Source organism: Dermacentor silvarum, chromosome 7 (assembly GCF_013339745.2).
Source record: "Dermacentor silvarum isolate Dsil-2018 chromosome 7, BIME_Dsil_1.4, whole genome shotgun sequence".
Classification (NCBI taxonomy): Eukaryota; Metazoa; Arthropoda; class Arachnida; order Ixodida; family Ixodidae; genus Dermacentor; species Dermacentor silvarum.
The window spans coordinates 141,373,269-141,437,893 of NC_051160.1; the positions used below are offsets into that span (position 1 = coordinate 141,373,269).

Below are 64,625 nucleotides of genomic sequence, written 5' to 3' on the forward strand. Positions count from 1 at the left end.
AATTCCTTCCTAAGAGACGCGTTTTCGCGCTCCAGTGATTGAATTTTGGCTAGCGTTTTCTCTTGGAGTTGCCCTTGTTGCGCGGGGGCATGGGTCTCACCTGTTTTGGTTGCCTTGTCGGCCCAGGTCGGTTGTGAGTTGTTCCAGACCTGGGATCCGCTCCTGGATCTCGATCTAGAGCGTTCCGCGGTGGCGTTCCTGGGTGCCTGGGTGGTGGCGTTCCTGGGTGCCTCCGCAGGTGGCGTTTCGGCTGGAGCGGGGATTCCCCGAGCCCCAGCGTTGCTCGTTGCGTTCTTCTTCTTGTTGCCGCCTTTCCTCCTTCTTGTACGTCGTCTCCTGACGACATAAGGAACTTGATACCTGTTTTTGCATGTTCGGTCGCCGGTGAGGTGAGCGTCTCCGCAGAGCGCGCACTTCGGTTGCACGCATTCGTGTCCGTTGGTGGTTTGCAAAGTTCCACACTTTTCACACACTTTTTCGGTTGGTCTGGGGCAGACGTCATGCCTGTGACCGACTCGGCCGCAGTTGCGGCAAGTGTCTATTTGCTTCTTGTACAGCGTGCAGCGTACCATGTTGGGGCCGCAGCGGACGTAGTTAGGCACTTTCATGCCATTGAACATTATGATCACGGTAGTCGACTCCTTTATGCGCCTTACTCCGAGCACCATCGGGTTTCTGGGTGTGACAAAAAGAATTTGCAGCGCAGCTTCAGCAAGATCGGCATCAATGCCTCTGACCACGCCTCTACAGGTATTACCCGGAGGAGTAATGTAAGCCGCGATAGGGTGCCGTTTATCCGCCAGGATTATCGCCCGGACCTTGGAGTATGCATCGGCGTTCTCTTCGGAGGGTGTGCTTATAACGAAGATTCGCACACACGATATCCTCCTCGACTGCCGCCATTAAAATGGCGTGCGCGACTTTGATTTGACTGCATTTTCGCACGTCCAGCCCTCCCCCTGGGCGGACGACAACTCGAAAGTGGGATTTGGGCAGGCGCGATAGCCTGGAGGCTGCGGCAACCTTTCTTAGCTGGCCGGCTTGTTTGGCGCCAACGCGGGCGTCGTTTTGCCTTGCCTTGTGCGTCTCATTCTCGACGCGGGTTTTGTCCGCGTTCCGCTTTCTGTGAGCGATAATCCAGCCGTTGGACTCGGCTTCCTCTTTGGAGATTTGCTCTCCCACTACCATTTCCTCGTGAGGCATGGCGGAATTTTCTAGAACGTTCTTGGGGGTCGGCCGAGCGACCCGCCGCGCCTTCCCGCGCTGCGGCCGAGCCGATGTCGTACTAAGCCCAGATAGACTTAACCCTCGGTGTCGGAGAAAGGACCCACAAAAAAGGTTTTAGTGGACCTGCCGTGATAACTGCGGTATCCAACTGTTCCTTGCAACTTCCCGGAAAGGTTCCAGTAGAAATTTGGAGGGAAAAACACATTGGACCAAGTAGATCAACGTCGGTTGGCGGAGTCGATGCGGACACGTCCGAACGCCACGCCGCCATGAGCGTCTCTCTAGGAAACGGAGCTATACGTTCAAATCGACGGTGCAACGCCTGGTGTGCCACAGGGAAAGCGCATGTTGCTACACATTCAAAGAGCAGTGTCGTACCGTCGAGGTCAGTGAAGCGTCCGCGCCCTTTCCGTTTACTTCGACGCCGCGGTGCTCGCTGTGCATGTTGACGGCGTCTCTTTGCATGTGCAGCAATATGCGCTTTCACTGTTGCCAGCGCTTCCTCTGCGCAGTGAGCACGCTACCCTTACCGGTCCTTGGACGGGTCCCCTCTTTTTGGGCGAAATAAAGAATTCACCACCACCACCACCACCACACTATCCTTTTATTCTAGTATACTATACTCGCTGTTGTTGTGGCTCATTAGACAAGTTATTCTTAGTTTATGCAAACATTACGCCAACATCAAATTATTGAATAGAGTCAATGCGTAATGTAGATTATATCTGTCTAGGTTAAGGCGAACATGGGACCGATCAGTCAACACTGTACAAAACAGTGCTGCTGTTTAGGTCGCCACCACCGTCGGCTATTCGTACACTGCTCCGTCGCGACTGCTGTACGTTTTTTGACGTGACGGTGAGGCGACGGAGCGTTTGACGGCTGTGTGAGTGAGGCCTAAGTCATCACCTCAAACGTCGCGAGATGACGTCATCACACGACTTCAATAGGTTACGTGATAACGAAATTGCGTCACGATATCGTATGATCACGTTCACGAGGTTTACACGTCAAACGTGAGGTCACGCGATGACGTCATCGTCAAGTGAGGATGTCACCTGATGACTTCATGTGATGCCTCTTGGAGAACACCCGTGTACTTACATTTAGCTGCACGTTAAAGAACCCCAGGTAGTCCAAATTTCCGGAGTCCCCCACTACGGCGTGCCTCATAATCAGATCGTGGTTTTGCCCCGTAAAACCCCATAATTTTTTTTTGAGAAACAGCACATTCTGCGCTTTCCACTGTGCATTGTCTCCGGGATCGGCCCATGACGACGTAACGTGATTATGCAATCACTTCAAACGTCACGTGATGACATGATCACAACAAAGGTCGCGTGATGACATCACGGCAAACGTTACGTTACGCGATAACGGCATCGTCATGTGACGATATCACCTGATGACGTATCCGATGACGTCATCACGTCAAACCTGAGATCACGCGGTCTTCGTCAAATGATATCTCCTGATGATGCCGCTTAGACAAGCAGCACACTGTGGGATTCCCGCGTCGTTGCACTATCTCCGGGATCGGCCCACATTTGTGTGAGCAAAGGTCGCGCACGCGGACACGAAAAATCCCGATCAACTAGAAGCTAACAGCTTCGCTGTAAAACTATTTCATGTGCTGCGAAATCAACCGGTACGTTGTTTACACTATAAATACCGTGTACGTGTGAAAACGATGTCCACGGCCGCCATAAGCCGTGCATCTGCTACACATACACAGTAAAAGTTTTTACACCCAGAAGGGTGTAAATAGGCTTGTCGCAGAGACGACACCCTAAGGGTGTAAGTTAGCACCTATTTTACAAGGTGCCTTTTCGGCACACCCTAAAACAAGGGTGCCCAAGTAAAGAAACTGTAGGGTGTTGTGAAAACACCCCAACCGAAGGGTGGCAGCTACACCCTTCATTTATTTTTCCTTGTTTAACACCCACTGTGGAGGGTGCCAGATGGGTGTACAGCCCCTGTACCAGATGTCAAATAGCTTGAACCGAGCTTTAAAGTGGAACACATTATAGATGAATGAGACCTATGGTATATTGCTTACAGTTGCCTGAACTTAAATGTTTTTTTGAAGTTAAATTATAGTTAAACAATATATATGTATAATGCATGTGGAGATTTAAAATATTATTCCATGAGCCGTGCTTTGAAAAGTGCATGTTGTCTCATGCAGGAGTTCAATATGCATCATGGTCTCAGTCATCGGAGATGTATCACTTTTTTAAAAATCTGCTCAAGCTATACAATTCAAACACAAGTTATACGTGTCGTACACATGCACTATACACACACAAAAACATCACATTTAGCATGTCTTAGATATCTGGCTAATATGTATTCTGCTTCACTCCATGGTCATGCAAAAGAAGTCACTGCTGCATTCGTACAAAAATGCGAAGCTTAACTAAATGGTGAAGCATATATATGAGACCTATATGTAACAATTTGAAAAGAAAATGTGAATGAACTTTATTGTATTCATACAAGGAGTAATAAAATACAAACGTTATTTGTAAAGTATCACTGCAGTTAACCATATATAGTTTGCAACTGATCACAGTAATTCACATGGATCACAGTATATCTGTGGTATAATATACGTGTATACTGATTACAAGTGAGAGAGTACGAGTGAGTAAAAGCAGAGCAGCCATTTGCAAAAAAAAAACTGTGTGGTGGCCTTCACACAAAAAAATTATAGTACATTAACAGAGGTGACACCACGTATATATCTGCTCTTCATCTGTGCATATTTCACCTGAGTACACAATAAGATTTGTTCAACAGTAATATCACACAACTCTGTAAGGGTGTTTCTACAAACACATTGCTGATATGTAAAAACAGCCGTTCTGAAATAAAACAACGGTTCCTTTGGAGACATGCCACCAGCTGTGTCGACCATTAGGTTATGGGTGATACATGGTAATTAGTTGCTAAATAACACAAATAAAATACATTTTATTTTTAGTTTGAGTGGACTCATCGTATAGTTGGGTAGTGCCTAGTGCAGTTGGTATTAATGAGTAATCTACAGTCTACAAATTCGTAAGCAAGCTACGAAAAATACGAGTACATTGATGATACTCCAACAAGCCAGATACAGGAAGAATAAGGTTAGCCTGAAGTATCGGGAGAGCATTAGAGTAAATAGACAACCAGCAGTCATCAGAAAGTGGGAGAAATATAGACAGTGGATTGATTGCAAAGAATGGAAGCAAAAAAAAAAAACGCCGCATATCCACGGGGTGAATGATGATGAGTGGGCGAAGCTCCGGAGGGAATCATCGGTAAACCGTGAATCTTCCGTGTAATTCGCCCAGTCTCGCCGCAGTAAATCGAACGATTGACTTCCACCAATGACACGCGTCGTATGTGCCGTCATTCCTATTTTATAACAGCGCCCTTCATTATAATTGCACCATCTCCCGCTTAAGGGGACGCTAGCACAAACGCGTTAGAAACGTGCAGTACTCCCTAGTAAGGGGGAGAGGCCACAGCGTCTTACGCAGCCGTTTACACATGCCGGAACGTGCACCGCGTTTGCCGACGCCATCACATGACTGCTGAGAGAGTATAACCCCCGTATTCATAAACGCTCCTTGACTTGAACTTGACTTGCCACCGCCTTCAACGCGTTTCGAACGCGCTGCCCAAGGCGGTGGCAAGTCAAGTTCAAGCCGAGGAGCGTTTATGAATACGGGGGTAAGGCGGAGAGGCCACAGCGTCTTACACCAGCTTCTTACACGGGCCGTAACGCGCTAGCACAAACGCGTTAGAAACGCGCAGTCTTTCGTCAATGTTGGGTATTTATTGTCATCGTGGTGCGTGTATCCATGTGCGCTTCGTGGCGCGGTGGTTAGCGACGCGCGTTCGGAAGTGAGGGGTCCCTGGTTCGATTCCGCGCTACGGAGACAACTCCGTAAAAGTAGACGTGGCTACCTACTACGACGACTACTACTACTACTACTACTACTACTACTACTACTACTACTACTACTACTACTACTACTACATACTACAGAGGAGGGACAGACCCACACCCTTAGGAGCTTCGCCCCTAAAAAAAAGGCGACAGCTTGCACTAGGCCGCGAAAAGCTCAAGACACAGCGAAGCTTGCCGAAATGTCGGCACCGCGTTCCACCGCGTTGCAATGCCGACAACGCGTTCCAGCAGACCCCCTCCGTGAATGCCACTCTCTCTCTCTCTCTCTCTCTCGGACTTACGGCCGTCACTCCGCGTTGCATAGCGCAGCTTGCAACACCGACACCACGTTCCACGGAGTTGCAATGCCGACAACGCGTTCCAGCAGACCCGCTCCGTGAATGCGTCTCTGTCGCTCTCATTTTCTTTCTCTCTCTCCCGAGCATAGAGCGCAAAACCTCTTGACCTCGCACAGCATTCCATGGCACGAGCGCGTGCGAACGCGCCAGCTATGGACGAAGACGACGACGCTCGAACGCAATCGCATGGTTCGCATAAATGTGTGTTTTGCAAGCCTGGCTGAATAGCCTAGTGGTTACGACGCTCGCCTTGGGACCGTGGGTACTCGGGCTCTAATCCCACCTCGGCAAAAAAAGCTTATTTTCTTTTATTTCTTTCTTCATTGCTGACGATAGTTTCTTGATACAAACCACAAATTACGGCTGGCTTGAACACCTTTACTGTTAAAACGGTAAGGCGTCGGCCGGGGCCCGACTGCTCCTATAGACCTTTTCACAAACCGACGTTTGAGTAGCGCCATTGCCCGACACGCGCGACGTCTAGCGTCGGAACAAGTTACGCCGCCATTTTAGACTGTGAGCCTTGCGAGAGCAGGCCGGCCGCACTTCAGTTGTGTGGTCTTCGCCGCGCATTATTAAAGACGATAGTCTTTCTTGGGGAACTTAAACGCTGAAAATTTGGTCTGTCTGTCTGTCTGTTTGTCTGTCTGTCACCCGATTCAGCCACCCGGCCAAAGTTGGACCACTTGCAAGCCCACACTACTTAAACTGGTACGGCGGTTCATACTTGTGAACGTTATCGATCACAAAGTAAATATTACGCATATCTGAGGCGCAACATCACTAGGTAAGTATTAGGAGGTGTGTTCCTTTAATAGAAAATACATAGATACGTAACTCTAAAGACCCTAGTTTCTTAAGCTGCGCTGAAAATGCCATGCTATGCGCGCCGACGAACGACGTTCCCCGACTCCATTGCAAACCTCCATTGCATTTATCATGCCAGGACGGAAATGGTACGAGAACAGCATCACGGGTGGCCGCGGATCAGACCAGCACTCATGTAGTACGGCCGGCAGAAGACTATCGTCTTTCGACGACATTTGCAGCGAAGCACGCAGATACGCGGCAATTTTTTCGCTAGCAAACCTGGTACGGCAAAGAGAAGATTCGTAATTTTAATACATTTCTCAAATCCACACGACTCTTGGCTAATCCCCTTGCCTTGAAGGCTTTCCTCACACTCAAACAAAATCTGATAGGGGCACGGCTCCCCACTTATATGCCGCATGTCTGTCCTCTAGGAAATAAAGATTTTTCTTTCGCATTTCGCCGCCATTGAAATGCCCGCCGTGCCAGAGAGTCGAAACGGCACGCTCTTAGTCAGCAGCGGTGCACCATAGCCACCGAATTACGGCGACGGGTCACACATCCCTGCTCTTGTTAGACAAATCATAAGTGCGCATGTCGTTAAAGGAAGCATTCAACGTTACGTTGCGGTACGCGGTGTATGTACATCGCGTCGCTCACCATTAAGAGAGAACTTTGGAGGGTGTTAATGATTATATATTTACATTATTTAATCGTAGCGGTAATTTCACAGTGCTCGCTAGAACTTGTGCTTTCGCATGTGTCATTGCTCATATTTTGCTCCCTCTGCATTCTATTCGGTATGCAAGGGTTGCTTTGGAGAGATTGAAGTAGAGAGTACCTCGGCTACACCATTTGTATAGTGTATACAGCATGAATAAATAAAATAAATTATATATATATATATATATATATATATATATATATATATATATATCACGATATAAGAAGCCAACAAAGGCACCAAAGACAGCATAGGGGCAATTACTTCTACTTACTAATTGAAATAGTTATACGATAAATTAATGGACATAACAATGAATAAAAAAACTGGCCGCAAATGGGGAACGATCCCACGTCTTCGCATTACGCGTGTGATGCTCTTGGCATTGAGCTACCGCGGCGCGGTTTTCCCCTCCACTTTATTTGGATTGTTTTCTTCCGCTTCGCTTGTCTTGTTCCGCTTGATTTTTTATAACATGTTTCACGTGCTCGCGTGAAACTTTCGTCGTCGGTAGCGACGGCAGCAGCGTCTGCTTCGTAAAGACCTGTCGTGCTAATCAGGGGTATATTTCATTGTTATTGCTGGGCACATGTGACCGTATCGTCGATTGAATCTGATCAACATTACGTTTCGCGGTTGAGGGTTGCCTCATTTAGCGAAAGCAGGCGCGTACGTAGCTGTCGGGCAATGCTCAGAACCAGGCACCGGCGGCCCGACGACGCGTGTCAGTGGTTGGTAGATGTGCGGTGTTTACTCGATACGCTTCCGACGCCACTGAACAGCTGAATCATGCAAAATTTATTGGATCTGGTGCGGTGCGGGGTGCTTATAACCAAACGTCAAAGCATAAGCGTGGCGATCGAGCAGCGCAGTACCTGCAACGAACCGACGCGCGACAAGGATCACAGATGCCAGCGCAACTGATACAGCCCAGGTGCTAGATTTTTATTTTTAGTATTTCATCACCATCATCATCAGCCTATATTTCATGTCCACTGCAGGACGAAGGCCTCTCCCTGCGATCTCCAATTACCCCTGTCTTGCGCTAGCGTATTCCAACTTGCGCCTGCAAATTTCCTAACTTCATCATCCCATCTGGTTTTCTGCCGACCTCGACTGCGCTTCCCTTCTCTTGGTATCCATTCTGTAACCCTAATGGTCCACCGGTTATCCATCCTACGCATTACATGGCCTGCCCTGCTCCATTTCTTCCGCTTATTGTCAACTAGAATATCGGCTATCCCCGTTTGTTCTCTGATCCACACCGCTCTCTTCCTGTCTCTTAACGTTAGTCCTAAGATTTTTCGTTCCATCGCTCTTTGTGCGGTCCTTAACTTGTTCTCGACCTTCTTTGTTAACCTCCAAGTTTCTGCCCCATATGTTAGCACCGGTAGAATGCAATGATTGTACACTTTTCTCTTCAACGACAGTGGTAAGCTCCCAGTCAGGATTTGGTAATGCCTGCCGTATGCACTCCAACCCAATTTTATTCTTCTGTGAATTTCTTTCTCGTGATCAGGCTCCCCTGTGAGTAATTGGCCTAGATATACGTACTCCTTTACAGACTCTAGAGGCTGACTGGCGATCCTGAATTCTTGTTCCCTTGCCAGGCTATTGAACATTATCTTTGTCTTCTGCATATTCATCTTCAACCCAATTCTTACACTTTCTCAATTAAGGTCCTCAATCATTTGTTGTAATTCGTCTCCATTGTTGCTGAATAGGACAATGTCATCTGCAAACCGAAGGTTGCTGAAATATTCGCCGTTGATCCATACTCCTAAGCCTTCCCAGTCTAAGAGCTTGAATACTTCTTCTAAGCATGCAGTGAATAGCATTGGAGAGATTGTGTCTCCTTGCCTGACCCCTTTCTTGATAGGAAACTTTCTACTTTTCTTGTGGAGAACCAAGGTAGCTGTGGAATCCTTGTAGATGTTTGCTAAGATATTCACGTATGCCTCCTGTACTCCTTGATTACGCAATGCCTCTATGACTGCTGGTATCTCTACTGAATCAAATATCTTTTCATAATCTATGAAAGCCATGTAGAGAGGTTGATTGTACTCCGCAGATTTCTCGATTACCTGATTTATGACATGGATATGATCCATCGTAGAATATCCCTTCCTGAAGCCAGCCTGTTCTCTTGGTTGGCTGAAGTCAAGTGTTGCCCTGATTCTATTGGAAATTATCTTGGTGAATATTTTATACAATACTAAAAGCAAGCTAATGGGTCTATAATTCTTCAGTTCTTTAACGTCTCCCTTCTTTATTAGTATAATATTAGTATATTTATTAGTATAATATTAGTATTTAGTATTCATTTATTTATACATACTGTCAATCCCAATAGGGATTATAACAGGACTTGTTATAAAGATGTATTTGTTTTCCTATCTTTTTCGTTTGTTTACCTGGAATGCCTTTTCTTTCGAATGTCTGAGTTTGAAACAAGCTTCGCTCACGGTGAACCTTAACGTAGATCGTGCGCGAAGTTTGTATTGACGGTATGGCGTAGGGCAAGAATTGTTCGTGTGCGCTATCTCTGAAGCGAAATAAGCCAATAATATTGCATCCTTAGGGCCGTCTCTGCTCTTTCTCTTGTTTCCTTTACACCGTCTCACTGTGCTATGTTCATAATAATATCGAGTCTTAATAATTGTCGAATAAATACATACGCATATGACTGTAAACCACTACTGGCTGTGAGTGAAAATCGCTTAGTGGTCAGCGAAGCGGTGACTTGATCAACTGTGCGTATAATTTTTTTTTCGTTACTGTTATTCTTGCAAGCATGATGCTATTGTCCGCGTGCCCATGCGAATACCGTTTGTTTTCGTTCTCACTCGCGCTGGATCATTTAGCGCGTTTCTACACCACGCACAGTTAGCGCATTACGGTTCCCGAACTCTAGCACTGGCGCTGGGCCGCGCTGATGAGGTTGACACGTTAGTTTTTGCATTCTCTTGCTGCCCAAGCACATAGACAACGCTCAAAGATGGGTGAGCTCCATGCAGCACCACACTGTTGAAGTTAATTACCTTTATGGGCAGGGCCGCGCAGGGTGCGTGTGAACGCAGAGACAATGTTTTGGTGGACACAGGGTCTGCATACATCTTCCATAGGACACGATTTTTCCAGATCGTTGCGAAGTGTATTTACCGACTAGTTCTCTCGCAGAGTGCTTCAATTTGGCTTATATCGGTGTCACACGGCCACTTTTGATAGCGATCGAGACCGATCTGGATCGGAATGTTCGACCTCGATTGGCTCCCTTCCGCAGATTGAGCAAAGAAGCCAATCGCTACCAAGAAATTCGACCCAGATCGGGCTCGATCACGATCAAAAGTGCGCCGTGTGACCCCCGTATTAGGCACTGATATGAAGCCGTGTTTGAAAGAGTAACAAATGTAGCCTCTTCCACTACATACGAGAAAATATTGCATCGAAGAGCTTACAATTCTCGCAACCTATGGTAAATGTGCCGAAAAAGGTTTACCAAAATGCGTTATTTTACCGATGTGCGCATTGGTTCACATTAGACTGAAATGTCAAGTCCTCAGGTGATGCAGGAAACCGGTGAAGCGTGAACATACCCCATCGGCAGTGGTCTCGCGGAGTGCTGTGTTATGGACACACTTAGTCCCCAAAATCGTTATTTTCCGCTGGTTGTTTGTGCACCCATAAACTGCAGAGTGCTGGCCTGTAGCCCTTTGATGAGTATATATGCCATTATTTACGAGCGTAAGTCATTCGTGACCAAAAATAAACGGAAACATCGAAGGAAAGCTACCACTCCGCAATGCAAGCGCAAGGCAAGCTCACAGTCCGGACCGAACAGGCAACACTGAGACATACTCTCCACGCCAGACCGTCGGAAGCGCCCTCGTGAAAACGTATATATGATACAGCGCTAATGCAGCTCCACTAACGTGAAACCTGGGGAAGTGCCAATCAGTTATGCGCCGGTGTTTCTCTTATGTTAACTCGCCGTTAGTTTTGACTACGCAAGAGAAGGATTTGAGCAGGATTGGAGCTACATTAAGCGTTGAATTCAAATTCTGCGCTTGTGTAGTTCAAATCCAGCGCTAATGCAGCTCCACTAACGTGAAACTTTGGGAAGTGCGAAGCAGTGATGCGCCGGTGTTTTCCTTATGTTATTGTGCTATTCTTGCAGAAGCGAGGAGGAATCAAGCACTTGTGGGGTGGTGGCGCCATCTCTTCCGCTGCGCTGGTACCAGCTGACGTTTCGGAAGTGATTTTCAGGAGTTTGTTTGTGCTAATTCCCCCACATCCCTGGCTCATACCAGCATATACAATGCGGGTATGCGCCACACGTGATTTTATTATCGTTAATCGGGACGTAACTGACAAGCCTGTGATCTTATTGATGTCATATTAGTCATACATTCGTACCCTTCCATGCCAATTTTGGTATATACCAAGTGAACGAGACGCGAGTTTTCGGCACATATTGTTCTTGCGCGTGACCACGACATGACATCACATTAGACGCCAACAGCCCGGGCCCCTAAAGTGCTTCGCACTTAAAGGAACTACTGGTAATTATGCGAATGGCCTGCTTCGATATGTGTTGAATAGACGAGGTGACAGCTATGTGCTTCCCCGGGAAGCAATACCATATGTATTATGTTTATGATTGAAGGCAAAGTATAAGGATAACAATGCGAGTTCTGAAAAAGAATGCTCGTCCTTTAATCAGTGCTCTTATGCCGAAAGCTGTTTTTTTTTTGTTTACCTAAAGCAATATGACTAGTAAACTTTAAATTAGGATTTAACTTTATGCCAAGGAATGACCCACAGTCCGCTGTAGGAATAATGTGGCTGTCGAGGGTTACTTGAGGTACAAACGGTAACATCCTCTGCTTTATTTTAGATATCATGAACTGAGTTTTGACAGGGTGTAAAATTCTCCTCGATATATACGCGCGTGCTACACAGAAGTAGGTAAAACGTGCGATCTGTACTTCACCCGAGCTTACACCGCCTTCGATCTGCAGCAGGTTTAATTAGCTGAAAAAAAATGTCGATCGTCCTGCGTTGGTCCAGCTTTGCTTCAGCGTCGGTTCAGCGTTCGCGTGCGTATACCTGTCCTCATTCGATTTACCATTGTTTTACAGCGAAGCTTCTAGCCTCTGCGTTCTCATGAAAAATAAATACCTTCAGCGATTGAAGCGAAAAGTGCATACATTCTTTGGTATCACGCATGCAACATACAGCGCAGCATTCCTTTCAATATTGAAAAAGCACGAAACAATCACCCAAGCCATAATATTGATGATAAGGCGCTCCCGACAAAAATGTGAAGCACGTAGCGCTCCCCGCATACGTATCCCCGTAAAGATTACTCTTGCGCAAGCTGTCGCGGCGACGTCAGCTTGCGGCGTGAGGTGTGACGTCACTAGCCTTTCACATATAAAAAAACTAGCCTAGCAACTGATTTCGTTATTGTTGCAGCACCGTTATGGATAGGCAACGAGGAGCAGCCTGAATACAAGGAACGGCAAACGGGAATATAACGACCGGCGGCGGCGTGCTGCCCAAATTACCATTACTCTAAAGCAAGAAAGCATTGCATATCAGTAGTTGCAGTGGTTAAACAGCTTCGCTGGACATCTACTTTCGCTAAAGCCCCTGGAAAATAATTTTTCAAGTGAGAGTACATTTACCAATTAGTCCGAGTTTTCACGACACTGTCCTTCTCAAGCTTTCGTGAATATGCACAACGGTCTTGCTTCGAAGTTGGAAACTCAGAGAGCGAGCGCCGCCAAAGCAGCCAACACCGTGAGTGTGAAAAGTCAAAAGACGCTGTAGGTTTCACATTATGTTTATTGGAGGCTTCAACGGTGAAAATACAAATATACCAGCAATTACAATCGCGGTGTCACGCCTCGACAGTCGCTTGAGTAACAGTTGTACAATAAGGCAACTACACTTGCAACATAATGATAGAAGTATATAGGATACACAGTTTACAGTCATATTCCAAGCGAAATTTGAATGCCACAATATGGAAACATAGATTTTTTTTAGAATACACTACTACATTTTAGAGAACACTGCTAGATCTTGCTCGGGAAAACTCGTGATGATGTCATGCAAGAGGACCGCTGATGACATTCTAACTGTCTGTCTACGGAAATAAGACCTGAATATTCATTAAGCTATAAGTTGTATCCGTAACCTCATTTTAGCCACTTATTCGTTACTACCGAAACAGAATGCTTCTTTCGCAAAGAAAAAAAATTAATGGTGAAATAGCTCTAATAAACAGAAGTGGTGTGGATGCCGTGTAACGTTTACGTAACAGTGCGGGGTGAAACTTCCAACCGCAATTGCCTGACCGTAATCCTCCAACACTCTTGGACAGAAACGACCACAAGAATGTTCAGCGTGTACACAGTTGAGCTATCTGGCTAGATTCCAACAGTGCAACATGCGGGCCTAGAAAATGCAGATGACTGTGAAAGGCGCAGTTTGACACTGATTTAAAGTCACGTTAACAGCGCAAGGCCACCAGAGGCGACAGAAGAGATAAGAGAGCGCTGTTCTCTCTTCTGTCCCCTCTGGTCGCCTTGCGCTGTTAACCTGACTTTAAAGCATGTTTTACCAACAATCCCAATCTTACAGCCATCTCAATTGACACTGGTTGTCTCGTGCCTGTGGCTTGCGCCTCTGCAAGGACAGTTTGAGGTTAATAAAAATGAGAGATTTCAGACTATTTTTGCTGACTGAGCTGTAGATAAGTGGCGGACATCCGATTTTGCGCAATTATTGCAAATATGAGCGTTATTGAACTCATAAGCAATCATTAGATTCTCTAGTTAATATCATTGGAAGGGATGCTGTAATTGCTGAATTGAAGTCTCACGCTATTCAAAGCATAACTTTTCGTTATAGGCACTCAGCGATTAGGCCCAGTTAAAAACCCAGTGACGGTTGGGAGAAGACTGGTGTTTAGACCCTCCTGTGTTTTCTCAGAAATGGTGGGAATTTACTGAATCAATTGCTTTAAATTAAGCATCAAATTTGGATATTTACTGCCCTTTAACAAAATAAAAACAAACGAGATAATGCAATTTTGTAAACTGGCGCGCATTAGTACGCGATAAACGAATCGAAATAGCGTATACGTCGCCTCGAAACATTACTACCATTTCTCCAACCTCTCCTATGCCCGCATTTGTTAAAGAACTAAAACTGCGTTTTCTGAATAGCACTTTTCACTTAAACTAAGTAGTGATTCAATGTAAACTGATCAGCGCATACTGATTAAGATGTTCTTACAGAAGCAGTGTAAAATTTTGATGGCTGTTGCTGCGCAGCTGAAAACTTTTAGAATTGGTACCCAATTTTTCTTTCACTTGCATAATAATTCAGTGACTCAAAAATATGGAACAGTGTGTCAGCAGTTACACAATTTATCTCGTTTTAATGCAGCACATTTTAACCACAGGCACATTGGTTGTTCAACAAGATATCTTCTGCGCTTAACGTGCGTTTGATGGAGAAATCGGACCACCAGTGGCCTAAACCTTTTTCAATAGTCGTTGTCATACCAGTCACTGTCACTGGCACTGCCATACGAGACAGACCTGTCGCTGACATGCAAATCGGGCTGGTCTCTTCTGCGCTTAACGTGCGTTTGATGGAGAAATCGGACCACCAGTGGCCTAAACCTTTTTCAATAGTCGTTGTCATACCAGTCACTGTCACTGGCACAGCCATACGAGACAGACCTGTCGCTAAAATACAAATCGGGCTGGTCATCTGCCACTGTCGGACGGCGTGGCATACTCTCCCGGCATACCCATTCTGGCAGCTCAGCGCACCCTTTGTGGATCAAGTTGCACAAAATGGAGAACGCGTCTTGTTTTTCCATCACACCTTGCGCGTCCTCGGAGGTGATGAACTCCACGAATTGCGACGATGACAGCGCCAAGAACCTCAGCTTCGGCAGGAACGCGGCAACGGTCGTCCTGAAGTCCATGGCACCCGTCTGGCAATGTGATCGCGCCCACCTTAGCGCCGCATGGATTACGCAAATCTCTCGTACATTTGTCACCTGCGAATATATTTTCGAATACATACACCAGTGAATACATGTCACCTGCAGATATATTGTCGTAATTTACGTTGCGCAATAGGTTACCTAAGGAATGAAAGTATAAGGGGCTGTTCGCCTATACCTAAAGTTAGCCTTAAGCTAAAGCCGAAAGTAGAACAGGCCCGTACTTTTTTAATAAAAAATGTATCTGCAATCATCTAGCGATATTACTGCAGTGAAATGTTCGTCAATATTTCCAGGAGCTCATGATTGCGTTGTGTATACCATAACCAAAACGCAAAACATCCTCTCGCAGCAGTTCTGGTGGAGGCGCGGGGTAAAACAACGGTGCCCCCGTCGAACGACGACGACACAGGCGCAACCTATGTAACTTTGCTGAAGTCGCCTAGTTGCCGTACTGGAACCAGAGATGGCTTCCGACGGCGACAACTCGTCACCTTCTTGGTAGCCCTAAATCGAGCCACGATCCTTTGCCGGTAGATCTGGGGAAGACGCGGACGGATGGCTCAGCTCTACGAACGAGGAAGCCGCTTCAACGGATGGAACGCAACTTCCCAGCTGAATAACGCTGCCTTTTAAGCCAAGCTTTATAGGCTCACAAGTTTCGGCGGCGGCGGTGGTGGTGGTGGTGCTGGTGTCACGCTGAAAAGTGGACCGATCCTGGTGATAGTGCAGAAAGGGTCCAAGCTCATTGGCATATACCAGGGACGAAAAAGAAAGAAAGAGAGAAAGAAAGAGACACAAAGAAAGAGAGACAGACAGAGAAAAAAAACCAGCAGCCCTTCCCCTGTCGAGAAAATGGGGGTAAGCGAAGGTTGCCGAGTGTGTACTTGACCTACTAATTTCCCTTCCCTTTCATACTACTTTTCGTTCCCTTTCCTTCTACTTTTGCTTCCCTTTCGTGCAACTTTTCCTTCCGTTGCGTTGTACGTTTCCTTCCCTCGATGCATACATTTAATAAACGTTTATGTTTTATTACCCTGACATGTAGTGAACTTTACGTTACCCTGACGAAGGTCAGATAGAGACACGACAAGCTTCAATTACCCCCGATTTCTCGACAGGGGAAGGGCTGGTGAATATTCAGATTCAGTAACATTTCTTTTTCGTTAAAGGAACCGTGTCTTCTTGGCATGAAAACGACAAAGACAGTTTCACAACGAGGGAGAAGTTTGTAGATGAAATCAAGAAGCGCTCGGGGGATCCGGCACCTAAAAAAATATTCAGAGCCATTCCACCGAGTGAAAAGGGAAGTCCAGCGAGCTGGCGCTCTGGTTGGATTTGCTATGTTAGGGTTTAGCTGTATTGGGAATTTCCTATGTTAAATTTGGCTACAAAATGGTAAACCGACCCCTTCGCTACGTACTCGGGAAAGAGGCTTCCGTGCCGGCTTAGAGTAGCACAATGGGGTCTTATTTAACACTTAGACGATGGTTATACGATGGTTATACAATGCCCGTCTCTGAAGAACTGGCTCGCCGTCCACAGGCGACAGCGTTCATAGCGCGGTCCTCGCGCTTTCGTACGACGTTCCGAAAGAAGAGTCCTAGACCAACAGGGGTATTCTGTACGAGTCCACCTTATGGACTGTCCACTTCGGCTGTCACGACTGGCTCCAGCAGCACGAGCGAGCAGGAGCCATCCAGTCTCCTTCTCGCTCGTACAGCTGGAGCCAATCGCGACAGCAGAAATGAACAGTCCACTAGGTGTACTCTTACAGAATACCCCCCCCCCCCCAAAAAAAAAAAGCTCCGTATATACAACCAACGCTAACGCGAACTCCTCACACCCCACTCCTCCGTTGACCTATTTTTTTTTTTTTTTTTCGTAGAAAGGCGGGAGCCCGGAGAGAGCCAGCGGCACAGGCGGCCGAGGCCGGCAGGGCTGCGCGCATGCGCCGCAGTCGGAGAGCGTGCACACACACTCAGAGTCATGCCTGGGTGCCGCCTATCTCTCCCTACTAAGTGGTTCGTTATGAGAAAAGGAAAGGTTGGAGCTATCTTCTTCAGCCCTTGAAGGAGCACGGCTCAGCGCCAATACTCTCCCCCGCCATCGGGCCGCCTCGCCGCGCCGTCCTCGCCGTCCTTCCATTTATCAGCGGCTCTGTCAATAGACGCACGCGTAGCAGCTAGAGGGGCGAGGGAAAGAACGCCCGTCAGCAGCCGAGGCGTAGCGACGCAAAGCAGCGCCGCCGGCGTAGCCCCGTTATATCTACAACTGAACTCTACAACTCTACAATAGTTGAGTTGTTGCGTAAACATATGGAACCCTCGAGCATGCACATCTAGCACCGCTGCGTCAAAGCACAAACGGAGAGGGCGCGAACCTCGTCGTGGACGCTACATTCGCTTCTGCTTTCTGGGGTTTTACGTGCCAAAACCAGTTCTGATCAGTTTTTTGAGCGGGGGCTCAGCCAACGCCTCCTCTAGAAAGATGCCTGCCGCGTGCGCCAAAAACCTGCTGCCCTTACCTTTCCCATTTTCCTCCTTTCCACTTGAGGTAGAAGCTAGTGATCGTAGCGGTGATCGCTTGCAACACACATGCGCGCATGCGCACACCACCGCACGGCCGCCGACGCCGCTACCGCCGTGACACCGCACCACCCCAACCCCCTGCGGAGATAGGGTAGATGCTGGCGCCATCTCTCGACAACCCACCGCAACTCAAGGCGCGACGGCTACAATGGGTAAGCGAGCGACGCCGCAGGCATCTTTCTAGAGGAGGCGTTGGCTCAGCCTGCCGGGAGGGAGGGAGGAGCCGTACGCTCAAGAAGACGACGCTCTAGCCTATGCTGATGATGATAGTTTTTCCACACGCGGACACGATCCTTGCTAATCTAGCCCTTAACATATTCGCTGTAAAAGTTAGTGACGTTTCACTTCGTGAACGCGGTTTACGCGTAAACATATGCAACCCTCTAGCATGCACATCTAGCACCGCTGCGTCAAAGCACAAACGGAGAGGGCGCGAACCTCATCGCGGACGCTACATTCTCTTCTGCTTTCTGGGGTTTTACGTGCCAAAACCAGTTCTAATTATAAGGCACGCCGTAGTGCAGGACCCTGGATTAAGTTTGGCCACCTGGGATTCTTTAACGTGCACTACAACGCAAGCACACGGGCGTTTTTGCATTTCGCCTCCATCAATATGCGGCCGCCGCGGCCGGGATTCGATCCCGCGACCTCGTGCTCAGCAGCACAACGCCTTAGCTTACTGAGCCACCACGGCGGGTAACGCTATATTCTCGATGTGCAACATTCCTGGTGTACCAGAGGGAAATCGCAAATTGCTACACATGCAATGAAGAGACGCAGAGAACATGCACAGCGAGCACCGCGGCGTCGAAGCACAAACAGAAAGGGGGCGAACACGACGATTCTCTTGTCCGCTGGCGCCTTCCTCCTCCGGCGCTCGCTTCCCTCGCAGCGACAAACAATCTCGCCGGTTTGACAGACAGGGCATCTACGCTTGTGCGTAAAAGTGAGCATACCAAACGCTAATTCAAGTTCCCAGCAAAACGTGCACGGCATACGACATCGAAGAAGTGCGTAAGCTTAAGTTGTGCAAAATCTTCGAACCTGAGATGACGATGAGGGTAACGTTGGTCATCTTCTAAAGGCGATCGCTAAGGACGTGTACCAGAGGCCCTATAACGTAAAGGTATTCCAATCTCCTGACATCACATTTGCATAACCGCCGACACAAGCATCGGGCGGTTACCCGCAGCGTTGTTTTAACCATCCAATCAAAGGCTGTCCTTCAATAAGGTCACTTTTGTTTGCTTTCAAAGCGAATAGCATTGCCTACCTTGAGAGTTTTATCTAATCGGCTGACAAGAGGCGGCGAGCACAGAGAAGTGGAGATGTTCGTTGAGACAAGCTTGAGCAGTGAATGTAGATGATCAGATAAGGAGGGCGGTGCCGGCGTCTGATATTGGGCCACTTCCGCTTGCTTCGCTTGCGGTGACTGGTCGAAAATCGCGGCGCATGCACCGGCAGGATACAAATTCCACTCAAACATGTCTTCAGTGAGTTGGCAGAGCAATGTTGTATAGGTGTCGAAAGGTCTGAAAGTCGTACACGTGTCGTATACATATATACGTGTCGTTTACCGACGATTACGATGCTCCCTAATGCGAAATTTCAACGCAGCTCTTCAGGTGTTTTGAATTCCACTGGTTGCGTCGCTCATTCTTCAGAAGAAAGCGCGAAAACGGGAACTCGTGTCTCGAGCGGAGCGCATTCTTATGCGCCTTCTTTAGCGGCGGCGGCGCGGGCGAGGTAGCGCATGCCCAGTGGGTCCGAAACGCACGCCAGCGCTGTTTCCATATACGGTATCGGGAGACGCGCTCGCGGAGCGCTCCGCGTGCCTTAGTAATGACGTCATCGGCGCAAGCTACTTTGGTGCCATCTCGTAGTCTCGTGCGGCACTCTGCTTTTCTCCTAACACTTTCGCCATACTTTCCTCCGCTTTCCGCCTCATGCTTTCCTCTTCGCACTCTCTTCGATATCGCCGTCCTTCATCCCCCGCTGCGCTCCGCGTTCGCCGTTTCATCCTACGCTCGTTCGCTCGGTTATGCCGAGGAACGCCGTCGCTCAACGCAGGAACGGGCGCCTAAGTGCGCTCTAAAATTATTCCACGCAAATAAATACGTTCTCCCCGGCAGCTCCGAGTAGCCAGTGCCAGAGCGATCGGCGGGCAGACATCTATTTATTTCGGAACGCGGTAGTCTACAACTATTAAAACAAATTCACTTTTTTCGGCATATTATGGATGGATCGATGGCTGAATCGAGATGATGTGGCGCCACTGTGCATGGGTTAAATAGGTGGCTGTTCCATGGAAATAAATTTGTTGAAGTTCGCGCATTGTGTTGTCTCCCTTCTGTCCTTGTCCACTGGCGTTAAATATGCTTTCAGTTTACCAACACGCCCAACATATTGCAATGCTAATATTAATGCATGCGTAAACGTCACTTTGACGTGCTGAGCTTTCGCTGTTTTGTAACGTTGCGCGGTAAGAAAGGCGAAGTGGGCGCAGCCCGAACTTTTGCCCAATACCGGTGGCGAAAAAGATGTGGAATCGTAATTATTCTTTTGCTCGGTCTATTCATGTATAAACAGTGCGTACACACCATATCACACGAGCAGCTTTTGCGGTTTTTTGACGTCGTATGACAAAAAGGCGAAGTGGATGTAGCACAATATATTTTTTTACTAATCGTGGAGGGCTTATTGCAAAAAATGGAATGGAAACAAATTGAAATAAATTTAGTTATAGCGCCCCAGCTCCTCGTCGGAAAGACTCTCGTAATTATCTTCACATTTCTGGCGTCCACATTTCTGGCGTCCGCGAGACAGGACTAAGCTCTTTATCACCATTAAAGAGTTTCACCTTGTTTGTGTGCCATGGCTGAGGAATGAACCCGGAAAAGTCAGTTTCACTTGGTGAGGAGCTTAGCATGCCCCTTGAGGAATTTCTGAATTGGTTTGAAAAAGAGCTAAGCTACGACAAAGCTGAACTAACTGAGGACAGAGAAGCGTTGCGAGAGTCGCATTCATTTGAGCATGCTAAAGATGTAGCGCGATAGCTGCAGGCCCGAGAAGAAAGATTGACTAAGACGGGGGATTCAGTGCGTGAGCTCCGGCTGCGATTGTTACAGCAGCAAACGCGCATGCTCGCTTCAGAAGAGCTAGGCAAGGCCGGAGTAGTGGAGGCGGACGAGGGCGACGCAGGGCTCGACAAAAAGCCGACAGTTAGGCTGGTCAGTTGCGGAGTCAGCCACTTTGACATCTTCAACCAAACATGGCTTGACAATTTAAAGTACCCGCTAGACAGGTGTAGTGAGGCGGATGGCTGCTGGGGAGGTTTTGAGAATCTGCAATATGAGGATAGAAAGTTCGCGTCGGTAACGGTGTACAACGCCTGCCATGAAAATGTTATCAAGTCACACGTTCTTGATAAAGTTAGTCTCGTTGAAGACTTGATGAAGGATCTACTGCCAAAATCTTTATTAAGCTCACATTCAAAGCGGATTGTCGTCAAGCTCTCTACCACAAAGAGGAGCGTAGTAAATGCTGCGCTGATAGCCTTAATGGCGATTGTTCTGGTTGTTGCTGGTCCGAGCATCATACAGAACAAAAGGATGGCTTAGAGCCAAAAGTCGTGCCTCTGACTTTAAGGTCTGTGGCAGAAGGTAACATCTCCGAAGGAGTAGTTACGAGGAAGTTTAGTAGCTTACGTTTAGGCTCAGGCAAATGTCTACTGTCATACAGAAATAGGAGCAGCATGGAGCATGTTGCTCAATGTAGAATACAGATATGTGACTTGCCGCACAGTGAGAAAGTAAGGACAAAAGAAAGCACTCAGAGTAGGAACGCCGAACGCGCTCTGCGCAAGAAGCGGTTCGCGGGAAAAGGTTGTGCCATGTCTAAAAAGTTAGCACGCCAGCTTGTGCTACCAAACAATGTAAGGAGAAGAACCTTCTTCTCAGGTGAATTTCTTGCACAGCGTCTAAGAAAGCATTATATGTAGAGTCTGTAGAAACTGGCACCGCAGCCACTGTAGAAAAAAAAGTTCTTGTATTTCTGCAGTGCGTTCCACTGTTTCACCGATGGTGTTCAGTTTTAGATGAAATATGTAATGAGAAATGTTCTATTTTATTCCAATAAAGTTATTTATCCAACTACACCTGGTTTAGCAGTGTCTCCCTTTATGTGAGAGATGTTTTGTTACATGCAATGAGGGCCTACACTGATGCCTGTTTTTTGGGCTTGGAAAAAATCGACATTACCCCAAGGCTTTTTGAACAAAACACTAGAATGATATTGACAAGTGCAAGAGATGGTGGCATTCGGGTGCTGTTTAGTTTTCTTCATTTTTATTCTGTTTAGGTTTTACAGTTATGACTGTTTTTAGTTTGCTAGAATATTAGCGTGCGAACAGTCAACCTTGTGTGCAAATTGTGTTACGACTCTTAAGTCTTCTTTTGCATGTGTGGTCGGGTGTATCAGACATCTTGTGAGTGTGTCGCCATCACTGTGCTGCAGTGGTTAGAAAAAGTTTTTACCGAAACAACTTTCTTGTGTAGCGGGTAATTGTGATTAATGAAAGAAAACGACGCCGACGACGACGAAGTGTGCACGCGTTCTTTCGCGAGTGGACCACGCATTTGAGTGATCCCGCCAAATCAGCGACGGCCCAGTGGTATTCCGAAGATGCGTCGTGCCACGATTGGGCCAAGTATGGCGAGCACGTGGCCAAATGCTTCGTGGAGAGACACGCGCCTAGTCAGCGCGAGACTGAAGGCAGCAGGCCGACGTGTCGGACGCCGACAATCAAGGCTCCAAGGAACGCGGCCGTCCATGGATCTGCCACCCGACCGTTGCCCTTGGCCAAGGCGTTCGCCAGCACGAGTACTGCAGCTCGGAGCGTGGCGTGGCCTGCTGTGCTACCACTTGCGGCGACCATTGCGGATCGTGGGAAAGGCGTCTCCTTGGTCAGCTATTCGGCGGAGCAGCGTTCGTGGCCTGGCTAAGGGCCACATATGCGCCGAGCACTGCGTGCTCGCGCGCAAGCCGTCCGCTGGGCAGGCTGACCATTCCTGCAACGTGCACTGCGGCTCTGGTGCAGGCTGACTGCTGAGCGGTCGTCCTCGGTTAAGCAAGAGCTATCTCCTCACCGTCCAACATCGAGGCGTGTTCTACGTCGTGACGTCATCGCCCCTGACTTCGGCAACCTCTCGTCTCCTGTCCACGTACTGTGAGCTCTTTCGAACTGTTGGTTTTTTGGACTCCCATCAGCCTTAGTTCTTCTAGCACATTATGTTTGTCATGTGTCTTAACATTCTGTTCGGATGTAATTTGGTTTTGGGGGTTTTCATAAATCTAGTTTGCATTTTGCATCACGAGTCCCGCTGCTTTTCCTGCGCCCTTTTCCTCATCGCGCGACACGACGAACAAGTGTGACGAACGTCTTCGTAATTTTCTTTACAGTCTGGAATCCGCAAGTGCCTTCGTTCAGCACTGCTGCACTTTAGAAGCGCGGGAAGCTCAGCGCATTACATCTGACATTCGGGCTCCTGACCCCCGTAGCTAACAACGCCAATGTTGACGCCCCATCCGACCTCCCGTCAGTGATTCGGCAAGTGGTGCGCACAGAGCTCGACCGGCGTGAGGCGGCTTCCCTCTTCACTCCTCCGGATCAATAGCCTTTTAATGATTAGCATTCTATGCATACTTTAGGCGTTTTGAGCCTATTCATCTATCTATCTAGCCTCTTGTGCAGACCCAGTCGCCCAAATTGTCTAGCAGCTTGGGCCACTAGAGATGCACTTGTCGTCGGGATGTCGTCGCGGCCTTTCCATCGTCATTCCAGCTTCCTCATCTGACTGTCGTCACGCCGTCGGCAGCACTCTGCCTGCGCCGACCGAGTGACTCACGTTGTCCAATAGCTTGAGTCACTAGGTATGCGCTCAGGGTCGGAATGCCGTCGTGCTCATTGCGTCATCGTCATTCTACCGTTGTCATCCGAATGTCATCATGTCATCGTCGACAAACCGTCGTCGCCATACAGCCGTCATGCATTCGTTGTTACACGATCATCGTGACACCATCGGCGTCAGTTCATCATTCGACTCTCGTCATACCGCGGTCGTCACGCCTTCTACGTCGACCCGTTGGCCAGTTATCCAATAGCTTGAGCCATGGCTTGAGCCACCTGGGGCGGTATTCTGTAAGAGTCTACCTAGTGGACTATCCATTTCGGCGACTGTTGATTCGCTGCAGCTTGACGTGCAGGAAGGAGACTGGCTGGCACCTTCCTGCACGTCAAGCTGCAGCGAATCAACGGTCGCCGAAATGGCGAAATGGACAGTCCACTAGGTAGACTCTTACAGAATACCGCCCCAGGTATGCGCTCGTGGTCGAGGTGCAGTCGTGGTCGTTCCAGTAACCTGGAACGTACTTGTTTATCTTTTATTTACGCCGAGTAGGGCTCACCTTAATCATCAAAAGCTAACACCCCACGCTGGGGCAAAAAGAAAGAAAACACAAACAAGCACACGATTGTACAGACATTTCCCAAAGCGACAGACATTAATATCTGCACGATGCACACCATTTCTAGAACAACGCTGGAACATTGCTTTTGACCAGATCTATGCGTACAAAGGCGAACAAAATACTGCTGTTCGAAGCCATGCTCACTAAAGTAGCGCCATCTTGTGAACTTTGCCACCCGTTTGCCGGCTCTCCGCCAATCCCCCTCCCCCGCGCCGCCAGCCGCGCGACTTCTGCTTCCTATTGGACTAGCGCCGTCACGTGACACCGCGCGCTTACGATTTCTTTGTTGCTTGCTCGGAGTAATGCAGCCCATGCTACAGTAGAGTTTCATGCGAAGCAAACTTGATATGAAATTCTCGTCATGCGATTAACTCTTACCTTGTCCAGCACAAGATGCACCATCTCCAGACGGCTATTGAGGAACGCGTCGGAACCCAGCACATCCTCGCTTGTGTTAACGAGCACCGCTTCTGCCACTTTGTCAAGCGATCCATACCCACTCACGACGGCGCAGTCGAGCACAAGCAATGCTTCGCTGGCATCGATGTGCTTGCGAAGGTAGGCCAGGCAAGCAGTTGTGAGCTCTGGGAAGAGATATTTCTCTGCTGCAGCCTTTGTGTGCAAGGCTTCAAAACAATTTTCGATCCTGGCCTGTCCCGCGTACACGTACCTGCAAAACAAAAGCGGGGGGGGGGGGGGGGGGGCAAAATAGCTATCACAGACGAAACTATCAGCAAATATGCCGGGAAGACGCGTGGGTAAGTCCCAAAGGTGTCCTTTTTCATGAATAGCGCAATACAATGTAACGATGTAGCAGGACAGGCAAATACAAGAGCCTAGTCGTCATTACATCTCAAATTTAAAAGACAACATAAGCTAATACTATAGCCACTGCACAGAGATAGAAAGAGACAAACATTGAAAATAAAATAATGACGTAAACGAGTATCGAACATATGGCACCTTATTTCCTATGCAGCGCAATGTCCACAAAGCGACTAAACGCGTAAGCAGCAGAGTCGCCGGATTGTACGTCAGAGAAAAATTCTGCTGATTGTACTTCAGCGAATATTTACCTGAAACAGCTTAATAAGTAACAAATTTAGGTGGATCCCGCCAATACGTAGGAATTAGTGTAATCGCAGCGTATCATATATGTGATGCTTAGTTTGATATCTCAAAATTCTCATTCATTCAGGAGAAACTTAACGCTTATGAGAAATCCGAGGGTCCCTCCGGCCACGAAAGTTAAATGGATGGTGTCTTGCCAAGTGCCGGAAGGAGAGGTCCAGAGAGATGAGAAAAGGGTTTTATATACAACTGTACAGCCGCCCAAATCTTTAACTAGCGTGCGCAAGCGGCGACTTTCTGTGCGCCAGCGCCTTAAATTGGGAACAAACTTACAAATGACTATGCTATCTTCACGAGCTTTGTGAGCATAGTCAAATAGCATAGTCGTTTGTAAATTTGTTCCCAATTTAAGGTGCTGGCACACAGAAAGCCGCCGCTCGCGCACGCTAGTTAAAGATTTGGGCGGCTGTACATGGTATTTTACACGAAAGGCTCCATGATTCTTGGAGCCGTCTACATGTCCAAGCGTTCACATCTCGGAGCGTCCACACAACACTCAAGCCCCGTTTTTTTTATCAGATCATTTCCCCCTTTCACTCGTTGAGGGAAGTCCTCGTAGTTCTTCACGGCCAATCACCATGTTCGACCTGGTCGCAATATCCCGCCATGATGTGGCACCATTCCGCCGGGCTCCGCCTCCGATGTTGCTCGTCCGCCCCCGCATACCAGGCAACGGGTGGCAACTTGGGAACCAAATGTCGAAGCTGTTCCCACAGAAATGCCCGACTTTGGCCCCCTTCAAGGATTAGTGGCCTCTCCGTGACGATCAGCTTGTCAGTCAGGAGACTGGCCTTCGCAGAAGCTACAGCCAAGCCCCGTCGTAGTCTGGGCAGGTGCTTCACGGAGACACACCAAGAGCGACGTTGCCGTTCTAGCGACGCACAAGGCCGATTTCTCATTGCAGCCTGGGGTCTAATTGCTCCTCCATTAGTCCCGGGTGACGGTGACGCTCCCCGGCCTCGAGAAACGGTGAAGCGTGAACAGCGCTCCACAGCTGCACGCCTGTTGGTGAGGCATCTTTTGTCCCAAAAGACTACCAGGCACAACAACGCATAGCATATACAGTACAGTTTCTAATACGCTGGAGTGAGCTTTAGGGCACTCGATGGTCCAGCAACAACGTTGCCATTTTGGCGATTTTGTCGCTAGATGTAGGGAATTTTTGGTGTTTTACGAAAATTTTTTCCTTTAGCGACCAGCGACATTTTTTAGTAACGTGGCAGAGTCATTGCCCTCGAAAATCACTTTCTAGAGCGCGCTTTATCATTCAAAAACCTAAAAAAAGGCGGCCGGAATTAGTTATATGCCACGTGGACTCTGTGACCATGAAGCAACAGTAGATAGATATATAAACTTTATTAGAAAGATAGAGTTTTGTCTTGCCCCAACGGGACATCGCTGATGGTCGGGGCCCCTACTCCAGGGCTCCGCTGGCTCTTGCCAACTTCTCTGTTCTCTGCATCAGCTTGCGCTGGTGGTCGAGGGCCGAGCTGGACAGCAGTGCCTCCCATTGCTCCCTCGTGGTGTTCTATGTTGTGTAGCGTGCACTCCCACGTAATGTGGTATAGGGTTGGTGTGGCCCCGCACCACAGGCATTCGTCCCTGTAGGCTGTGGGGTGCATGCGATGTAATATGTGTAGGTTCGTGTAAGTGCCTGTCTGGAGCCTACGCCAGGCAGCGCCATCCTCCGTTTTTAGTTTTCGATGGGGGGGGGGGGGGGGGGGGGGATATCGCAAGCGACTCCCTCTGTAGTAGTTCAGGATTGCTGAGTGCTCGGGGTCAGCTGAGTCAGGGTCATCTGCAGTCGGCGTGATGAGTGCTCGGTTATGCACAAATTCTCGAGCTTCTCTGTCAGTATACAGGTTACTCGTGATGGCAACGTGGCCCAGTGTCCAGATGATGGTTTGGGTGGTGTTGTCGTCAGTGCCCTCCTTCGGTATTTGGGCTAGGACTTGTGCCGCAGGTATTGCGATTCTTCCATGTAGGAAGTTGCGGCAGGCCTGCTGGGAATCCGTGAGGATCGTCAGTGGTTTGTTTGCGTGTTGGCCTTCGCAGATGGTTAACGCGATGGCCAGCTCTTCGGCTTCAGTGATCGTGCAGGCGCGGGTCGATTCACTGGAGGTGACGTGGCCTCGGCGGTCGCAGACCACTGCCACTGCGCCCTTATTCTTCGTCCCGTACATAGCGGCGTCCGTAAAACGGGCCGTGGTATCGAACCGGAATGTTTTCTCTATGTACTGGGCCCTCGCTCTCCTCCTGCCGGAGTGTAGGTTAGGGTCCGTGTTGCGTGGTATTGGGGCAATGTGATACCTGTCCTGGACGTGACGAGCTATCGTGCAGGTTTCTTGGGTTCGTGGTGTTGTGGCTTCGAAGCCCAAGGTTTGTAGGACCTGCCCGCCCATGTGAGTCCACGCAAGTCTCTGTTGTTGAGACGTGAAGGGCTTCTGTGAGTTCACTGAGGGTGTGGTGTAACCCCAGTGCCAATAATTTCTCAGTCGATGTAATCATGGGCAGGCGGAGAGCGGTCTTGAAAGCCATCCTCAAGAGCGTACACAATCCGAGACGAAGCAACAGTGGTTTCACATCGCGAAGGGCATACGCTGTGGTTAATTGCGATTGAGCAAACAGGCTTCAAATTGTGCTTACAAAATGCACGTCGTTTTTCTCTTTAGTAGACCCTCGTAAAGGGTCTTAACAATTTTTTCATCTTAAAATCTAAACGTAAACCCAGAATTTCCGCTGCAATCATGCATTGCTTTCTAAATGCATGTTTAATATAAATTAAGTCTTCAACACTCTGCTAATAAATTCAAGTTATTCCTCACCTGCACGGACACTAGATGAACGGGAAACCCGCCGGGATGGCTCAGTCAGCTAAGGCATTGCGCTGCTGAGCACGAGGTCGCGGGATCGAATCCCGGCCGCGGCGGCCGCATTTCGATGGAGGCGAAATGCAAAAACGCCCGTGTGCTTGCGTTGTAGTGCACGTTAAAGAACCCCAGGTGGTCAAAATTAATCCGGAGACCTCCACTACGGCGTGCCTCATAATCAGAACTGGTTTTGGCACGTAAAACCCCAGAAAGACGATGATGAACGGGAAACTATTTGCTAGATGGTAGCCTATATTGTAGTGTGCCAAGAACACCTACATTGTTTTTTGTAATCACTAGACTGCTTGAGCGAAAATTTTAACGACCTTTGAGCAAAAGGTTGCGAAAATGTACCAACTTCATTGCCTCAGTTTAGCGACATATTCGAAAAAAGATGGCAACATTGTTCAGCAAGTCTATCCATAAGTAATAAATGTGCTAATATGGTTTAGCGAAAAAAAGATGAAGTTTTAAACGCGGGATAACTAATTGTCCCTAATAAACGGCACGAAAAGCCTCTCAAGATCTTTAAAGTCTTTACAGCCGGTTTTCAAACAAGTTTTCCGAGAATAAATGACTGTTGTATGGAATGCAGCTTTAGGAAAACGCTAAAGAAATAATCCCCAAAAAAGATGAGTAGTTCGGAAAACGAAAAAAAAAAGAACTGCTGAAAGAATTGTGTGCCGTAGAGCCACGTGAAGTGCCCTTTGCAAGAAAATATCAATGTTCGTGGTGTAAAAGATAAAAATGTTACGACTAGACTGCCAGAACCACAAGCAAAATTTACAGGTTGTCATGTAGGCTTCTGCCGGGAAACCGAAAACAATACTTGCACTATCCACTTTGTATCTGCTCCCCTTCTAAAACTTGTGTTATTGTTTCACTGCTAGTAATTTGTAATATTTTTTTTCAGCAGACGGCGAACAGTAGCAAGAATTTAACAGTCAGATGTTGCAAAACATTCGGTTACTCTCGAATAGCCAGCACTTGTCCTGTGAGCTCCTCCGTCTTTGTGTGTACTCCCTCTTCATGGCTTCTGTGTACCACCTATTATGAATTTGTAATACGCTAGTTTGTGCAAGATATGCCCACTAAAAAAATATATTAACCTGCTCAAACCAAATCCCATTGTTCTTCAACATATGTGTAGGGATTTTGAGAATTAATGTAGCGCTGGGCAGGTTTCAGTGGCGGTCGTCCAACCATTGTTGTCACCAGGAGTCAAAAGTTACTCAACGTGCCTGACAGGATTAACATTATTTCCAGCGCGTGATTCCCTATGCATATAAACGCCAAACAATGCCGTGTTTCGAGTCTAGCATGGAGTCATGCATGAGCACTTCCTGTGACTCTGGAAGATTTCCCTGTTTTGGCTTTGAAGCGCTGCCGGTTGCAGCTGCTCTCACCGAGAAGCAAATTTTTCATTGCAAGGTTTAACCTTTTGACGAAAACCGCCACACATATCTAGAAAGTAGCAGCCTGAAATGTCGAACCACATACAGCCAACGCCGCGAAACTTTAGTCACAATTTGAGTCTTCGCTAGTTCCAACTACTCAGATAACCGTGCGCAAACAGCACGCGGTGTAATACTGGCTTACTGTCTGCGCGTGGAGCTACTCATTTCGCTATGCCCAAAACTTTGCCCATTTACAAGCTATCCATGTACAGCCGACAGCAGACACTCAACGTGCAACTGATATCACATGAATAAGAATTAGATGCCTAAATGATTAAATTTAGGCAAAATGCCCGAATGAATGAATGTGTGTGGTTTAGTGGCGCAAGGGCCACTGTTTGTTCGCAGTGAAGTGATGAATTCTGAGAAGTAGATGTGACGGGGCTGTAAAGGGGCCTAAAAATAATCGCTGTAAAGTGCGTAAAATATACATGTACTAAAATCATGGCAATGACTAATGAGGTGTACTATGCAATGAAGAATGCATTGAGAAAGAATGACACGATATTTAAAATATTTAAGATGCAGTAATTGGCAAGAAGCACTACTGCCTAGACAGAGCCCTTGAACCACAAGGGCCTGAAGGCATGTGCTATAAAAAACTATCAGAGCGGCATCCTCTGGAGAGAGGATGCGCTACGAACTAGTTGGGCTAATAACATGCAGGACCACATCGTTCAAAAAATCGACGACTGCTTTGGCATCAAAAATCGGTTCTTCGCCAAGAAACATAATGGGGTGAAGCGGGACATGATATCGGTACGCTTGTGAAAAATATTTCTTTCTGTTTCGGCTTCCCGGCACTCCACGAGGACATGGAGGACAGTTAGCCTCTCACCACATCTACCACAGGTTGGTGGTTCACTACCAGTAAGCAAAAAATTGTGGGTGCCATATGTATGTCCTATTCTGAGACGACAGAATAGGACACCAGTTCGTCGTGTTTTCGTTACGGGAGGCCAGAAACCTAACTGTGGTTTAATGAGGTGAAGCTTATTGTTTGTTTCAGCGTCCCACAAGCGTTGCCAGTGGCTTCGCAGTTTATTTCGCAGGAAAGGCTTCAAATCTGTTGCAGGAACAGCAGTTGTAGGGTTAGTAGCCTGAGATGTAACAGATGTGGCCATTTGATCTGCTCGAACATTACCCTCAATGCCTCTATGACCCGCCACCCAGCATATAATCACATGCTGGTTAGATATATACGCTTTACACAGAATGGAATAGAGCTCATTAAGTACAGGGTTTTTGTGTTTAGAGAGTGATTGCAATGCTTTCACAACACTTTGCGAGTCTGTAAATATGATAGTCTTTTTGAGTTTTGATTTCATTATAAACTTTACAGCCGATAATATTGCATAAGCCTCAGCCGTAAAGATACTTGTCTCCGGGTGCAGTACACCGGATTCCGAAAACGATGGACCGATGGCTGCATAAGATACCCCGGCATGTGACTTGGAAGCGTCTGTGTAAAACTCTGTACACGAGTATTTAGATTGGAGTTCTAAGAAATGCATTCTAATATGTGCCTCTGTCGCGTGTTTAGTGACCTCTACGAACGATGTGTCACACTCTATGAGCTGCCACTGCCACAGTGGCAACAGTTTCGCTGGAGCCATAGGACATTGTTCAAGAAGCGGAACACCCATTTCCTCACTGAGGTTCCTCACACGCAAAGAGAATGGCTTTCTCGCGGCAGGTCGATTATGGAAGAGTGTGGCAGCGGTCACGTCATTTATAGTTGAATAAGAAGGATGTTCAATGTTTGCTTGTACTTTCAGGAAATATGTAAAACTGCTGTATGACCGCTGCAGATGAAGTGACCACTGATTCGACTCTACGTAAAGGCTCTGGATTGGACTTGTCCTGAAAGCACCAGTCGCGAGACGGATGCCCAAGTGGTGAACGGGGTCTAGGATTTTTAATGCACTTGGCGTTGCTGAATTATAAATTATAGACCCGTAATCAAGGCGTGAGAGGACAAGACTGTTATAGAGGTTTAAGAGACACTTTCGATCACTGCCCCATGTTGTACGCGATAAAAGCTTTAGGAGGTTCATTGTCTTCAGGCACTTTGCCCTCAGACGCTTAATATGAGGAATAAACGTGAGTTTTGAATCTAAAGTCACTCCAAGAAACTTGTGCTCGCTGCTTACAGAGAGCGCATCTCCTTTGATTTCAATAGCTGGGACTGGCGTTACGCCTCTCTTGTTTGTGAAAAGTACGCAAGTGCTCTTCGGGGCATTTAGTTTTAAAACCATTTTCATCTGCCCATTTGGACAATTTGTTTATTACAAGCTGCACTTGTCGTTCGCAGATGGCAATATTGCATGATTTGAAGGCTATTTGCACATCGTCGACATAAACGGAATAAAATATTGTGCGTGGAATGACTGTGTGCAGGGAATTCATTTTTACAATAAATAGTGTGCAACTAAGCACGCCTCCCTGTGGCACACCGGTCTCTTGGGTGAATGACTTAGACAAAGCGTTGCCCACTCTTACGCGGAATGTGCGGTTAGACAGGTAACTTTCGATTGTGTTTAGCATGTTGCCACGGACACCCATCGCAGACAGATCTCGGAGAATGCCGTAGCGCCATGTCGTGTCATAAGCTTTTTCTAGGTCGAGAAGCACTGAGAGGCAGAGCTGCTTATGTATAAAAGCATCCCTAATATAAGACTCAATGCGAACAAGGTGGTCTATTGTGGACATACCTTCCCTGAAACCACATTGGAAGCGGTCTAGTAATTTGTTATTTTCAAGGAAAGAGATTAAGCGCATGTTGATCATTTTAAAGACGATAGTCTTTCTTGGGGAACTTACACGCTGAAAATTTGGTCTGTCTGTCTGTCTGTTTGTCTGTCTGTCACCCGATTCAGCCACCCGGCCAAAGTTGGACCACTTGCTTACCGCCCACACTACTTAAACTGGTACGGCTGTTCATACTTGTGAACGTTATCGATCACAAAGTAAATACTACGCATATCTGAGGCGCAACATCACTAGGTAAGTATTAGGAGGTGTGTTCCTTTAATAGAAAGTACATAGATACGTAACTCTAAAGACCCTAGTTTCTTAAGCTGCGCTGAAAATGCCATGCTATGCGCGCCGACGAACGACGTTCCCCGACTGCGCGCCGACGAGCGCCCTCTGCCATGGAGGAAGGAAACCCTCTGCACAAGCTCATGTTTCCCGATGTATTGCCAGATGGCGTCCATGTCTCACGCAGCGCCTCCTCAATTTTATCAATGCCAGCCAGATGCGACCGATTCAACATAAAGGAAGCGCTGTCTGAGGCAGGGCAAAACATAAATGGCCGCTTGATGAAATAATGCGGTAAAATGAAATCTGTTCAAACAAACCTCCATTGCATTTATTATGCCAGGACGGAAATGGTACGAGAACAGCATCACGGGTGGCCGCGGATCAGACCAGCACTTATGTAGTACGGCCGGCAGAAGACTATCGTCTTTCGACGACATTTGCAGCGAAGCACGCAGATACGCGGCAATTTTTTTTCAAACAGTTTGCACAGACAGCTTGTTAACGCTATTGGCTTGTAGCTGCTGGCTAGGGATGGGTATTTGCCTTGTTTAAGCACGGGAATGACTATAGCTTCCTTCCACGAGGAAGGGATATACCCATCCGCCCACATGGCATTGAAAAGGTACAAGAGTGTTTTCAGAGTTTCAGGATGTAGGTGCTTAATCATTTCATATATGACGCGATCACCACCTGGCGCCGAGTTATTGCAGCAGGCGAGGGATGCTTTAAGTTCAGATAGAGTAAATGGATAGTTGTAGGCCTCACTCGATGAACCTTTACGTTTTAGGGGCTGTCGCTCTTCGCGTTCTTTGAAACTCAGGAATGCTTGTGTGTAGTGGGACACACTAGAGATATATTCAAAGTGTTCGCCCAGACAACCTGCCTGATCTTCCAGGCTCTCTCCTTGAGTACTTACTAAGGGGAGTGGGTGTACCTCCCGGCCTTTTAATTTATTTACTCGATTCCACACTTTCGTCTCATCCGTGTAAGAATCCATACTGGAGATGTACTTCTCCCAACTCTCCCTTTTAGCACGTCGACGTGTTCTTCTACCCTGGGACTTTATTTGTTTGAAACTAATCAAGTTTTCGGCGGTTGGAGAGTCGCGAAGTCGTCCCCAAGCTTTGTTTTGATTTTTCCGTGCTTCCTTGCATTCTTCGTTACACCACGGGATACGACGTTTATTAGCCAGTCCGTTAGTTTGACGGATGCATATTGTGGCAGTCTCAATTATAAAGCCAGTTATATATGCTACAGCATTGTCTATATTTAAGGAGGCAATATCATCCCGGCTTAAATACGTTTGTTTTTGGAAACGTTTCCAGCTAGCCGAGTCAACCTTCCAACGGGGAATGTGTGGGGAACATACATCTTGTTTTGTCAGGTTTAACATGATTGGGAAGTGGTCGCTACCAAAAGGGTTATTGAGAACGGACCACTCCAGGTACCGAATTAGTGTACTCGTCACGATACTTAAATCTATGGAGGAGTATGTATTATGCGCCACGCTGTAGTATGTTGGCTTTTTCTGATTAAGTAAACATGCTCCTGAAGAAAAGAGAAAGTTTTCAATTAGACGACCTCTCCCATCGCAACGATAGTCTCCCCACAATGTGTTATGTGCGTTAAAATCTCCAACTATGTATGGTGCCGGAAGTTCATCTATGTAGTTCTGAAATTCAGTTTTATTTAGTTGATAGTTAGGAGGGATATATATAGAGCTAATAGTGACTAGCCTGTCAAACAACACACCTCGGACAGCAACTGCCTCTAGGGACGTACGAAGTTTCAGTTCTCGACAGGCAACAACACCTCTGTCAACCACGATAGCAACACCACCGGATGACACGAAAGTATCATCGCGGTCTTTGCGAACAATGGCGTATTGCTGGAGAAAGTTGTATTGTGTAGATTTAAGGTGTGTCTCCTGAACACACAGCACCTTTGGATTAAACCTGTGTAGGATTTCTTTGACGTCATCGAGGTTGTGTAGGAGTCGTCTGACGTTCCATTGGATTATTTGTGTATTCATGTTGAACGTGTTTTTTGTGCTGTGTATTTAAAAGAGACTAACTTACAGAGCCCTTCTCGGGCCCTGTAATGCGGGCTTTTTCTTTTTTGGAGCAATCGCGAGATTCTCGCGGCTCCTTAGGCGCTGGCGGCGCCGTCTGGCCGGTTGTTGTGTCCATCGCCTCCTGCGAGCCGCTGGACACGCGCTCTTGCGAGCGGTTGGTTTTACGGGAAGGCCTCATCTCGAACGACGAGGCCCTTGAGGCCACCATCCCGGAGGTCGATGGCCCCTTCTTGTGAGTTGGCCGAGCAGCGCTAGCTGCAGCCGCCGAGGGGGCGGATGGCGTCACTGCCGGCTCGCTGGTTGCGAGCAGGACAGGCGCCGGAAGCCGTTGTGTCGCTGCCCCCTGACGCGTCACATCGGAAAAGGTGTTCTTGGACAGGTATGATACCCGCCTACGTGCCTCCTTGAATGTTATATTTTCTTTGACTTTAATAGTCACAATTTCCTTCTCTTCCATGACGGGCACGACCGTGAGTATGCGGCGTGCTCACCATCACAGTTGATACAATGTGGAGTGTTATTGCAAGTTTCGGAGGAATGTTCATTGGCACTGCACTTAGCACAAGTTTGCCGGCCTCGGCTGTTCTGTGAACTGTGCCCGAATCGCCGGCACTTGAAACACCTCAGACGATTTGGCACGTATGGCCTAACACGAAGTCTGATTTACCCGGCCTCGATGGACTCGGGCAGGACACTTGAACCAAAAATAAGTACTAGGTGCTTCGTCTTGATTTCTTTGCCGTCGCGCCTCACCTTAATTCTTTTAACGTTTATCACATTTTGCTCACTGAAGCCCTCCAAGAGTTCAGCCTCGGTTAGCTCCATTAAATCATCATCTGAGATAACGCCACGGGTGGTGTTCATAGTACGATGTGGGGTTACTGTCACTTGGGTGTCCCCAAATGATACTAGATTGGGCAGTTTCTCATATTGTTTCACATCACGGAGCTCCAAGCAGAGATCCCCGCTTGCCTTCCTGGATGCTTTAAAGCCTGGTCCAAAAATATCAGTCAAAGGCTTTGAGACAAGGAATGGTGACACTGTTCGTATAGATTTGTTTGAGGTTTCAGAGTGAATGACATGAAATCTGGGGAAATTCTGTGTTTGGCGTCCAAAAAACTGGAACACATCTTCCGTGCGCCCTCTTTTCAGACGGCGATCAGGGAGTGGTGGAAAAGGACTAGCCATAAGAATATCTGGGTTTTCGGCAGCAGCGCCAGCCACCCACCATGGAGCCCAACAAGACGCTGCAGGGCCTGTAAACACAAGACCTGCCGACGCCAGCTGTACGTCACCCCTATAATCAAATATGGAATATCCAAGGTTGGCTACCCACACAAGGTTAACCCTTGCCGCCCAGAAAATCAGAAGTAAAAGGAAGTGAGTATGAGACAGGAAAGATTGAAAGTCAGAGAGAAAGACGAAGATTGAGGAGGAGGACAGGAAAGGGCGACTGCCGATTTCCCCCGGGTGGGTCAGTCCGGGGGTGCCGTCTATGTGAAGCAGAGGCCGAAGAGGTGTGTGGCCTCCGCCGGGGGGCCTTAAAGGTCCGAACACCCAGCATCGGCTCAACCCCCAGGATCCCCCTTTCCCCAGACACGGCTAAGCCGCGCACGGCTATGCGCGGGAGGGTCCAACCCTCGTGTGCTCGGGTACGTGGTGGCGCAACTCACCAAACGCCTGCTAACGCAGACGCCCCTGCAGGGCAAAATGCACGACGATTACGATACTCCCTAATGCGAAATTTGAGCACAGCTGTATACGTCTTTTCATTTCGCGATATATTGAGACAAGGAATTTGAGACTGAAATCACCGCACCGACTGGCAGTGGGCTAGTGCCGTCAGCGCCTTCGCAGAGGAAGGGGCTGTATGGGAACGCTGGCATGATGAGCGGCATCGGAGCCTGCTGTGGAAGACGACGACGATGAAGGCGCGAGCAGAGGCACGATATAGAGGGGCAGTATGGGAACGCTGGCATGATGAGCGGCATCGGAGCCAGCTGTGGAAGACGACGACGATGAAGGCGCGAGCAGTGGCACGATATAGAGGGGCAGTATGGGAACACTGGCACGATGAGCGGCATCGGAGCCAACTGTGGAAGACGACGACGATGAAAGCGCGAGCAGTGGCACGATATAGAGGGGCAGTGTGGGAACGCTGGCATGATGAGCGGCATCGGAGCCAGCTGTGGAAGACGACGACGATGAAGGCGAGAGCAGTGGCACGATATAGAGGGGCAGTATGGGAACGCTGGCATGATGAGCGGCATCGGAGCCAGCTGTGGAAGACGACGACGATGAAGGAGAGAGCAGTGGCACGATATAGAGGGGCAGTGTGGGAACGCTGGCACGATGACCGCCATCGGAGCCAGCTGTGGAAGACGACGATCAAGGCGCGAGCAGCGGCACGATATAGAGGGGCAGTATGGGAACGCTGGCATGATGAGCGGCATTGGAGCCAGCTGTGGAAGACGACGACGATCAAGGCGCGAGCAGTGGCACGATATAGAGGGGCAGTGTGGGAACGCTGGCACGATGACCGGCATCGGAGCCAGCTATGGAAGACGACGAAGATGAAGGCGCGAGCAGTGGCACGATATAGAGGGACAGTATGGGTGTAAAACAAAGGAGTCTTCGCAGTAGAAGGGCGGGAAGGGGAAGTTTATTGCTCGAAGAACCGTAATAACGCGTCCATATTGGCCGTTCGAATCAGTCCAGAAGCGCCAGATCACGACCGAGCCGCTCGCGCCGAGCGCGCTAGTAGCCGTCGTCGTCCTCTTCCTCTAATATTTAACACACTCCTGGGCCTGAGGTGGCGAGTTCTAAAGGGTACAATTTCTGCACAGGTCGGATCATCTGTGAGCCACTGGGTATTTTAACTTTACACGCACGGACGTTGCCATCTTTACTTCGGATGCAGTCACTTACTACCCCAATCTTCCAGAACATTCTGGGAGCCTTGTCTTCGTGAATAATCACATCACCTTTACTGATGCTATAAGCTTTTGATGCTTTCCTCAAGTGAACGCTTCGAAGTGTCAGTAGATATTCACGAAGCCATCGCTTCCCCAGTTGTTCCATTATTAGCTGCCTGTGGACCCATAAACTGAGCAGCTGAGTCTTTCTTTCTCCCTGTTCATCAGACGTTTTAGGATTAGACAAGAGACGGCTGCCTAACAAAAAAAGTTGTCGCAGTTTCACCTGAAAGGCGAAGCATCAATTGCGATAGCAAACTTGTAGAGAGCTATACGGAGTAATGATATTAGCTTTATCAGCTGTATAAATTTGGACATGCAGCAGCATCGGCAACACGCAGAACTGTTGTCGACGCCATCGGCGTTTTGCCCGCGTTCGCTCAAAATGCGTGCGGCGTTGGTGACTGTTGCCGGAGCCTCTGATATAAATAGGCACTGCGTGCCGCAGCTAAACGTCGCCTCCCTTCCCTGCCCCTCCCCCACGGCCTCTCGCTCGTCGGAAGAAGGCGCGTTTGCTCTACATACATGGTGATTGTGAAGGATAACAGAGACGCCTACTTCTGCAGCCCTTTAGCGAGCACGGCGCAGAACGCGCGTTTGTTCTCCGCCGTGCGTTCACTCCCCGTGAAAGACGCGCCTCTCGCGCCCTTTCACTCGCACATACAGCGTTCGGCGCGCGGCGACGATTTGTTCTCCAAATGACGTCATACGGAACCTCACGGCGACGGCGACGGCGACGCCGACGGCAGAAATCTGCTTTTGAGTGTCCATATAATTGCTATCGCAATAAAATGAGACGGGGTTAGAATGTCTGGCTCTTTAGGAGAAGAGTAAATGGAAGTTATGGGTCTGGAATTCACAACGGCTTCTGTTTCAGTCAGCAAAGTGCTCAGTTGTTGTAGGTCAACAGACGCCCTTCCCAATGACTTGCGAAGGCACATCTTCACAATCCTAACTAACCGCTCCCAAAAACCACCCCACCAAGGAGCTCTCTCTGCAATAAATTTCCAAGTTATGCCGTGGGTAGAGCAATACTGGCTGACTTCCTCTTTCCTCAACAACTGGTACATGCTAGCTAGCTCACGTGCAGCTTTCTTGAATGTAGTAGCGTTGTCTGAGTAAACTATTCGCGGTGTTCCACGTCTTGCACAAAATCTTTTGAAAGCCATGAGAAAAGCGTTAGTAGTAAGTCCAAGCACATGCTCAAGGTGAATTGCTCTAACCGCTGCACACGTGAATAGCACTATGTACACTTTAACGCCATTGCAATCTTTCACAAAAACTGGCCCTGCAAAGTCAGCTCCCGTAACCTCAAAAGGGCGCGAATTGCACACACGATCACTGGGAAGAGGGGCTGCCGGTGCACTCGCAGCCTTGAGTCGGAAACGAGCACAAATCACACATTTTCGTAGCACTCTCTTCACTGCTTGTCGCACTCTGGGCACCCAGAACTGGGCGCGAAGTTCATTTAATGTGTCACCGACACCGCCGTGGAGAACAGTTTTGTGAGCGTGCAAAATGACGAGTCGCGTGACCGGGTGGTTGGACGGTAGCAGCACAGGCGTCTTTTCGTTGTATGTGACATCAGCGTACTGAAGGCGAGTTCTAATCCTCATGACGCCCTTTTCGTCAATAAAGGGATGCAGGTCTCTTATGGACGACGTCTTGTCGAGGTCTTGTCCCACTTCAAGTTGGGCTCTCTCGTTGGCATAGGTATCTGTCTGCATTTGCTTGAACCAGATGTTCTCAGCTTCTTGAACTTCAGTAGCTGTGAGTGATCCTTCTGTATGCGACGTTGGCGATCTACAGTTGTCCACGAAGCGTTTGACCCATGCTGTCACTCTTGCCATTCGTAACCAAGAACTAAATCGTTCGGCACTGAAAAGTGGTTCTCTTATCGCGCTCACCAGTACAGGAACGTTTCTTTGTAACTCGGAAGAAACTTGTTCGTCTTCCGGTCCAGAATCTGGACCGTCAGATGTCGTTGGCCAACTATTTGCCGCACATAGAAGCCAGTTAGGTCCTTTCCACAACAGCTGGCTATTTCGAATGTTTGTGAGCGAAAGCCCACGCGTCAGCAGATCAGCTGGGTTTTGTGTTCCCGGACAGTGATGCCACTGGTCTGGATCTGTTACTTGACGTATCTCGTTAACTCTGTTATAAACAAATTGCTTCCACTTGATTGTCGTGCTTTGTAACCAACAAAGCGCTACAGTTGAGTCCGTCCACAGGTGCTCTTCTATTTTCCATTGCCTCGACTCTAGAGCCTCCCGCAAGAACTTTAGGACTCTAGAAGCCAGAACCGCTGCTATCAATTCCAAACGTGGTAACGTGATCCGTTTGATTGGAGCTACTCTACACTTCGAAAATAGAAGCTGAACATCAACGTTACCGCATTGATCTTCCATTCTGAGATAAGCTACGGCACCGTAAGCAACAGAACTGGCATCAGCAAATACGTGAAGCGGGGAGCTTGAAGGCTTGTCCAAGAATAACTTCAGCTCACACCTGGGAAGTGAAAACACCGGATAGCATTTTAGCTCATCGGACCAAGTTTCCCATTCGTGTCTAAGTTGCTCAGGCATAACTTCTTCCCACGCAGTGCCATGCTCCCACAATCTCTGAAAGAGGACTTTCATCCTAACGATGAACGGTGATAGCCACCCTAATGGATCAAAAATCCGTGCGGTAGTCTGAAGGACACATCTCTTGGTGTCGTTCTTCTTTTCGAGAATCTGCAACAGAGATTCCATGTTTAGAATAAGCTTGTCAGCAGCTGTGTCCCATAGCAAACCAAGAACTTTCGTAGGAGCCATTGCTGAGACAGAGTCCGATCTATCAGTGATGCACTTTCTTAACTCATCATCATTGGTGGACCGTTTTTGCAGCTTCATGCCCGCTTTGCTGAGGATGAGATTTGCTTCGTTATAAAGACGGAAAGCTTCTTTTGAAGAAGGAACTCCTGTGACAAGATCGTCAACGTAGAAATTCTCGACAAGTTGCATGGCAGATGATCTCAGCGCAGGATCGATGTGCTTGAAATGATATTGGAGCGTCGCTGTTAAGAGGAATGGACTTGCTGTAGTTCCAAATGGCACTCGTGTCATCCTATACTCCACCATTTTCGGCACATGTTCACTTGACATTGGCGTGCTGTCAAACCATAAAAAACGCAAGGCGTCGCGATCAGGCTCATGAATGCCGATTTGAAGAAACACCTTTTGTACATCTGCAGTGATTCCAATCTTGTGTAGCCTGAAATTCACAAGCATTTTAACCATGCTGTTGTTGATCTTGGGTCCTTTTTCTAATAATTCGTTCAGAGACGCTGCTCCATGCGTGTGTGACGAGGCATCGAAGACCACCCTCAGCCGTGTCGTCGAGGATGATTCCCTTATAACAGCATGGTGCGGCATGTAGTAACATCTCTCTGCCGAGTCTTTTCCGTTGACTCTTTCCGCGTGATCATCCAGTTCATACTGCCTGACTGCCTTGTCGTACTGCTGAAGAAGCTCCTCGTTACTACCAAATCGCCGCAATAAACCGTGTAGGCGTCGAACCGCAACACTTCGGTTGTCTGCTAGGTATGTGTTGACGGATTTCCACGGTAGCGCTACTTCGTACCTCCCGTTCTTGAATGCTATGTTCTCCGTGAATTGCCGGACCACTTCATTTCCATGTTCGTCGTGGGTAGAAGGTTCAGAAATGCCTATGCTGTCTAGCTCCCAGAAGTGCTGTAAGGTTTCAGACACGTCAGTCTCTGTGCAACTCGTGCGAAGGACACAAACGTGCGCGCGGACTTCTTTGAAAATGCGACCGTCGCATGGTACAGGCCCTTGAAATGTCCAGCCAAGCTTGGTGTTGATCGCAGCAAGGCCTGTCACTTCGTCGTGCGACCAAACATCGTTTAGCACGAGCTTCCACATTTGATCGGCTCCAATGAGCAAGCTTATGCCGACTTCTGTTTTTAGGCCAGGAAGCGATACAAAGTCAGCAATAAACTTCTTTTCATTAGTCAGCTTCTGCACAAATGACTGACTGTGGAGGTTCAAGCAAGTGATCACAGATAAAGGGAACCTCCAAAGCCTCGATTTCGTGTTTGGAGCTGTCAAATTGGCTCATCAAAGTCACCTTAACCAAGTTGAGCTGCTCTTTTGGCGCACCGCTCGAACCACCGAACGCTTTCACTTCAACATCTACCTTCTTCAGTGTTGGCAGGCTTAGTTTTCTGGATATATCTTCTCTGATAAACGTTCTCTGACTTCCGTTGTCCAGGACCCCTCTTATATAGCAAGAATTGCAGTCGCTTAGAGCCCATACTCGGAACGTCTGCAGTAATATGTCATTTTCAAATAAATTGCTTGTAGGTGCTTGTGCGGCAGCATGCAAGCTCGGTGTTTCTCGTTCACTCGGTTTCTTCTTGCTAGCGTAGTTGGGGTCACAAACAGCTGTTGCATGCTTGCCTTTACAGGTAGCGCAACGGCTATTGCGTCGGCAATCTTTCGAGCGGTGGCCTGATATCGTGCACTTGAAACATCTGCCCGACTTGGCCAAAAGGCTCTTCTTCTCCTGCATGCTTATTGTAGAAGTGCACGTTTCCGTAACGTGGGTGGGTGAAAGGCAGAAAAAACAATTACTTTCGTCTTGCTGGATTCGTTGTGTAACACGGAGGCGGTAGGCGTGGCACAGGTCTTCCTGTCACGCCTTCCATCGTGCGTGTCGCGAACGCAGGAATCCTGGTGACCACTTTTTTCACGAGCTTCGACCTCCAGTCGGAGAAAATCCAATAGATGGCGCAGCTCGGTCTCTGACGACTGGATCTCATCAGGCTTTTGTAGTAAGCTCTGTCGCTTGTAGTGTTCCACCACGATGTCATTGGGGATCGCTTTCGTTAGAATCTCGACGAGCATCGCAGCGTATGAAAGCTCCGATCGTCCAAGAGCCTTGAGACCTCTCACGTTAATGTGTACGGTATCCAGGAGATTCCTCATAGCGGTCACGTCAGTAGAAAACCTCACTGGTCTCAACATTCGAAGATTCTCCAAGTACTTCTGCTCGATGATCCTCACGTTGCCGAAGCGGTTGGTTAGAATTTCGATGGCATCTGCATATGATGCGTCCGTCACTTGAATTCCCTCGATCGCTTTGGCCGCTGGTCCAGCCAAAAGGGTTTTCAAGTAGTGAAAGCGGTCGATGTTCCTTAAACTGGTATTTTCGTGGACGGCATGCTTGAACATGTCCCAGAAGGGCTGCCACTGTTGCACTGTTCCATTGAAGTGAACCAAGTCGAGCTTCGGAAGTCGAGAAGCACCGACAACTGGTGTTGAGGTATCACCGAGGGCACGATGTCCCGAGATCGTACCTGAAGCTGAGGCGTCGTTAAGTGTCGGTAGGCCTCGATCCGCGGTTGTTTGAGACTGAAGTTGTTCGATGTGGTGACAGAGAAGGGACAAGGTTGCTGCCGCGTTGTCTTCATAATCCGCGACCGAGATGTAGTCTTCGGATGCTTGCTCGTCCGTGAGGTAACCCTCCAACTGTTCGTTGAGCACCCGTAGTCCGTCGTTGCAGTTCTTCAGTCTGTCATGCAGCACTCGAAGCGCCGGAGCGCTAAAATGACTCGATTCCATGAGTTGGCTTGCCTCGTTTCGGAGACGCGTGTGCAAAGCTCGTTGGGTTGCTCGCTTGCCCTTGATCCGCTCCATCTTCGTTGTCGGCGAAGTCCTTTCGTTGTCGGGTCGCTTGCATCACAGAGTCCCGGGTTTCTCGGCACCAAAAAATGTAAAACAAAGGAGTCTTCGCAGTAGAAGGGCAGGAAGGGGAAGTTTATTGCACGAAGAACCGTAATAACGCGTCCAAACTGGCCGTTCGAGTCAGTCCAGAAGCGCCAGATCACGAGCGAGCCGCTCGCGCCGAGCGCGCTAGTAGCCGTCGTCGTCCTCTTCCTCTAATATTTAACCATGGGAACGCTGGCATGATGAGCGGCATCGGAGCCAGCTGTGGAAGACGACGACGATGAAGGCGCGAGCAGTGAGTGGCACGATATAGAGGGGCAGTATGGGAACACTGGCATGATGAGCGGCATCGGAGCCAGCTGTGGAAGACGACGACGATGAAGGCGCGAGCAGTGGCACGATATAGAGGGGCACTGTGGGAACGCTGGCACGATGAGCGGCATCGGAGCCAGCTGTGGAAGACGACGACGATGAAGGCGCGAGCAGTGGCACGATATAGAGGGGCAGTATGGGAAAACTGGCATGATGAGCGGCATCGGAGCCAGCTGTGGAAGACGACGACGATGAAGGCGCGAGCAGTGGCACGATATAGAGGGGCAGTATGGGAACGCTGGCATGATGAGCGGCATCGGAGCCAGCTGTGGAACACAACGACGATGAAGGCGCGAGCAGTGGCACGATATATATGGGCAGCATGGGAACGCTGGCATGATGAGCGGCATCGGAGCCAACTGTGGAAGAAGACAGCGAAGGCCCGAGCAGTGACACGATATAGAGGGGCAGTATGGGAACGCTGGCATGATGAGCGGCATCGGATCCAGCTGTGGAAGACGACGACGATCAAGGCGCGAGCAGTGACAAGATATAGAGGGGCAGTATGGGAACGCCGGCATGATGAGCGGCATAGGAGCCTACTGTGGAAGACGACGACGATGAAGGCGCGAGCAGTGGCACGATATAGAGGGGCAGTATGGGAACGCTGGCATGATGAGCGGCATCGGAGCCTACTGTGGAAGAAGACAGCGAAGGCCCGAGCAGTGGAACGATATAGAGGGGCAGTATGGGAACGCTGGCATGATGAGCGGCATCGGAGCCAGCTGTGGAAGACGACGACGATCAAGGCGCGAGCAGTGGCACGATATAGAGGGGCAGTGCGGGAACGCTGGCACGATGAGCGGCATCGGAGCCAGCTGTGGAAGACGACGACGATGAAGGCGCGAGCAGTGGCACGATACAGAGGGGTAGTATGGGAACGCTGGCACGATGAGCGGCATCGGAGCCAACTGTGGAAGAAGACAGCGAAGGCGCGAGCAGTGGCACGATATAGAGGGGCAGTATGGAAACGCTGGCATAATGAGCGGCATCGGAGCCAGCTGTGCAAGACGACGACGATCAAGGCGCGAGCAGTGACGCGATATAGAGGGGCAGTATGGGAACGCTGGCATGAGCGGCATCGGAGCCAGCTGTGGAAGACGACGACGATCAAGGCGCGAGCAGTGGCACGATATAGAGGGGCAGTATGGGAACGCTGGCATGATGAGCGGCATCGGAGCCAGCTGTGGAAGACGACGACGATGAAGGCGCGAGCAGTGGACGATATAGAGGGGCAGTATGGGAAAACTGGCATGATGAGCGGCATCGGAGCCAGCTGTGGAAGACGACGACGATGAAGGCGCGAGCAGTGACACGATTTAGAGGGGCAGTATGGGAACGCTGGCATGATGAGCGGCATCGGAGCCAGCTGTGGAAGACGACGATGAAGGCGCAAGCAGTGGCACGATATATATGGGCAGCATGGGAACGCTGGCATGATGAGCGGCATCGGAGCCAACTGTGGAAGAAGACAGCGAAGGCCCGAGCAGTGACACGATATAGAGGGGCAGTATGAGAACGCTGGCATGATGAGCGGCATCGGATCCAGCTGTGGAAGACGACGACGATCAAGGCGCGAGCAGTGACAAGATATAGAGGGGCAGTATGGGAACGCCGGCATGATGAGCGGCATCGGAGCCTACTGTGGAAGACGACGACGATGAAGGCGCGAGCAGTGGCACGATATAGAGGGGCAGTATGGGAACGCTGGCATGATGAGCGGCATCGGAGCCTACTGTGGAAGACAGCGAAGGCGCGAGCAGTGGCACTATCTAGAGGGGCAATATGGGAACGCTGGCATGATGAGCGGCATCGGAGCCAACTGTGGAAGAAGACGACGAACGCCCGAGCAGTGGCACGAGCGCACGCGTGGTTACGTCGAGGGACGCCGACGCTAAACCCAGCAACGGGCGCCTAAGAGCTGCGCTCTAATATACGTTCCGAAACCACGCTCTTATTTTGAGGCACGCCATAGTGCTTCAGTACTATTTTGACCGCCTGGGCTTCTTCGCGTGCGCCTAATTAAATACAGGAGCGGTCTTGACTTTCTCCCCCATCGAACAACAACGCTGGGAAGGTCCAACCTAAGACCTCTACTCCAACAGCGTAATGCCACATCCAGTGAGGTACCATGGCTGGTTTTCGGCTAAAGGGACTGACAACTGATTTTGACGGACCTTGTTTTTTTATGGCGTAACGAAAAGCTAACCATCGGTAGTGTTTACACCTGTTACTTCAACAAGCGCCTGAAAAATTGTAAGCACAATTTTTCGGTCTGAGCAGCCGCTAAAAAAAGGAGTCCCTCCTCCAGCAACGCTGAGAAGTGAGAGCGATGCTGATAGCCCGCCTCGCACATTGTGAAAGTCGCCCATCGTTCTGCTTTCACCGGAGTGAGTGCAACTGTGTTTCACCACCTGCATTTTGACCTTTTCAACCACTTTTGAATAAAAAGTGGTAAAATAAGCGCACGTTGTCGTACAGATCAAGTACACGCCTACGCCATGGCTGGCTGGCCCCCGTCATCGCCATTCTGTCAATAGACGAGTCAAGCCAACCTCACAGAAAACGAAGGCGAAGGCAGCGCCACGTTTCTACTCGCTACAAACGAAGGCTTATCTGCACATTGTAAATTCAAAAAACTTAGAATTTACTGAATTTCAGTACTAACAAGAAGACCAGGAACCGCCTAACTAATAGAAGGTCACGTGGTAGACCTCTTAAGCATCTTCATGTTTTTGCCGCGTGGGGCGCCAATTCGCGACTTTCAGTGAAGAATTAAAAAAAATGTGGTTGATCCCTCTTATATAGGAATCGGTATAGAACACGAAAGTGAAACGTGTCTTCACAGAAGTAGTGTAATGTTTATTGCACATTGATATATAATGTCTATTGGTGTTTTGTGGCTAAAGCGCCCTTAGGCGTTGATGCACCCACGCTGACGCCTGGTGGCACGTCTCCTCCATCACGACTACCAACGTCGATGACCATGAGCAACCGTCGTGCATATGGAAGCTGCACTACGCTGCACACGCTAGCACAACGCGAAAGACGAAGCACGTAACTGACACACTAATACAACGCGCAAGACAAAGCACGTAACTGAATCGTCACCGAGTCAAATCAGCGCGTCGTAATTGCAGCCACCGCGATCAACTTCAGAAACATTTTCAGAGCTAACTGCGGAGGCCACGCTCCGCTGTGCTGAGTACGGTGAACGCCACCTAGGTGGCGTTGGTAGTGCTTCTTGATGCCAGCGTCCCTTCGAATGCTGGCATCGAGGCGTCGTAGTGCTGAGACCACCGAAGCGTTCACTGTCGGTGCGCGTTAGTGTCATAATGCAGTACTTCTCTTTTCTGCTCGTAGGCGGCGGCACCGCCCCGAGCAAGAGCGCGGGTACACGGAGGAGTGTTAGATATATAAGGCGCGTCTGTGTAGCTCTCTGCAAATGCGTTTGTGGCGCAATGGGTTAAACGCTCGGCGATCTATCGTCGCGGACCGAGAGGTCGTGGGTTCGATTTCCAAATTTTGCATGTTTGTGGAACTTTTTCTTCTGGTTTCTTTCTTTGTATTATGTTCGTGTACATTGTAAGAACGTCATATCCGTGACGGAAATACGTCAGTGAAGTCTTGGTGGACCCCGGCATAAAACACTTTCGTGTTAATATAAATTCACCGTTAATGAGAAAAAACGTCGCCCTTTCGCCCGAAAGGCGAAGCATCGATTGCGATAGCAAATTAGTAGACAGCTATACGAAATAAGGATAGTAGTTTTATCGGCCGTATAAAGTTGTAAATGTTCGCTTACTGACAAGTCGAACAGAACACGACTTGTTCTGTTTGACAGTAATGCAGTTCTTTCGAGGCGCGTTTGGTAAGTCGCATTCATTATTATTCATTTCTCTGAGGATACTTTGGAACAACTTTGAGTTATAGGAACGTTCTGTAAATTTAGGAACTTTCTGTAAAAGATAAATTTTCGAGTTAATTTGATGTTGGCTTGCAGGAAAACCTGACAGCTGAACGCTCGAGAAAGGGTAGCGTCACTGGTTTTTCTTCGCAGAGATATGTAGATAGTTCGCATGAGTTTCCGTTAAACTAAGACTTTATTTTCGGATTTCGCGAGTTATGAAAAATAACGCTGTATCAGGTTAGATACTGGTTATTCTGCAGTCTACTTCAGCTCATTTTTAGAAATCGCCGGCAGGTTCTTGCCACACGCACGTAGAGAGTACCACGCCTTAGAAACGGACTGCGCGGATCGCTTTTAGTAATGGTATACTCTACAGATTTCTTTTCTCTTCGACGTATTATGTAAGCGTGTGTCTAAGGCTGTGCGTGTCTCGCACGTGTGTTTAGAAGACGGCAGCATTTGAGTTTCATTTAGTTCGTGGAAGTTTCTATAAATAAGCGCGAATGTTCTTGTAGTCTTGAACGCGTAATTTGTGCAAGTTCCTGGTCTTTGTTTCCTTAATGCGTGCGTCACACGCAAGGGTTCTGACCGCAAAGTGAGAGCGAGTCTGATAGTACATCCGTGAAGTCAACGAGGCTCTCAGTGGCACTATTACGTGCGTTAATAACGGATGTAGAGTACGAACATATGAAATTTCAATTATAAATTATTTAGGGTCATTCTGCATTTAAGTTGGAGGATTTTGTTGTTGTATGCATAGACGTGTAGTGTTCTGTTGGATTAAATTTTTTTGCCCGAAAATGTCACTCGTGCAAGTGAATATTATGTTGTAATATTCTGAAAGTGGGGGGCAGTGTCACGGAGCGGCATAGTTTCGAGTCATCAACACGGCGATTAACGGGCGCCAAAAACGTCGTGGTCTCACGGTACGGCATAGTTTCGAGAAAGCGACACGCCGATTAACGGGCGTCGTATCATATAGTTTGGAAGGTCACGCGCAAGTTGCGCCAGTTGATGAGCGACGCTTCTGCGCGAGCTCGTGCCAAGTCGCGTTCTGTTTGACAGTAGTGTATTTCTCTCGAGACACGTTTGGCAAGTCGCTTTCATTATTATTCATTTCTCTGAGGATACATTGGAACAACTTTGAGTTTTAGGAACGTTCTGTAAAAGATGAATTACGAGTTAATTTGATGTTGACTTTCAGGAAAACGTGACAGCTGAACGCTCGAGAAAGGATAGCATCACTTGTTTTTCTTCGCAGAGATATGTAGATAGTTTAACGGAAACTCATGCGAACTAAGACTTTATTTTCGTATTTCGCGAGTTATGAAAAAATAACGCTGTATAAGGTTAGATACTGGTTATTCTGCAGTCTACTTCAGCTGATTTTTAGAAATCGCCGGATGTTTGTTGCCACACACACAAGGAGAGTACCATGCCTTAGAAATGGGCTGCGCGGATCGCCTTTAATAATGGTATACTCTAGAGATTTCATTTCTCTTCGACGTATTATGTAAGGGTATGTCTAAGGCTGTGCGTGTCTCACACGAGTACTTAGAAGACGGCAGCATTTGACTGCCATTTAGTGCGTGTAAGTACTTATAAATAAGCGCGAATATACTAGTAGGCTGCAACGCGAAAATTTGCGCGTTTCTTTTTTTTTTTCGTGGGCCGCACCCAAGAGTGTTGACCGAAAAGTGAGAGCGAGTCTGATAGTACTTCCGTGAAATCCACGAGGCTCTCAGTGATACTATTATGTCCGTTAATAACGGATATAGAATACGAACAGACAGTTCGTGGCGTTTGTGCCGCATATCATCGTTCAATGACCATTAATTTAGGGTCATCCTGCAGTGAAGTTGGAGGATGACGGTGTTGTATACCTAGAAGTGTAATGTTCTGTACGATTTCTTTAATTTTTATTTTTTTTATTTATTCATTTTTAGTAAGCTGGCGGTCGTAAGTCCGAATCTTCCGCCAGTCCACTACATTTTCAAGCATGGAGTGGTGCCTGACGCCGGCAAAAAAAACTAAAATCGCCGAGCGCTAGTGGGGCTATACTAGTCAAGGTGCAACCAAATTACAAAGGCCCACTAAGCTTCAACAAAGTCTCCCTCACCAGAACAGGAATTGGCCTCCCTGGTGCAGTATTCGGCCGCTACCTCCAAAATGACTCCTCCAATTTACCTATGACCCTCAGTCCCCAGCGGCTGTGCGGGGCACCTGACCAAGGCGGCGGTCACGCCTGCTACGCGGCAGAGGGTGCTAAGAATCTCTGTGTCCAAACAAGCCGTCAATGGAAACTGAACCTGGCAACATTCAACACGCGCACCCTATCGAGTGAGGCTAGCTTAGCAGGGCTATTTGAATAATTATCAGGTATTGCCTGGGATATTATTGGCCTTAGTGAGGTGAGAACTGGTGAGGCTTGTACAGTGCTGACTAACCACGCCCTCTGCTACAGAGGTCTTCCAGATAGGAGAGAATTCGGAGTAGGATTTCAAGCCCATAAGGACATAGCGGGCAACATTGATGAATTCTACAGCATTAATGGTAGAAGTTGTAATAAAGCTGAATAGGAGGTATAGAATGAAGGTTGCACAAGCCTACGCCGCAACCTCCAGTCACGATGATGAATAAATAGAACAGTTTTACGAAGATGTCTAATTAGCAATGAGAAAGGTACAAACTCAGTATAGTGTAGTAATGGGTAACTTCAATGCGAAAGTGGGGAAAAAGCAGACTGGTGAGCAAGCAATTGGCAACTACGGCATCGATTCTAGGAACACTAGAGGAGAGATGGTAGAATTCGCGGAGAGGAATAGGCTCCGAATAATGAATACCTTCTTCAGGAAGCGCAGCAACAGGAAGTGGATCTGGAAAAGCCCTAATGGAGAAACAAGGAATGAAATAGATTTCATACTCTCTGCCGATCCAAGCATAGTGCAGGATGTAGAAGTGTTAGGTAGGGTAAAGTGCAGTGACCATAGGTTAGTGAGGTCTAGGATTTCTCTCAATTTGAAAAGAGAAAGAGTAAAATTAGTGAAGAGGAAACAGGCCAACCTAGAGGCAGTAAGGGTAAAAGCAGACCAATTCAGGCTGGTGCTCGCAAACAAATATGCAGCTTTAGAACAGGAAAATAAAGACAACATAGAGGTAATGAATGAAACCGTAACTAGGTTGATCTCAGAAGCAGCAATTGAAGTGGGAGGTGAGGCACCAAGGCAACCGGTAGGTAAGCTCTCCCAAGGAACAAAGGACCTAATAAAGAAACGGCAAAACATGAAAGTGTCAAACTCGAGAGGTCAGATAAAATTCGCTGAACTGTCGAAACTGATCAACAAGAAGAAAGTAAGGGATATCCAAAATCATAACGTGGAAAAGATTGAGAAAGCAGTAAAAAAATGGACGCAGCATGAAATCAGTGAAAAAATAGGCCTAGGACAACGCAAAATGTATGCACTGAAAGATAAGCAGGGTAATATCAGCAATTTTGATGACGTAGTAAAAGCAGAGGAAGAATTTTATACTGACCAGTACATTTCCTAGAGCAGCCAAGCTACTTTCATTCGACGTAGTCATAAACAGGATACAGAGGCCTCTTCTATAACTAGCAATGAAGTTAGAAGGGCCTTGAAAGGCATGACCAGGGGAAGAGCTGCTGGAGAAGATGGAATAACAGTCGATTTAATCAAGGATGGAGGAGATATCATACTTGAAAAGCTTGCGGCCCCTTATACGCAGTGCTTTACGACTTCAAGTGTACCAGAACGCTGGAATAACGCAAACATTATACTCATCCACAAGAAGGGAAACGTTAAATAATTGAAGAATTATAGAGCCATTAGCTTGTTCTCAGTATTGCATAAAATATTCACCAAGGTAATTTAAAATAGGATCAGGGCAACACTTGACTTCAGCCAACGAAGAGAACAAGCTGGCTTCAGGAAGAGATATTCTACGATGGATCATATTCATGTCATCAACCAGGTAATAGAGAAATCTGCGGAGTACAACCAACCTCTCTATATGACTTTAATAGATTATGAAAAGCATTTGATTCAGTAGAGATACCAGCAGTCATAGAGGCATTACGTAACCAAGGAGTACAGGATGCATACGTAAATGTATTGGCAAATATCTACAAGGATTGCACAGCAACCTTGGTTCTCCACAAGAAAAGTAGAAAGTTACCTATCAAGAAAGGGGTCAGGCAAGGAGACACAATCTCTCCAATATTATTCACTGCATGCTTAGAAGTATTCAAGCTCTTAGACTGGGAAGGCTTAGGAGTTAGAATAACGGCGTATATCTCAGCAACCTTCGGTTTGCAGATGACATTGTCCTATTCAGCCAGAATGGGGACGAATTACAGCAAATGATTTAGAACCTTAACCGAGAAAGTATAAGAGTGGGGTTGAACGTTAATGTGCAGAAGACAAAAATAATGTTCAATAGCCTGGCAAGGGAACAATAATTCAGAATCACCAGTCAGCCTCTAGAGTCTGTAAAGCAGTACGTTTATCTAGGTAAATTACTCACAGGGGACCCTGATCGTGAGAAGGAAATTTACCGAAGAATAAAATTGAGTTGAAGTGCATACGTCAGGCATTGCCAAATCCTAACTGGGAGCTTACCATTGTCGTTGAAAGAAAAGAGTACATTAATTGCATTTCACCGGTGCTAACATGGAACCAGAAATGCTAGGCGTAACGTTAAGAGACAGGAAGAGAGCAGTGTGGATCTGAGAGAAAACGGAGATAACCGATATTCTAGTTGATATTAAGAGAAAGGAATGGAGCTAGGCAGGCCATGTAATGCGTATAGGGTAGATAAGCGATGGACCATTAGAGTTACAGAATGGGTGCCAAGGTAAGGGAAGCGCAGTAGAGGACAGCAGAAAACTAGGTGGAGTGATGAAGTTAGGAAATTCGCAGGCGCAAGTTGGAATCAGCTAGCGCAAGACAGGGCCAATTGGAGATCGCAGGGAGAGGCCTTCGTCCTGCAGTGGACATAAATATAGGCTGATGATGATGATGATTCGCTTACTAACTAAATAAACAAGCACGGTGTCACGCGCGCACAGGTAAACATGAACACATATCGCTCGATGACCGCGGGAGCTCGGCAAAACGCTGGAGTTATTATAAAGCGCACCAGCGCCAGCGAGCAAATTGACCTTTGCGTTGGTTCTCGCTTAACTCGAACTAAACGACAAAAGCGCAGCGCATACGAAGCTACCGCCACTCGGCGAATTCCCATCGCAGATCGCTTTGAAAATGAGGCTCCCGCGGGCGCACACTTCGGCTACGGTGTACTAGCTTCGGCCGCGTCGCAGATCGCTTTCAAGATAGCTCCGTGAGCAGCAGAAGCTAAGCAGAACGCAACTACCCCCCCCCCCCTCCCGTCTCCCTCACCTCCTCCCCGTTCCTCGCGCGTGAACGAAGAGCCTGCGCTTCCGGCCGCCTTCCTCTGTCGCGTGCGCGAGATTAGGCTGCGGTTGCCGTCTCGCCCTCGCACGCTTTCACTCGCACACACAACGCACGTCGCGCGGCGACGATTTTAATGCCGGTGGACTTTATACGGAACATCACTACGACGGCGACGGGGAATATGCACTTGGAGTGTCTATATAATTGCTATCGCAATAAAACATAGCTCGTTTTCACCAGTACGATCTTTCCATCAGCGTGGTTGTCTCGATTCATGTTCTGAGCGGTTGTCTATCCGTTTAAAACACCGTACACCAATTACACCCTTAAAGGGACGCCAAATGCAAATACTAAGTCGATGGGGACTGGTTAAATACCATTCCGCAAACCTCGCAGCGCCTATTTCGTGCCAAGAAAAGACTTTGCTTACGAGGAAATTGCGTCTGAAGGGTCCGCATACCTTTAGCGCAATTCAAATCGCCCGCCCCCGATCGAGGAGTGGTGATGTTGCATACGCCATCACCGCCCTTTACAGTGATCAGTTAGTAAAACGGCGCCCGACATACGGCGCTACAGTTTTCTACGCAAAACGCAAATGCGCAGCTATGAAGAAACCGAGCCAAGACAGAGCGTTGGATTCGCCTATGGTGTTTGCCGCCGCAGCTACTCTTGGCCAAGTGGCGTGGGCCATTCGAGAATCCCTACCCGCCGCGGTAGCGTCGCGAGTGCTGGGCTGCTAAGCACGAGGTCGCGGGATCACATTCCGGCCGCGACGGCCGCATTTCGATAGGGGCGAAATGCAGAAACGATAGCGTCCCGTGCATTCTGGGCACGTTAAAGATCCCCTGGTGATTAAAATAAATCCGGAGTCCCGCATTACGGCGTGTCTTATAATCAAACTTTTGGCAAGTAAAACCACAGAATTCAATTCATTCACACAATTTCACAGGGAATCCGGCGACATGACAGGGAAGTGGCAGTCTCTGCTACTCGCAGTTCGTGCGAGTTTCGCGAGCCAGCAAAACCAGCGCAGCACTACGCGATAACGGAACTACTGAAACGCGTAAGGGCGGGCAGTGGAGAGTCCAGCGAAAACGAAACCTTTCGGGCGACCGCGTTGTTGGCAAGGGTAACTTCATTGAGTCCTTTCTAAAAAATCACATAAAACTGGACAAGTAGCATTTTCTTTAGTTTTATATGCAATACAATTATATTTTTATTACGAGTGGTTGAGTACTAGTGACAGAATTATAGTGAGGAGTGCCTTCGTCATCGGAGAAGTACTTGAATTTCCCGGGGGAGTCCAAACATGTCCTGCATTTACCTAAATTTCTCGATTACTAAAGCTCTGTTGGCGATAATATTGACGCCTTAGACGTTCTCAACCTTTAATCTATCACTTTAGCTCGACTATATACGTGCCTTTAGTGTCCCTCTAAGGGTTCTTAAGGTGTAAATCGGTTTGTAACTCAGCCTTACGATCCATGAAGGGTGTAAGTTGTCGACAGAAATCACTCTTAAAAGTGCTAATTTATCGTGTACTGGCCCTATTGCAGGTCGCTATTACGCCCGAAGACGCATCTGCGATTGAATTAGCCTGCGTCCCCCATACGCCGGCGGCAGAGCCACCGCCCGTTCACTTGTGGTCGCGTGCATATCCGCAGCTTCTGTCCTAAGTCAAACTTCGAGGGGACTTCCATGACCAGTAAAAAAGTTACGACAGAACTCATCTATCGATGACTGACGAGGGTAATGTCAATAGCGATTGAGTAGTGTAGCGACTGACCATATTCGTAACGCCACGCTCATTTACCACGCGTAATAGCAATTCTTTGTTTCACTACTCCGGCTACATGACGTCTATCCCGATGTCGTCCCACTTAGCTATGGCGCTCGCTAGCTAAGGTCAGCATGGAAGCACGACGGCGACTGTATGACGCCGACACAGTGACGATTAAATGACGAAGAAATTATATTCATCGAACGACAAAGGCACATAACGGCATGACGACAGTGAGATGTAGATTCCTAAATTGCAGCGATGGAATAGCGACGACAGCGTGACGACGACGACATAAGGGCAAGACAGCGACTGTCGGAAGATGACGCAATCATAAGAGTGGCATAATCACGATTGAATGACGACAGTATGGTTACACAATGATATGACGAAAAAAGATTGACGCCGATGGAACGACGAAGGCGCTATTATTTATTACAACAGCCTCAATTACCCCACACACGCTGAACTCTGCCTGCCCACCATCCATAACCTACCCCTTCTTTTCACCAAATATAAACGAGGTGCCTCGTTCGGTTGACCGAGTACTTCAGGTAAATCAACTACAAACCTCATATGACGCGTGAAAATAGCGAAGAAAATAAGGGCTGAGTTATTAGGAACATGAAAGGCATTACATTTACTATGCTCACCAGTTCCACCAAACGTGAACACGGTTCCATGTAGACTTGGTTTAAGAATATGGAAAAACAACGCGAAAAACAGCCGCATATGACACTCTGGAACACTTGAATCAGTAATTTTCTACGAAGGCTGTAATGAACCTTCACAAATTGTACATGCATCGCAAGTTACGCACCGCATGCTATCTAGTTAAACGAAATATGAACGTGTCCCGCATATAGTTCACCGAGGTCACCGGGTACTACTACTACAGGCCTAGTTAACGCATAGAAATTTGGAGAATGCTAGTATTAATAATTTTCAAAAGCACGAAATTACCGTACGCGCTTTAATGTTTCGGCGCGCGTCACCAATTGACTGGACCCCACTTTGTCGACAAATGTGAAAACGCTGCCGTCTTTGGTCCTTGCAGCAGGGTAGTGAGCTAACTTAATGTAACGGCTGCTGACAGGCCGCAAGCGAAAGTTAAGCATTTTTCATTTATCTCCGATAAAACGCACAGTTCTTAATTTGCCTACATAAAACCCTTAACATTTTCCCTACTTCCTGAATAAATTTCTTCAGTGATTAGATCTGTTTTCGAATACCGTCAAAACAGACGTAACACCTTTCAGTGCTTCTAGTTGCACTAACAGTTTCACTGTAAAAGGACGTAATACATTCATTTACAAGAATCACAATTGAGATAGTCGGCACGCTGAAGCGCTTCGTAAAGGCCACGCCTACACGCTTTGTGAACAATAAACGCGGGCCTTTGCTGGATCGAGGTCATGTGACATTCGAAAAACATAGTAGGGTCATGCCTATGACGATGGCGAATCAACACGGCTGCAAAGTACTCACTTCAGAAGGCCGTAGAACCCATCAGGGTGGAGGTCCGTGATGACCACGGTGTCTTTTTCGGCAAGCCGACCGTAGAACATCGCTTCGAAAACTTCGCTACTTAAAGCCAGTAGTTGCTTGTGAGCCTTGAAATTCTTCGACATGTCGAATTTTTCAGGTTGCACGACGAACTCCACATCGGCGTGCTCACCGCTTTGCAGGAATTTCTCGAAGTTCAACTGCAAAACAACGTCGGCATTTTCAGAAGCATCTTTACAAAACAGATTGGAATTGGCCGCCATGCAAGTGTCTTTCACTGTAATGTTTTCTCTGCATAAGCAAGACAGCCCACGTCACGTGTAAGCTATACGTGTTATGGTTTACGGAATACCCGGGCACCGCAGACGTGCACGCGGCTAGCGACAACTAACTGTGCGTTTCAAAATGGTGCACCAAATAAACGCATGCAACCGTGTGTGACGCAGATACTGCAGCAATGACTCGGGGATCACAGTGCTTTTAAGCGAAGCTTTATAGGCTCACAAGTGTCGGCGGCGGCGGCTTCACGCTGAAAAGTGGGCCGATCCTGGCGGTAGTGCAGAAAAGGTCCAAGCTCAATGGCACATACCAGGGACTAAGAAGAAAGAGAGAAAGAAAGAGAGAAAGGAGGGAAAGATAGGGAGACAAAGAGGGGAAAGAAATAAAGAGAGGGAGAAATATAAATAGAGAGAATGAAAAAAAAATTATGGGGTTTTACGTGCCAAAACCACGATCTGATTATGAGGCACGCTCCGCAAATTTGGACCACCTGGGGTTCTTTAACGTGCGCCTAAATCTAAGTACACGGGTGTTTTCGCATTTCGCCCCCATCGAGAGAGAGAGAAAGAAAGTAACCACGAATGTCAGAGAAAGAAAGAGAGAAAAAGAGAAAGAGTGAGAGAAAGAAAGAAAATCACCACGAAGGTCAGACAGACACACGACAAGCCTCGCTGACTCCCATTTTCTCGACAAGGGAAGGGCGGGTGATTTTTTTTATTAAATCTTTTTTCGACAGAAACTAGCGTTACACAGATAGGAAGTCTGCAAAAAAAGCAAGAGAAAAAAGCAATCACTCACAGGCATTGTCGTTCCCGCCGTCGGCTGTCACTCGGTATAACAGAGAGGGAAAGTCCAGTCAATCTGCGATAACCAATCGCCACCATAAAACGGGCGCCTTGCCATACATTCAGCCAGTCACAATTTTAAAAAAAACAACTGTCACTTAAGCATTCTTCCGTGATTTGAAAGCGAAAGCATTTTGACTTCTCCATTTAAATGGTTGCGTCCATGATACGTCACATCATACTTTGTCACGTGTCCTTCACAACTCTACCGTAATCCACCTTGTTCTTATTTGTACCAACCTTAATCCACTTTAATCCAGCTTGCCCTAATTTGTAACAACCTTAATTACACTTTACTCCACCTTAAGTTACCTTACTCTAACTTTAATTCTGTATTACTGCTGACGTCATTCAACACGCTGATGACGTCAATGATGATGATGATGATCTTTGGTACCACTCGTTGCCTACAACGCCGGCTTTTCTGCCTCATGTGACATATAATGCTTTCGGATTAAAACAGTTTTGATATCACGTTCCACCCGTTCACAGGGGAACAGACAGAATAGCTATAAACCCGTTGCACGCATACCCTGGTGGTGGTAGTGAAAAACTTTTAATTGCATGACAAAAAGTACTAGGAGGTATGCTCGGGACGACCCTGAAGAGGCCGCCCCTTACAAATACTAGGTGGAGTCCCTAGTACGGGACCCCAGTGGCGGTAGCCGCCACCTGGGCGCGCTGAACCAGGGCCTTTTGGGCCCGTAGGTCTGAGCAGCCAAGCAGGCCAGCCTCCCAGTCCTCCCGGGTAGCGCTGGGTAAGGGGGAAAAGGCAGGGTTGGATGGGCAAGCCCACACCATGTGGTAGAGGTCCGAGGACTTCTGCGCACAGTGCGGGCAAGCTCCAGTAAAGGCCGGATCGAAATGTTTAAGAGCCGCCGGGCACGGCATAGTGTTCGTGAAGAGGCGGAGCAGGAGACGCTCCTCCTCCTTTTTGAGATCTCTACACGGGCGGGGGTAGTAGAGTTCGTGGCCGGATTGATAGTAAGCTGTAATTTCTGTATACGAGCAGATTGGGTTGGGGGTTGAGTCCTGATCGGCGGAGTCAGAGAAAAAAGGAGCCCGGTGAGAAAGCGCGCGGGCGGCAGCATCCGCTGCCTCACTTCCCTCTAATCCCATGTGAGCAGGAGCCCAAACAACGTATCGGTGGTCGGGGTCCCCGGTTCGGCAGCTAGATTGAAGGACGCGATAGGCCAGGAATGGAATCTGACCCTGTTAGTAGTTCCGACAGGCCCCTCGCGAGTCGGTAATGATGGTTTGAGAGCGAGAATCGGATGCAGCCAACGCAATGGCGACTTCTTCCGCATTTGTTATGTCTCTAGCGCGAAAGCTAAGGCCGTCAACTGTTTTGCCTTCGTGGACCACCGCGGCTGTAAACCATTGCCCATGGTGTGGGCCGGTGGCATCCACGTAGAAAACGCCGGCTTCGGAATCATAATGGCGCGCCAGGGCCTCCGGCTGAGCCAGGCGTCTGCCATCATGGTGTGTGCGTGCCATGTTCCGGGGAAGAGGGCGCACGTGCAGGGCATAGCGCCATTCTTGTGGCGTACGTACGCGCTCTTCCATCTGTCTGAGAGGTTGGAGCTGTAGTCGGGCAAGGAGGCGGCGACCCGACAGTGTCTGAGAAAGTCGTGTGATTTGGTTGGTAAGATGAGCTTCCTTGAGCTCCCGATACGTAGTCACCATCCCCAGGCCCAGAAGGCGCTGGTTAGAGGTGCTGACCGGGAGATCAAGGGCCCGCTTAACCATCTTTCGGAGGGTGACCTCAAGGGCGTCCTCGTCATGCTTGCGGAGATGGAGGTACGGAGTCGAATACAAGATTCGACTAGTCACAAATGCATTGGCCAGCCGCAAGGCATCTTTGCATCTGAGACCCCCGCGCCTGTTGGAAACCCGGCGGACCATGCGGCCCACCTGGTCCCCCACCTTCCGCAGCTTCCCTAGTGTTGTGTCGGACCGGCGGTGTTGGTTGATGAAAAGTCCGAGGACTCTAATCTCAGGTTGTTCAGGGTTTCAACCATACTCTAGAGAGAGAGCAATTTTGGACGTGCATTTGGGCGAGGGGCGGAGATGCAAGAAATCAGACTTTTGGGGGGAACATTGGAGGCCGCAAGCGTGAGCATATCAGTCCACTATGGTCGCCGCTTGCTGCGGGTTGACCTGCATGTCTCCCAAAGAACCTTGCGTGGCCCAGATGGTGATGTCGTCCGCGTAGAGTGCGTGTTGCACCCCCGGGACAGCCTGCAGCTGGGCAGTCAAGTTCTTCATGGCGAGATTGAACAATAGGGGGGAGAGTACAGCGCCCTGTGGTGTACCTCTGGACTCTAGAGTGTATGGGCCGTGCTCAGTGTCCTGTATGTGCAAGTATGCGTGTCTCTGTGTTAGAAATTGTAAGACGTACTGAAAAGCATTACGCCCACAGTTGGTTTGAGAAAGATGAATTAGGATGATTTCATAAGTGAAGTTGTCGAATGCTGTCTTAAGGTCCAAGGCCAGAACCACCTTGTCGTTATGGGGGCATTCGATGGGGTCTAGGACTTCCCGATTAAGTTGAAGGATGACATCCTGTGCGGATCTGTGGGGGCGAAACCCGAACATGGTGTCCGCAAATGTGTTATGGTCTTCCGTGAAAGTAGACAGCCGGTCCCGCACCATCGTCTCCATTAACTTGCCCTCACAAGAGGTGAGTCAGATGGGGCGGAGGTTGTCCGGATTTACGGCTTTGCCAGGTTTAGGAATAAAGGTGACAAGTGCTGTCTTCCAATCGATAGGGAGGGGCACTTCTCCCAGCCAGATAGAATTGAAGTATGCCAACAGTGAATTGTAAAGGCTGTTTCACATGGTGCGATTTTGCACTGCGATTATCGCAGCTGCGATTTTCGCAGATGCGAAATTCGCAACGGCCATTTCACATGGTGCGATGTCAACAATGCGATATGCGACGCCCAGGGTTGCTTGCTGCCAGATTTTGTCGCACACGCCGCATAAATTCGTTTAATGTAATGAAAAAGACGTGCGCGTTATAATATAATTGACCTCTCTTTATTAGGATCAAATAATACGTGCGTTTTGTAATTTAAAAACGCTTCAAAGTTTTGTTTGTTTTGGAGTGCGCAACAGCGGTTTGTGAAGTTCAATACGAGGAGAAATGGCGGACGTAAACAGCTGTTCGCAGGTCGTCGTTCAGCGTTGTGTGCTGTCTCGTGTGTGTTTTATGCCTGTGTCGTTCTACCTGCGGTTAAACAAATTACAAGAGGACCTATCAACAAGCCCCTATAGCTGTTGTCATCGCATATGCAGTATTCGGGATTCGGCGGAGTCGTCATGTCAACGCAGAGACCCTCGCGCTACCCGTGATTAACGTCAGCTTCTGAAAAACGGATGTGTGTGTGTATTGCTCGTGATTGCGCATTAGTGGTTCCTGCTCCTAGCAATATTCTTGCACAAAACTTAGCAGCAAGCACCAACCCAAAAGCTCACGTCTGCCCCTGAACAAAGCCGCAAATGATCTGTGTGTAATTACTGAACGTGCAATGGAGTTTGTGTTGTGAACGTTTATCTTAGTGCCAGCCTGACTCGTCCGTCTCGGCGCCTGTGCTGTAATTATTCATACAAGTGCTCTCTGAATATTTCGAAAGGAGTAAAAGCCGACACCACATTTTTTTAGGAGCTGCAGTCACTTGTGTACGTAGAATCGTATCATGCTGGCAGACATGGGCGTCCTCTATTTTCTCGTCCTGTTTCTTGCGCTGTTAGTGTGCTGTGAATCTGTATCAAGAAGCTTAAGTTAATATGCTGCAGTACGTAGCGCAGCCGCGTAGCCACACGGCTAACATTAAAACACCTTGTTAGGAGTACGTTTGTTTGTTTAATAACAAAATCGAACGCTAAAATTTTGTATTCATGGTGGCAAGTGTAATGTAAGAAGCTATCGAAACTATCCGCTAATGGCATGCGTGTGCTTCTAGCTGCTTCAGCACGTTATCCCTGATAACACCTGATATCCCTGATAATAATAACCCTGATACCCTGATATCCCTGAATACCCCTGATAACCAAAAACATATGCAACTGGAGCAGGTGCTATGATTCCTTTCCTGGAAATGAAAGCCAGCATCCCAGTCTGTTAAGCTAGTCATGTTCTTAACCTATATTAGACCAATGTTAGAGCATGCTAACTGGAGCCATTTCAAACTGGGTTATTTGACCAAAATAAGAAAGTGCAAGGAAAGTGTCAAGGTACAGTCTAATCTGGTATTCCCGAACCTATTGTTATAGCAAAACTTTATGCCTCCCTGAAGTGCCTGCATTAACCCAATGCTGAAAACAGGGGAAGCTGATTCCCTTTCTTGCTATTGAAAAGCTGCTAGTATCTCAATAACAGACCACTTATGTTCCGAGAGAAAGTGAGGGGCACTGACAATATCTCTAATCGTTTGTATGAGCCTTCACCTTGAACGAAAAAAGGAATAAAAATATTTACCTTTGCAAGCCTCAGAATCCAAACATTCTCAAAATTTTGAGGAGCCACATTAAATTTTTGAGATACAGACAATAAAAAGTGTGCCTAAGTACAAGTGCACACTGAACACACTTGAGTGGTTGAGTGGCCAGCTGCGAATGCAAAAGCGTCCATAGCTACTACCTCGAGGTAACTGCTAGGTTGCACGTGTGTTTCTCCTATAGCCCATGTACCTGGCAAGGGGAATGGTTATACGTAGTCCTGTGCTTTTTTTTTCAATAGGTGGTGGCTAGCTGATTTCATCTGTTTATGCATTTATCGTTTGTGTGCATCTTATGTGCATGTGTTTGTGTCATGTTCTGATTGTTATACGTGCAGTGATGCAAGAATCTTTTTTTTAATATATTGCACTACAGTCATTTATTAAACTTTGTGTTGAAATGTACAAAATGTGGCCACCCAGTAATGGTTAGGACAGACAGCAGGATTGTCAAAAAATATGATGCAGATCCAATGCACTTGCTTGAATCGACATGAGGCGAAGCTTTCACGCAACGGTCAGTTGAACTCTAGAAAACTAACTGCAGTGTTTACAGTTGTCCTTATTTCACCCGATGCAACACATACTCATAGACAATGTTTGCTTATTCACCGCACAGGTCACATAATGTAATGTATACATAGCACGGTGAACTCACTCAAATGTCGGCTCACTAAGACTTCGAACTAACCGTGAGTCTGAGTTCGTTTCAGCCTGACTGAGTCGAATTTTGGTGAATACGAGTAATAGCAAGCTCAGTTGAGTAAACTTTGAGTGAATATTGTCATGTGGTAGTCGGGGAAAGCTGATCCAAGTATAATTTTAGTGAATATGAGTCAAAGCAAGCTCGGCAAGTAGATTTTTGGTGAATATGACTCAGTGCAAGCTCACCTGAGTAGAATTTTGATGAATATAAGTCGGAGCAAGCTTGGCTAAGTAGATATTTGGTGAATATGACTCGGTGCAAGCTTGCCTGAGTAGCATCTTTGTGAATATTAGTCAGATCAAGCTCGGCCAAGTACAATTTTGGTGAATATGAGTCGGAGCAAGCTCGGATAAGTAGAATTTTGGTGAATATGACTGAGCAAGCTCGATTGAGTAATGATGGGATATGGTTATACGAGTTTATGCAGTAATACATGTAAGTGCAGACTCATTTGCAACATTGCCTCCATCTTGATGGGCTATACCTACGCCTCACTTTATGAGCTGTGGACATGCAAGACCCACCCACACTTGAAAAGATACTATCATTCATACGAAGGAATGCAACCGGCTGACTTCACTGCACAATTTTGATCTGCTTTTGTTTAATGAGTTATCTACTGCTTATAAAAACAAGGTGTTCGCCTGCTTTTCGCATTATTGCATGTGTTTTACAGGAAGTAGAGACAGAGAAGCAAGAAAAGGCAAGGATGTTTATGGCTAAGTAGTTTCTTAGAGTACTGCGATATGTTACAACCAGCATAAACAAAAGTAATTCGATGCATTGAAGTAAGCGAAATGTGCAATTACCTTTTAATGTGAGGGTTAATACAGATGCAGTAAGCATACAAAGTCTGCAACACACTGAATGTTTATTGGTTTTTTATTCAGGAGAAAAATAATGCATGAGAAAAATTAGAAAAAAAATTGTTTAAATATTGCTTCGAAAATAAATTGGCAATACTGCTTATTCCCAGTCAAAGCGTGAAATATGCTATTGTAGAACATTCATTACGATATCCAGTTTGCACGTTCGCTTTGCGTCTCGCAGCGGAAGTAACAGAACCTTCAAATGAGATAATTCATTGGGGAAAATGCGCATGAAAGCCCTAACCAACCAACTGCAACTAAATGGTCGCGCGTATAGCGTGACCAAGCATTTGGTCACGCTATACGCGCGACCACAGCATTTGTCCGTAGTTGCATATTCTTTAAATTGTTCCGTCCGTAAAAGCATACGGCGATAAAACTGTGGCGTTTTCGTATATCGCGAGTTGTCTTCAGAACCAGAAAATTGGGACGACATCCGAAGGCCATGCCTTCCCGTGAGGGACACCTCGTAGTATTTACCAACTCGCAGCGCGTGTGAATAACGGAAAATCACGCAAAAGTACGTACTATCAGCACCCGAAGCTAACCTAAAAAACAGCGTCGCCAGATTAGCAACGTAGCGTGTCAACAAACTCGTAGAAATCACAGAACCGAATCTGACCTACGAGTTTTTATCTGCACTATTCGCGTGTCGGTGCTGATGTTACGTACCGATTGCGTAATCCAAGGCTCCACTCAATTAGTTGCACTGTTCGAGGCTCGTTGATCCAATATTTATAGACAAAAAAGTATCTATAAACGTTGCGTTGAGCGACCGCCGCCATTTTCCAGAACAGACCGCGAAATACCTCTCGGCGCAATTTCGACGGAAAAATCGCAGCGATTGCTGCGACGTTGCGACGCTGCGACCAACCGGTTGGTCGCAGCCGAAAATCGCAGAAACGGCCCTGCGACTGCGATTTTCGTCG

General features: G+C 47.9%; 1 protein-coding gene across 1 annotated transcript; it reads right to left on the reverse strand.

Moving 5' to 3' along the window:
• Positions 1 to 14,366: 14,366 nt before the first annotated feature.
• LOC119459231 (BTB/POZ domain-containing protein 6-B-like) lies at positions 14,367 to 56,644 on the reverse strand. The gene is made up of 4 exons (XM_037721050.2): positions 56,478 to 56,644; positions 24,590 to 24,881; positions 14,821 to 15,146; positions 14,367 to 14,676 (listed from the first exon to the last, which is right to left on the reverse strand). Exons 1-4 carry the CDS (start codon positions 56,618 to 56,620, stop codon positions 14,622 to 14,624), a joined length of 816 nt encoding a protein of 271 aa, XP_037576978.2. The 5' UTR covers positions 56,621 to 56,644; the 3' UTR covers positions 14,367 to 14,621.
• Between the last annotated feature and the right edge of the window lie 7,981 nt (positions 56,645 to 64,625).

What these genes read in the sequence shown, in the direction of transcription:
- LOC119459231 (XM_037721050.2), bottom strand. Translation starts at nt 56,620, where the DNA reads ATGTCGAAGAATTTCAAGGCTCACAAGCAACTACTGGCTTTAAGTAGC. An exon ending in GGGTTCTACGGCCTTCTGAA is followed by an intron (nt 24,882 to 56,477) that starts GTGAGTACTTTG and finishes TTTGTTTTGCAG; the next exon opens with GTACGTGTACGCGGGACAGG. An exon ending in TGCATCTTGTGCTGGACAAG is followed by an intron (nt 15,147 to 24,589) that starts GTAAGAGTTAAT and finishes ATATATTCGCAG; the next exon opens with GTGACAAATGTACGAGAGAT.